At 37.4% G+C, this 67816-nt stretch overlaps 10 protein-coding genes across 10 annotated transcripts; 5 read left to right on the top strand and 5 right to left on the bottom strand.

The window, feature by feature from the left end:
- The first annotated feature begins 8535 nt into the window (after positions 1-8535).
- On the top strand, positions 8536-12845 carry LOC137708345 (protein MAIN-LIKE 2-like). Its single transcript, XM_068447402.1, has 7 exons — positions 8536-8623; positions 9910-10026; positions 10148-10792; positions 10920-11087; positions 11186-11575; positions 11684-12539; positions 12673-12845. Exons 2-6 carry the CDS (start codon positions 9919-9921, stop codon positions 12506-12508), a joined length of 2136 nt encoding a protein of 711 aa, XP_068303503.1. The 5' UTR covers positions 8536-8623; positions 9910-9918; the 3' UTR covers positions 12509-12539; positions 12673-12845.
- Positions 12846-15158: 2313 nt separating this feature from the next.
- Positions 15159-16724, top strand: LOC137709495 (receptor like protein 29-like). The gene has a single exon (XM_068448583.1). The coding sequence runs from the start codon at positions 15180-15182 to the stop codon at positions 16590-16592; it is 1413 nt and encodes a 470-aa protein (XP_068304684.1). The 5' UTR covers positions 15159-15179; the 3' UTR covers positions 16593-16724.
- A 4844-nt stretch (positions 16725-21568) lies between these two features.
- On the top strand, positions 21569-24901 carry LOC137708634 (ubiquinone biosynthesis O-methyltransferase, mitochondrial-like). Its single transcript, XM_068447753.1, has 9 exons — positions 21569-21856; positions 21991-22080; positions 22294-22372; positions 22617-22694; positions 22796-22844; positions 23396-23445; positions 23554-23703; positions 24531-24611; positions 24711-24901. Exons 1-9 carry the CDS (start codon positions 21618-21620, stop codon positions 24825-24827), a joined length of 933 nt encoding a protein of 310 aa, XP_068303854.1. The 5' UTR covers positions 21569-21617; the 3' UTR covers positions 24828-24901.
- A 2711-nt stretch (positions 24902-27612) lies between these two features.
- Positions 27613-32120, top strand: LOC137707481 (citrate synthase, glyoxysomal-like). The gene is made up of 13 exons (XM_068446359.1): positions 27613-28114; positions 28359-28539; positions 28874-28959; positions 29232-29336; positions 29463-29525; positions 29912-30021; positions 30231-30350; positions 30422-30497; positions 30667-30740; positions 30840-30960; positions 31127-31224; positions 31318-31441; positions 31615-32120. Exons 1-13 carry the CDS (start codon positions 27866-27868, stop codon positions 31744-31746), a joined length of 1539 nt encoding a protein of 512 aa, XP_068302460.1. The 5' UTR covers positions 27613-27865; the 3' UTR covers positions 31747-32120.
- A 516-nt stretch (positions 32121-32636) lies between these two features.
- On the top strand, positions 32637-35097 carry LOC137707957 (V-type proton ATPase subunit D-like). The gene is made up of 2 exons (XM_068446910.1): positions 32637-32873; positions 34056-35097. Exon 2 carries the CDS (start codon positions 34068-34070, stop codon positions 34845-34847), a length of 780 nt encoding a protein of 259 aa, XP_068303011.1. The 5' UTR covers positions 32637-32873; positions 34056-34067; the 3' UTR covers positions 34848-35097.
- Positions 35098-35852: 755 nt separating this feature from the next.
- LOC137707958 (elongin-A-like) lies at positions 35853-38444 on the bottom strand. The gene is made up of 8 exons (XM_068446911.1): positions 38285-38444; positions 37463-37684; positions 37239-37376; positions 36973-37051; positions 36815-36880; positions 36649-36721; positions 36338-36394; positions 35853-36249 (listed from the first exon to the last, which is right to left on the bottom strand). The coding sequence occupies exons 2-8, from the start codon at positions 37649-37651 to the stop codon at positions 36156-36158; spliced, it is 696 nt and encodes a 231-aa protein (XP_068303012.1). The 5' UTR covers positions 37652-37684; positions 38285-38444; the 3' UTR covers positions 35853-36155.
- A 901-nt stretch (positions 38445-39345) lies between these two features.
- Positions 39346-44060, bottom strand: LOC137708246 (glutamyl-tRNA(Gln) amidotransferase subunit A, chloroplastic/mitochondrial-like). Its single transcript, XM_068447281.1, has 10 exons — positions 43120-44060; positions 42482-42793; positions 42135-42314; positions 41922-42016; positions 41630-41705; positions 41399-41476; positions 40582-40675; positions 40450-40499; positions 39813-39926; positions 39346-39643 (listed from the first exon to the last, which is right to left on the bottom strand). The coding sequence occupies exons 1-10, from the start codon at positions 43681-43683 to the stop codon at positions 39551-39553; spliced, it is 1656 nt and encodes a 551-aa protein (XP_068303382.1). The 5' UTR covers positions 43684-44060; the 3' UTR covers positions 39346-39550.
- A 362-nt stretch (positions 44061-44422) lies between these two features.
- On the bottom strand, positions 44423-49379 carry LOC137708247 (actin-related protein 2/3 complex subunit 1B-like). The gene is made up of 15 exons (XM_068447283.1): positions 49017-49379; positions 48373-48458; positions 47670-47746; positions 47485-47579; positions 47307-47376; positions 47081-47150; positions 46439-46512; positions 46296-46338; positions 45788-45869; positions 45550-45638; positions 45377-45462; positions 45238-45301; positions 44964-45070; positions 44751-44809; positions 44423-44647 (listed from the first exon to the last, which is right to left on the bottom strand). Exons 1-15 carry the CDS (start codon positions 49084-49086, stop codon positions 44583-44585), a joined length of 1137 nt encoding a protein of 378 aa, XP_068303384.1. The 5' UTR covers positions 49087-49379; the 3' UTR covers positions 44423-44582.
- Positions 49380-52919: 3540 nt separating this feature from the next.
- On the bottom strand, positions 52920-54759 carry LOC137708181 (protein trichome birefringence-like 43). The gene is made up of 5 exons (XM_068447192.1): positions 54494-54759; positions 54189-54360; positions 53924-54105; positions 53609-53767; positions 52920-53217 (listed from the first exon to the last, which is right to left on the bottom strand). Exons 1-5 carry the CDS (start codon positions 54757-54759, stop codon positions 52920-52922), a joined length of 1077 nt encoding a protein of 358 aa, XP_068303293.1.
- A 1136-nt stretch (positions 54760-55895) lies between these two features.
- On the bottom strand, positions 55896-61461 carry LOC137708180 (vacuolar cation/proton exchanger 2-like). Its single transcript, XM_068447191.1, has 12 exons — positions 61230-61461; positions 60333-60599; positions 59965-60032; positions 59845-59873; positions 58619-58815; positions 58278-58490; positions 57792-57926; positions 57484-57600; positions 57347-57400; positions 57058-57174; positions 56716-56809; positions 55896-56261 (listed from the first exon to the last, which is right to left on the bottom strand). The coding sequence occupies exons 2-12, from the start codon at positions 60597-60599 to the stop codon at positions 56251-56253; spliced, it is 1302 nt and encodes a 433-aa protein (XP_068303292.1). The 5' UTR covers positions 61230-61461; the 3' UTR covers positions 55896-56250.
- Between the last annotated feature and the right edge of the window lie 6355 nt (positions 61462-67816).

Genomic DNA, 67816 nt, shown 5'->3' with positions numbered 1-67816 from the left:
TTATTTAAGCGTTTAGTCATCCTAGATGGGCATTTAAAGTAGGACATGAGATGATTTGGCATACCCGATAAGTTTAATTTGATAAGAGTAAGCCTGCCAGCCTTAGATAAAGATTCGCTTTCCAACCTGCTAACTTCTGCTTAACTCGTTTGATAAGCTCCTGCTCATTTATCGGGTCCTTCCAAAACATAATATTATATATCCCCAAATATTTGCCAATAGTAGTTTTATGTTGGATTTGCAGGATATTCACAATTGAATTTCTCAACTGAGACGAAGTATTATCCGAAAAGAACAAAGAAGATTTATGGAAATTAATTTGTTGACCAAAAGCTTTCGCGAATAAATTTAATGCTTAGAGGATATTTCTAGCACCTGTTGTGGTCGCATTAGCAAACAAAAAACAGTCATCAGCAAATACTAAATTAGAAACACGAAATCCTCTCGGGGAGGATAGAATACCCACATGGTTTTTTGAGTTTATAGCTAACAAGTTAAGATGTCTGATAAGAGGCTCCATGCAAAGAATAAAAATATAAGGTGACAAAGGATCACCTTGTCTAATACCCCTAGAGGGGTAGAAATAACCATGAGAAACACCATTAATTAGAATTGAAACCGAAGTGGATGTTAAACATTCAATGATTAACCTAACCCACCTTTCATCAAAGCCAAATTTTAGAAGCACATACCTGATATAATCCCAGTTTAGCAAGTCATAAGCCCTTTCAAGGTCAACCTTTATGCCCATGTACCCCATCCTTCCTTTCTTACTTTTAAAACCAGAGAACATTTTGTGGGCAATTAGAATATTATCATGTATCGAGCGACCCGGAACAAAAGCCCCTTGAGACTCAGAAACACAACGATCCAATAACAATCTTAGCCTCTTGATAATAATTTTCTTAATAATTTTGTAACTTACATTACATAGACTAATGGTTTTGTAATTACCAACCGTTTCCAGGAATTCCACTTTAGGAATGAAAGCAATATTTGTATGGTTAATTAGCCTTGAACTCAAATTATTGAGAAAGAAGTCTTTTATCATTGGACTTACCGAGTCTTTAAGAATGTCCCAGCATTCATGGTAAAAATCTACACCAATCCCATTAGGTTCAAGAGCTTTGAGTGCTCTAATACTACTAACAGCCTCCCAGATTTCAATGTCCCCCACCGGCTGAAGCAAAGCAACATTGTCAAAACCATTAATGCAGGGGTGAATGACGTCCAAGTAACTATTTAAGTTTGAGGAAGAGGGCGAGGGTCCCGTAGAAAAACGCAACATAAAATCCTGCACAAAAACCTGTTCTAAACCCTCATTTCTTTTTCCCCTAATAGTGGCAACAATTTGAAAAATTTTTGTATTTCTATCCCCAAGCTTCAACCAGTTAGCTTTAGCTTTTTGGGCCTACTTGATTTCCTCTTGTCTTAAAACTAGATTGGGCTTATCCCTGATTTTCTCCTCCAGTTCTAACTCGTTAATTACATGAGGATTATTCATTATTTTCATTTGAACATCAAAGAAGTCCTACAGTAACTTGTCCTTGCGGGCTTTAACATTACCAAAAGTACTCAGATTCCAATCCCTAACTAAATACTTGAAAGTGTTAGCACAAACATGAAAATTATGGCCAGGCCCAAGATCATCACCACATCACCAAGAAACTTTCACAAAATTCTTGCGATGGAGCAACCACATAGCCTCAAATCTAAAGGGATAATTTTTCCTTATGCTAATATTACAATTTAAGGTTAGTATGTTAGGTCCATGGTTCGAGCCAAAGATAGGGTAGTTATGAAGATTAAAGTTAGGATTTTCAGATAACCAGCACTCATTTACTATGGCTCGGTCAAGTCTTTCATAGACCTATCTGTTGCCATCCTGATTATTACACCAAGTGTAAGGAACCCTTGAAGCATTAAGTGAAATGAGGCTCCCTTTATTAAGGAAGTCCACAAATCTATTAATGAACACCGTGGTTACTTGACAACTTCCTTTCTTCTCAGAAAGATCCAAAATATTGTTGAAATCCCTCATTAAGCACCAAGGTTTATCCCCTGAATCAAGCTGAAGTACATCTTCCCAAAGCTTAGGTTGGAGCTTCTTGTGAGGAAAGACATAGACAAAAGTAACAAGAGATTCAAAGTTTGAGGCATTATCTGTCACAAGACAATGAATAAAACAAGAAGAACTAGAAATCACATTAACAACAACTTTAGAAGAGCTCCAAAACAGAACTAAACCCCCAGCCCTGCCAGTGGGATCACAGCTAACAAGCTGATCAAAATAACTACCATATCCACATTCATTTTAGTCTCCATTAAACAAAAAATGTCCATTCTAAAACTAGTACACAAAAAACTAAAATTACTTTTCAAATCCGGCCTCTCTAGGCCCCTACAGTTCCAAATCATACACTTCATTAGTCGATTTCTTCAAGCAGGCTCTTGTAACTTGCCTCTACTTCTGCAAACTCCTTGCAAATTCCTTCTTTGGACTTATCAGGCCTACAGTTGGTCTAGCTGGAGCCTGGGTGGCCTCCGCAGCCATGCTAGCCACCACAACATCTCCAACGCTCCTACTACTTTCCACAAAAACCATAAAACACGCACACAACAATCAACCACTACCAAACTATAAACATCATCAAGGTAAAACATGCCCACAAGTTTAACAAAAGGCGAACACTGGCCCAATTGAATTTCAATCAAATTGAACCAATGGTTCTCAACCAAACTAGCACTCCGACAAATATTTTTAATAAGTATCCTATTAGTTAAACAATCAGCTTTAATTAACTTATCCCAAAGTAGATATTTAATTCTTATAATTACCTTATTTGGCTGCTCCACGCCCTTATCAGTTTTCCTCCAATCCTACACTTGATCTGCACTAGCCACCCATTTGTAATTGGGACCCTTACTACTTTCCTTGGGGACAATGTCTTCCCAAACCTTCTCAAGAGCCCGTTGGTTATCAACCCTTCGACGCCATCTTGGGGTCACCATAGTCCACCCTTCTTCATCAAGACCATCACCTTCATTTTTACGAAATCCATCATCTGTTGCATCTAAATTCTCCTCTTCATGTAAAGCAGCCACAGGGAAACAAAGCAACACATCACTTTGTATGACTTCCTTGATGTCCTTTTCCACATGAATATCTTCCGGGAAAATCTTAGGCTCATCATCGAACACCCTTTCAATCATAAAGCATCCATCATTAACCTCCTCATCAGAGCAAGAGTGATTACCACCCCTTCGCCTACCGCTATAGAAACGCACTTCAAAGATTTTTTCATAACTTACCAATACTGGGTTTTCATCGTCCTCATTTACAACAAGGACCCTCTTCAGCGGAAACCGTAAATCCACTTCAACTAAAACCTTGACAAATAAACCATTAAGATTAAGAGTAACCTCATCCACCCTTAAAATGTCTCCAAAAGGTTGTGCAATGGCTTTGATAATCTTGTACTTCTTGCACTACACATAGAGTCTTGGCAGCCTAACCTTGAGAACAAGCTTGTTGATAGCATCCATATCACTTAATTGAGTCGTTCATCTCTCCAAATGGAACATTTGTCCTCGAACTTACCAAGGCTTATTGCTGAATACGAAGTCCAGGTCATCCCATCCGAGAACTCCAGTGCAAGCCATCTCCTTCTATAGTGATCGAGATAAAATTTATTCTTTACACCATTCTTCCAAAGTAACCTAGCTTCCATTTGATTAACCGAGCCTCCAGGTGTTGGCCGAACATCCTACCTATAAGAACACGAGATTTCATGTGCTCCACATTGAGGTTAGAGCAAAGAGTTGTGTTAACCCTAGTAACCCCACGCTTCATGGTAAAAGTTCCAAAGGCTTTCTCCACCATCATAGGTTCTTCTCCAGGTTGTGGGAAAGGAAAAGGGTTCGCCCACCTTGGCATATACTGGTCAGAACAAATCCTAGGTCTCCTAGGGTTAGAGGAAGAAAATGCAAAAACTGAGAGTTGGCCATATAAGTGAGATTAAGCAACCAAAGTGAGAGAAAAGGTAGAGCAGAAAAGGTGATCTCCTCCATGCCCAACCCTCACTTAAATACCCAACACCTAGGGCAATCCAACCGTCAAAGAAAATGATGCACTCCCAATGCAACGTAGGGCACTCCCCCTCATGACATAAGAGCAGCCTCATGATGAAAAAAACTTAGCAAATAATTGGTTGTAATATGGGGCACAAACCAAGTTAATAAGTAAGAGTGGCAAAATCCAGACCTTATAAAGCTAGTAGAACACACCAAACCCAAACAGAAGCTCAAACGCCACAAAAACAAAACCAAGAACAAAATTAAAGGCGCAAAGACCATGCAAGCATGGCAAAAGCAATAATTATCACAACACGAAACCCTACTCACATAAAGCAAGGTAGAGAACCAACCAATCAAAAGGTCAAAAGTCAAGCATCTAAAAACTCAATAGAAGATCTCCTAAGCCTACAAGACTTACACTCACAGATTCTACTTACCCAAAACCCTAACCCCAATAATTTAAGACCCTTCCACATCAAACCAGTCCAATCCCAACCAAGGAAGAGCCGCACAAGAAACCAAAGCTTAAAGCAGCAAAGGCACAAACCCCCAATCATAACCCTAAAACTCCAATTAACAACTAAAATTTTCCTCAGTAGGTAATTTACCCAATTATCCATTCGAATTATCTTCTCTAGCATACCTTCAACACCTTTCCTAATTAGCATAACTAGTAAAATTACTTTTATTACATTTAATATCCAAATGAATTTACAACACACATCCCATGGTTGCATGATTTCATCATAGCCCCATTGAGGAAGTTGGCGGCGCCCTCTTTCCCAAACAAATCCTTACGTTTATCTTTTGTAAGGGTAATACTAGGGAGATTAACTTTTTAAACCAAATTTTGTAAATCAAATAATGTTGTAATTAATGATTGGATTACTCTTTAAGTGTTGATCAACATGCTTATTTTCTATTATTGATACATCATTGGTTTACAAATTTGATCTACCTAACATTACTCCTTTGGATTGTTATCGGCACTTCAAAAATATACTTTTTACTCTTCCATGAATAAACTTCACCCTATATTATTACGAGAAAATATGCATAATGACTTTCTTAGTTACCGTTTGGTAACCATTTTATCTTCAGTTTTCTGCTTTGATCTTGCATGCCCAGAAGCATGCTTCGTTGCCCCTAGCAAGGCTAGGCTGATGACAGGCTCACACTTCTGACGCTCTCATTGCTCATGCTGCATCACCAACTTTGAGGTGGCATGTTGAATCATGGTCAATGCCCTTACCCGTGTTGAATTGTGGTCAATGCCTTTACCCTGCTCCAAGTTGTGGCACCACTAGAATCTCTGCTTGCAACTGAAGTGCTTACGCTTTTTTTCCTTGGTCGCGAGAGTAGCTTAACTCTTCTTCGGAGCCATGGAATTCGACGGTAGGTGGATTTTGAACGGAGATAAAGATGAAAGGGAGAGATAATGCGTACAGAATAATAATTTGTATTAAATGAGAAATTAAGGTTACAATATCCGATACAAAAATCTGATCCTTTGATTCGATCTCTGGGATGCAAAGTGTGTGTGGTGGGGTTGATCTGAGGGTCGAAGTGACTTGATCTCGAATACATGAACGTCGCAAGAGTTTGGCTTGTTGCGATGGAGGAACCAACACGTATATAGTGGTGCTTAATGGTTCTTAACAAGTGTGGAGAAGAATGTTGTGAGTTTTCTGAATCTTCTGAGTTTGTAGAGTGTTTGAGTGTTTGAGCACCTGAGAGATGTGTGGATGTCTGAGTGTGTAAGAGGACCCTTTCTTTGTCTTGGAGCCTCATATTTATAAGGCTCTACATGTCTTGATTGAAGTTTGATTTTGCCTTGATTTTGGACTTGTTTAATTGATGAAAGAACAAAACTCGATTGGACTTGGTTTGTAATTTGCTTCATCAAATAATCTCGAGGAATCAAATAATCTTTGATTTAATCAAATAAATCAATCATTGTTCATCTTTATTTTGGCTATTCTTAATTTGGCCAATCTCTATGATTTGACATTCATTTTATTCGTTGATTATTTCCTTTAATTTAAACCAAACAAATTAAATCAATTAATTTGTTTGATTTAAAGATAATTCTTTAATAACTATGTTTTTGCCAAATGTTGACTCGTGTCACTCTTTATAACTCATCTGGTTTTGACGAGTCACAAGACATGTGTGCAACTTATGAGACTCACGGTCCGTACCACATATACCCTGACATGTCGAAACTTTAATTTATTTGTGTGTATTTATTTCACCGAAATTTACATGTCTACAACCTGATTTTGACCTGGAAATATATCTCAAGTGCCTGCAATAAAGTTGTCATCCCACAGCCTGGAAAGGTAATATAGTCATCCTGCCCAAGCAAATATACTTGCCTCTCCCTGTTTCTCCATCTCTTTTGTCACATAACTTCCTCTATGAGATTTAGATGCGAATTTGACGTGTATATACCAATAATTTCTTCTTCTCAACAAGACAGTGGTATATTTAACCAAAAAAAAAAACTGGAATAATCTTTAATAAGATTAATTGGTACATCTTTGATATCCAATGATATTTCCAGTTATGTTGAAATTCACAAATAGTCCATGCAAAGAGAGAGAGAGAGAGAGAGAGAGAGAGAGAGAGAGAGAGAGAGAGAGAGAGAGAGAAGAGTTGAAACAAATTGTACCAAGCATTTGCCCTTTGTTTTACTGCTGCTTAGAGGTTGAAATAGCTACTAGACTTTTGAAACAACATGAACTCAAAATGGATTGGCCCTTATTTAAGCAAGTATGCAAGTATTGAGTGACGTAGGAGCCATGCAGCCGTTGAGCACATCACATAGATAACTCATTTTCGATACTAAAATTGGTACCAGGTGGAATAACCTGCAATTAAAATCTATATACGTGCTTGTCTGACTAGTCAGCAACACTCAACAACTAAGCTCAGATATGTTAGTTTACTTACAGCGGAAGAAGTTAAATTAAAGTTTAGTTTACTAAAAAGTTCTTAGTTAACTAAGATCCAGTTTAGTGCACATTTTAACGTTGACAAGCTTAGTTGCAATGACTTATCTATTTGTGGATTATGATAAGCATATATCACAAGCAAAATGACGATAAGTAAACTAATAAAGCAATAAATTGCACGGGATGTTTTTGGCAGGAAAAACCCACCCTTGGGTAAAAAAATAATCGGGGACTCTCCACTGAGTCAAATCCAATAGTGAAAAAAAAAAAAAAAAGTTTCTTACAAAGACCACATAAGCTCAATTCCTAGATCCCTATCTATAGAGCAGCTTTACCTTTGTTTCAGAGTGAAAACTATCCTTCTAAAAATAAATCCACTAGCCGAGTGAAAATGAAACCCTAGATGAAGCTTTTATAGTGGGCTTTGTTTTAGACAAAGAGATGAGATGTAAAGGTCACGTGTCATGTGCAAAAACGATCGGAAAAGATCTAAGGTTGAAAAACACTCTCGGGGAAAAAGCTATCAGAAAGCCCATGTGGGTTGTCTTAAAGTGTGTGCCTAGCTCGCATGAAAGTAGCGAGAAGTTTTGGCTAGACATAATGAACTGGAAATAATGGCATAAAATGCATATGTATGAACAAACCTTTGATGAGAGAATTTAAGCTCTTGAAGTTATGTTTCCAGTAGCATGATCCCAAAGAAGCAATTAAACCCTAAAACTAACTAAAGCATGTGTGGTACAATTTACAACATTTGACAAAGGAAGCCAAACAATAAAACTAGACTTCATAGATATCATGCTAGAATGTCAGCATCAAACTCATAACCAATTGTCAACTAGTAGAGAGGTCAAAGACAATTGAACTTTTCAAGCTATTATACGAAGTTTCATGTGGAGTCCATGTTCAACAAATTCTTTCTTAGCTTAGGACATCGTTTTGAGTGTTTAAACAAACCATTTTTGTGACATACTATAACAGGCTCATGTAGGTGCTTTTCTTAATTTTGGAAAAAATAATTGATGAGAGATGCGAATTGAAGATGTTATGAATCGCTTTACATGCAAATTCTGATTAAATAAGGGTACCAAAGTCGAGTTTTTCTACTATGTATAAATGTTGGTATGCAATACCTTGCTCAAATCAACGGCTAGATTTAACCGTTTTAGACGAAAGTAATGTAATGTAGAATTTTCATCAAATCAAATTGCAATAGAACTATGCAAGGTACTTGTAACTTGGCTAAAAACATTCGCCCATGCAACTAAAGAAGCAATTTAAGTTCCTATCTCCAAATCTCATTTGAAAAAGTTTTACGCAAAAATAATATGACATTATTACAGGGCATCAAAATTTTGGGGCCCAATAATAGGCCCAATCAAATTCACATTTTTAAGTTGACCAATTTTAATATTGGGCCCGGGTTAGGGCAGTGAAACCCGCCCAAAATCTAGCCCTAGGAGGAAAAGTAAATAGAAAAATCACTAGTTTGTGTTTTGGCTTAGCTTCCATCGTCGTTTCGAGGTTTCAATTGCTTGCATTCGTCGACGCAGCTCTCCGGCGTCGTTTTGGCTTGATTTGCATTTCAGGTTTGTTTATTTCCACCTATTCTCCCCCCATAAAATCCTTTTCCCCTCGTCTCTCTCACCTTTTTCTTATCAGCTCCCTGTTTGGTTTCCGAGAAAATTTAATTTACAAACTTTCTCATGAAATTTTCTTCTCAAATTGCACCACCACCGTTTTGGGCACTTCAATTTCTGAGAAATTGAAAGTAAAACCAGCTTATAACATAACTGACACAGAATCTCCTTTTCTTTTCTTGTATTTTCTCAGAAGCCAAACAGGGGTTTGTTATTTTGGTTGTGATTATGATTATGATTGAGGATTGAGGATTAGCTCTGTGTTAAGATGAAATAGTAAGCTATGGTTTGCAAAGATTATAGCGTTGTGAATATGAACTTTTGAATGTATAAAGGGTTTCTGTGGCGGTTTAGCCGTGAATTGGATTAATTATCTTAATTGGGGTTTTAATTAGGGTTTTGGCTTTGGGTGCTGTTTCTTAGTTGCTGCAACTTTCAGGTGGTAATTGTGTTGTGAAGGTAAATGAAGATGATAAGTGGAGCTTTAAGTCTTTAGTGTTTGTGTATTAGCTGAGAGAAATGGATCTTGCTCCATTTGCTCGGTTCCTCAAAAAGTACAAGGGGAATTGAAATGCATTGTGATGCATGGTGATGTTCCTCAGGGAAAATTTTCGGTGCATTGATGGTTTTCTGTTGAGTCTCGCAATTTGGTTTTTGGATAGAGAGAGGAAAAAGAAAGGAAAATGCTCGAAAGTGTTTTTTCAACGAAAAGCTATGTTTCGTTGTTCTTTCATATAACATCTAGATGAATGTATTTTCTTGATTAGAGTCATTCATTAGTCATGAATTAAGAATGACAGTTCGTGGGAAGAATTGTAATTTGAAACAGTGGACAAATTCCACAGATACGTCTTTCTTAGAATCTCTTGAGTGAAAACAAACTGCGGGGTGTGAGGCTCTTTCTGTAATGATCTCTAAATTCTAGTATTGGACATATTGGAAAATGGTGGGATTAATACCTTAAATACAGATCTCTTAATTTGATCTGAGTTCTTTCTTACTGCAACAGTTTCCAATTGACCTCATTCACATATGTATGTGATGCTTCCTGGAGCTGAAACTCAACGTTTATGGTATAGAAGTTAGAGGCAAAGATAGAGTGTAATCGATTCCTTGTGAAATTTTGTTGTTACTGAGTTTAACGGTTTTACTAAATATGTTTATAAACTGAGATGCAGCTTTCTAGTTATTTGAGGGAGCTAATAGCCTAATACACTGGGGGATATTTTCTGTAGTTGGCAGTAATGGAAATGATACCGGAGGATCCTTATGGGACGAATCCTGGACCAATTGATGGCTCAGTGCTTTATGATCAGGACAAGCATGTGTCTTCAGCAGTTTGGGATGGACAGGTGCAGTGTACCATTTAATGACCCCTATAAGGCTTTTTTACCATTTCCTTCCGTCTTTTTTAATGAACTATTTTTTTTCTGATCTGGATGATAAACATACGTACTTTTAACTTACCTACAGGAGCGTGGTGCACTCAGATGCCACGAACACACTTCAAAGCTTGATCAATGGACACTCACGGAAAAACAGGTTGAGTTGGTAGAGAAGGCCGGATTTGGTTATTTAAGATGGATTCCGGCAATTAGTCTAGATAACCCACTCATTTCTGCACTAGTTGAAAGGTGGAGGAGAGAAACAAACACTTTTCACCTTAATGTTGGAGAAATGACGGTAACTCTACAGGATGTCACACTATTGCTCGGACTAGCAATTGATGGAGAACCTGTAATTGGTATAACACATACCACCTGCAACTCAGTTTGTGACAGGTATCTTGGAAAAGTACCAGAGCCTAGTTATACTAGCGGTGGAATGGTGAAGCTAAGCTGGTTGAAGGAGTTCTTTTCCCATTGTCCCAAAGATGCACCACTTAAAGTGATTGAATGTCATACCCGTGCGTACCTCTTATACCTTGTTGGAAGTACAATATTTTCCACAACTACTGGGAATAAAGTCCCTGTCATGTACCTTCCACTATTCGAGAATTTTGACGATTGTGGGAGATATGCTTGGGGGGCAGCAGCATTGGCATTCTTGTACAGGGCACTGGGCAATGCGTCCCTGAGATCTCAAAGTACAATTAGTGGCTGTTTAACGCTACTACAGGTTATCTACATGTCCCTTTACTTTATTTCTTTTCTATTTTGTATTTTGTTCAGCAGTTCCTTTGGATCTTATTTGCAATTGCTTCTTGTCGATATCTCATATTTTATATCATATCATATTTTTGCAGTGCTGGAGTTACTTTCACCTAAATATTGGACGACCAAAGCTCAATACTGATTCAATGCATGATCGTTTTCCTTTTGTGCTTAGCTGGAAGGGAAAGCAAAGTGGGCCAACAACAAACCGTGATGTAGTGTTTTACCGTAAAGCTCTGGATTCCTTGAAACCATGTGATGTAAGGTTTCTCTTCCTCTTTCCGTTGATAACTAATTCAGTTTATATTCTAATTTTAATATGGATTCAGAATACATTTGATATGGTGTTGGCTTATAGGTGGAGTGGCTTCCGTATAGAAATATGGACAGTACAGTGATTCCAGACGATATCAAGAGCAATCTGATCGTAGGTAGGTCCAAAACAATGCTAATATGCTTTGACAAGGCAGAAAGGCATCTCCCAAATCGTTGCTTAAGGCAATACGGCAAGTTTCAGTCAATCCCAGAGGATGTACAGCGATGGGAGAGAAAAAGTCGCGGAGTTGATGGTGGGGTTGACTTGTCAGGGAAAATGGAGTCAGAGCTTAATGAATGGCTGGAACGTCGATATCATATTGTGGATGGTGATGATGGTGCAGATGAAAGTGATTATATGCTGTGGTACTTGAAAATTACACGCAAATTTATAGGGAGGCCTATATCTCTCTCATCTGAGTTTCAAAGAACGGTAAGATTGTTAATTAAATAATTCATTATAAATTTATTGGGTATTGTCAAATGCAAGGATAAGAAAATGGTGTATTATTTTAAATGATAACTTTATTAACTTTTGCAGAATGCTGGGTTGAGGGATATTGCACGCATAGCAGATACATTCATAACAGATGGGTTGAACCAACAACAAGCTGATTCAATAGAAGAAATCAGGAATATTGCGCATCAATGTTTGAGGGACCAGGTAGGTGGTCCAGACATACCATCACCTACCCCACAAAGCGACTTTGGGAAAAGGATAAGAGGAAAGGAGAGGGTAAGAAGAAAAGGTATGGGAAAACGTTTGCGGAAGGATGATCCAGCACAATATATTACTGCTAGTGAGGATGATCAATCCCAGTTTTGTGGTGCCGCTGTCAGGGTTGAGCAGTTACGTTTTCAGGATGCACATAGTGCAGATCATTCGCAACTATATCCTGTTGGCAGTGAGGTCACTGCTTTGCATATGATCAGCGGAGATGGTGAGCATGAGAATATGCAGCTATGCAGTGCCGACATGGAGTTTGATCATTCACAGCTAAGCCATGCGGCTGCTGTGGAAGGTAATTCTGAGCTAATCCGTGCAGTTGTGAAGGTAGATGACACACAGCTTTTTGAAGCAACCGAAGAGATCAACTCACAGCTTTGTGATGCAATAAATGAAGTCAAGGACTCACAACAGTCTGATTCAACTAAGGTAGTCGATCCACAGATTTGCAATGCAACTAAGGTCATTGACTCACAGCTCCATGGTGCACATAACGAGGTTGATGACTCAGAGCTTCCTCATGCTTCGAGTGAGAGTGATCCACACCCATCTAAAGTTGAAGCAGAGGTTGTTCCAGAGCCTTCTCTTGAAACTCCTCAAGATATTGCGCAGCAGAGTAAATGTAGTGTTGTAGTATAAAGTAAAGGCGCTATCATCCAATTTTTCTGAGGTAATCCTTTCACATATGAGTAAAGACGTTCAGTCTCATCTGATAATTAAGTGTTCCGTCTTATTTCCACTATTTTCCGCTTGCATTCCTCCTATACCAGATGAATCTATAATTCCTTATTATTGTTTGACAGGCAGCTCGACCCTAACTATACAGAATTACGAATATGCAGCTAGATTAGCAGTCTTGGAAAAGTAACAGCTCCACATATATATGGCTAGTTGACTATGCTTGGATTCATGTTGATTATTGTACTGTTTTGTGCTGTGCAACAATTTACTACGTCTTTAGTTTATCGATTACTCATTTTTGTTTCCAAATGTTAAAATTACCGGAACTTGTATTTGTTTAGGTACAGGAAATAATGTTCCACGCACTAGTATAATTTCGTGTATAGTTTGATCCCTTTGAAAATTTTGATTTGCCGTTATTTTTGTTACCTTGTGTACAAGTGTACTGGGGAAGGGGGAAATTAAACTCGGGATCTGGGTGAAGGGTGAATGCTTTCAAGTAACTGAGCTATAAGTTTTTTGCATACCGTTGGATATTTATAATTCTGGAAGAAAATGCAAGGGACAAATGGGGCCATAAGTCTGAATCCTTCCTTGTATTTGTCTAGGTTAAGGGTAAATCATGTTTTAACTTAGGGTAATAAATGATTTTTGAGGCACAACTATTTCTTTCACTAGAATTTACATAAGATGAAGACAACAACTTTGCACCTCGCATTCAATTTTAGTTGTACTAATAAGATGCATATTCATTCAAAACACTGAGAAACTGGTTGGTTGGATCAACCCTTTTGTATTTGTACTAGCCAAACCCTTTTCTAAATTTATGAGTTACTAATTACTTTTTTGAAAAGGCTGAAGTTGTTCCAAAAAAACAATCTCAAACCGTTCTAGACATCAAATGGAAATTAGTCACACGATGTACGATGAATAGTCACGATGAAGTGATCCCCGAGATTCTCACAAAGAGAATTCGAAGAGGATCCTCATCCGTTTGAGTTGAAAGGTTTTGTTTATTAAGCTCAACAGTTTACACCTGAATTTCATGTTGGGAGAGTACAAGAGTAGTAACTAGTTTCCTCTTGTTGACACAAGTACCCACATTGGAGCCACTCTAGTACTGCGAGTTACGTTCTCTTGATCATCAGGTGACCAAAAGTTTATGGTCACTTATCACTAGATTTGTTGATAACTTGATATCAATAGTGGAGATTAAAATACTAAAATTATATATTTTTTTTATCATTTGTATCAAATCAAAGAGTAATTGAACATGCATCCCTTTGTAATGTTTTGTCAAAAATATTAGGGAAATTGTGGTTTACCCCCTGAACTATCATCCCTGTTGAAATTGACCCCCTAAACTATTTTTTTAGTAAATTAACCCGTGAACTATTTAAAATCAGTCAATTAATCCCTTGCCGTTAGATTGCATAATTAATTCCGTCAAATTCAAGGGCAAATTAGTCATTTAATCAGCAATTGTTACGTGTCAACTATAAATACCAATAAAATTGACACATGGACACAAAATAATTCAAAAATATATAGCATAATGAGAAAACATAAAAAACCAAACGTTTACATAACGGACCATCTTACGTTGTCATTACACATTATTTTGTTTTCACATGTCATAATTACATTGTTGGTTATAGTTAACAAGTAAGAATTGATGAAGGAAAGACTAATTTTCCATTGAATTTGATGAACTAGGTGGATGGAATCTACCGACAATGGGTCAATTGGCTTATTTCAAATAGTTCAAGTGGTTAATTTACCAAAAAAAATAGTTCATGCAATCAATTTCAACTGGAGTAATAGTTCAAGAGGTCAAATGGCAGTTTACCCAAAATATTAATAAATTGTGTTGTTATCAACACTACTACAAAGATAAGCTTCTCACCATATTATTAAGAGAAATAATGCAGAAGCTATTCGATAAACATTTCATTTTCAGTTTTTTGAAACCTCAAAACTAAAGTATTGTTTCATAATTACTTTCAATTTTCAGGAAATTAAAAATTAAAAATAAAAGACTAAAGGTAGTTATCAAATAAGATTTATACTTAAAAAAATAAAAATAAAAAATAAAAATGAAATAATTATCAAACAATCCTAAGAGAAATTTTTCATTGTGATTGGAACACAGGTGGTACACTATATGTTTTTTTTTTTTATAAGTGGTTGGAAATTATATTTTTTAAGTTATTAACTTTTTGACACACATATCTCACCATTTGAATAGAGACACATGATGTATCACTTCGTGTTCCAGTCACACAGAGTGTTAATAATAGAAAATCAAACAAATAGTCTTTAAATCCCAATGAAATAAAAGAATTCCAAATCCAATGCTTGGGAAAAGTGAAACATGCCCTTATTTTCCACAACACTCTACTTTCTGCGTAATGTTATAAGTTCCCTCAGTCTCTTGACCCTACCTTTGCTTTCAAATTATCAAATTCTCACTCAAATGTCATGACTCATGGCTTCCCCCTCCCACTTATTATCACTCCTATCACTTCAAAGCTTCAATCACTTCTCCTCTCTCTCTCTCTCTCTCTCTCTCTAGCACTCACGTGGGGTGAAAACTTGAAAGCCCCCATCTATAAAACCAGACAACAAAATGCTGCTACTCTCCAAACCTCCCCTATACCTTGACACAATGTGCCTTCCCTTCCCACTCTCTCTCCCCCCACTCCTCCTCCTCCTCCTCCTCCTCTCTCTCCCTCCTTCCACCACCACCGCCACCAAAACTATGCTTCCATCTGAATCAGAAACCCTGTTCAAGATCATGGAATCCATGTCCTCTGATCAACCCTGGAGGATTTCCCATCCTACCCCTTGCCAACCCTCCCCCTCCTGGCCAGGAATCGAGTGCAAAATCGGAAAAGACAACCGCCCCCATGTCTCCCGGCTAGATTTTGGCACCCCACCAAACCCCTCCTGCAAAAAAGCAGCCACATTCCCTTCCCTAATCTTCTCCCTCCCGTTTCTCCAATCTGCTTTCTTCTTCAACTGCTTCACTCACACTAAAACCACCCTCTCTGTTTCTCAAAACAGAGCATCCTTCCCTGCCTCCGTCCAGCAGCTCAGCCTCCGGTCCAACCCGGCACTCTCCGGCCCAATCCCACCTCAAATTTCCGACCTCAAGTCCCTTGAGATCCTCACATTGTCACAAAACCGCCTCTCCGGTCCGATCCCCTCGGAGATTTTCACCCTCCGGAGACTAATCCACCTTGATTTGAGTTACAATGTGCTCACAGGCACCATCCCTATGCAGCTGGGCAGTCTCAGAAACCTCCAAGGCCTTGATTTAAGCTACAATTCTCTCACAGGCTCCATCCCAGACACAGTTGGTCAACTGGGTTTGCTTCAAAAAGTTGACTTCAGCTCCAATCAACTCACAGGCTCCATCCCCAATGGCGTCGAAAAGCTCGGTTTATTGGTTTTCATGGCGTTAAGCAACAACAAATTAAGTGGGAAATTTCCGAAAGGGTTGGAAAAGTTGCAGAGCTTGCAGTATTTCATTTTAGACGGCAATCCAATGCACATTCCTCTGCCATTGGAGTTTGGTAAATTGGTGAAGCTCCAAGAACTCAGGCTGGCTGATTCCGGCTACTCGGGCACCATCCCGGAATCCTTCTCCCAGCTCAAGAATTTGAGCACTCTGTCGCTGCAGAATAACCGACTAACGGGCGAAATCCCGGTCGGGTTTGGGAGCCTCTCGCACATTTACCACATGAATCTGAGCAGGAACATGTTGGGGGGTGTTGTGCCTTTCAATGCAAGTTTCCTCAAGAGGTTGGGGAGGAACTTGGACCTCAGTGGAAACCCAGGTCTCTGTGTGAGTTCCTCAGAAGCTCACAGTTTGAAAGTTGGAGTTAATGTTTGCGGAAGCAGTGATCAGATTGCTTCACCTGCCCTGCCATTGAAGAATTCTCAAGCTCCTTCTCCATCTCTGCTCTCCATAAAACCATTTTTTCTGTATGCTGTTTTGTGTGTTTTGGGATTACATCATCAGATGTTTTTAGTGTGACAAAATATATTTGTGCTTAATTTAGTCTGATTTGTTGATGATTATTGTGTAAAATATTATTTAATGGATATAAGAATTTTATGGGAGTTTGCAAGATTTGATGTGTATTTAGGGGATTTTCTTCTGGACATATGATAAGATATTACATCAAATTATCCAAATTTAAAATAAAAAAAAAATGATTTCAAATCCATCGCCTTCCTTCCGTGATGTTTATCGTGAAGCAAAATTCTTAACGGATGTATTAATTTTTCTTTTGACAAATGATAGTGTAATCTACATTAATTTACTCGGAGAGAATTTGAACACGAAATCTCAAGTGTAAGGACGTATTATTAACCAATTGAGTTATAAGCCATTTATAACGGATGCATTAACTTGTTATAGTCACGTAGTGCATAATTGTAATACTTAGCTGAACTCTATCTTTGAAGCGGTGTATAAGCAAAAGCGGAGTATAAGCAGAAGTACTAATCAATTAGTAATTTAATATGGTATTAGTCAGTCGTCTAGGATTGCTCCACAATATTTCGCATAATCGAAACAGAGCATTTGATATGTTATCACCTAAAGATCATGCCTACAAAATTTCACTGAAATTGAAAGACAATTACTTATCTAACCAGGTCATATCAAATATGCGAACACAATATCATCTATAAACAAAAACAATAATTCCATGGAAATATGCAGCTCCTGATTTTGACACCTACTTTTGGGGAGATTACCATTAGCAAGCAGGCGATAGCATCATCTGACAGTATGTGTGTGTATATATATTAAAAATGAGTCTCACATTGACGGGAGGAGAGACTTTGCATGAGCTAAGTAAATTAGGCTACTCCCCATATGCTAATTGGTTTTATGGTGAAACCTCAATTTTTTTCATGGTATCAGAGCCAGATTGTCCCATGTGTGAAGCCAAATAGCTACACGTGCTCTACGTCATTCCGTTGTGTTGTTCACGTGTTAGACTTAAAAATTCGCCACACGTGGGGAGATGTGTTGAGAATAAATTTCATATTAATAGGAGAAGAGACCTTGCATAAGCTTATAAGTAAGTTGAGCTACTCCCCATATACCAATTAATTTTATGATGAAACCTCAATTTTCTTTGATATATACATATACATGTTGGTTCGATTAAAGGTTTAATTGCTGGGGACCAGAACCAGATAGATTTATCTTTGAAGAGTAGACATAAATTTAAACCAGAATTTCTAAATTTCTACCACCCAAACCAAATGTACAACAATTCAATGTGTTTGTTTGCTCAGTAAGAAAAGAAAAGAACAAAACTTGGGTAAATTTGTAAACTTGATCAAATAATGAAGGGGAAAAAGAAACGACAATGGTGGCGTGGGGTGGGGTATTATTTTGCAGGACATTTGCCCCTGTGGAGGGAGGGTTGATGAAACAAGACCACCTGCGTGCAGAGGAGGACTGAATTGCAAAGGACACATGAACCTCTTAATAGCTGGATCCCACTATACCTTTATAGACATTTGCTAAAAATCAATCACTTCACTATAAATAGTGTTTTGGTACATCATATCCTATCAGAACAATTCATTTTAGTTTTATCACCAAAAAAAAAAAAAAACAATCAATTTTAGAAAATAAATCACATCAACGGGTTTAATGGATTTAACAAAAACCCCATCAATTTTAAGATATAGTGTTTTGGTACAGCATTTACCGCATGCTCAATTGTTTCGTTCTAGTAAAGTGCCCTAGCTATAGATTTACCTACCTTTCCATTCGAGTCGTGGAAACATTCATTTTGTAAAGTAAAAGTAAGGTTACGTATGGTAAATGTTCATTCCGTTCATTGCAAAGCATAAAGTCTCATTGGCTTGAGAATCACTCTAATCAATTTTGAATCCCATATAGTAGTTCTTACTTGCTTCGTATTTACAAGCTTGAATTCGTGTAAGCGAAATTTTTACTATTATCTGGTGTATAGCATACCAGAAAATGATGAAAATCCCTCAATATGGATTAGGACCTCACATAATTTTTTTAATATGTATTTTACTTGATAATCCGAGGGGAAATGCTCAATCAGACCTCTATGCATGCGAGTAATTCTAAGGCATGCATATTTACTAGAATATGATCATGCAACACAAAATCAATCAGCTTCGAGTGAAGATGTTCAATTATGTTTTAAGCAGCAAAACTCCTCTTCTCCAATTTGAAATACCATCTGCCAAGAATAATCGTTGACAAACACCCATACGCGTATATCAAAACCCTAATTTTAACTAGTTCAATTTCATCAATGGCTTTGCGCTAAGCAAAACCTTGATCAAAGTTGATATATCTCATTAATACTTGGCTAAGACACTACAATATACGCCCAAATCAAATAATTATAATGAAGTAAACGTACCATCATCTATAATTTAGTCTGATGACATAACATGTATGTTATTTGTATGAGGGACCTTAGATCGTAGAGTGAATATCGTTGTACCAAAGCCCTCATGCAGCCCTTATTATCAAATCCAATTTCCAGTTCTAGGAAACAGTTCGAACAGGTAGAGTCCAAACTATCACACGCCCATCCCGGACCCAAACGCAATAAAGGAGAAATAAATAGAAGAAGGACGTTGATATTTCACCCTCAACCGAATTAACAATGTAGTGAGTAACGCAATATCTTATAAGAACATGTAGAGTTTGGTAAATTAATTTTCGATGTGAGACATTTCTTCACTTCCTCATACACTTTCCTCATCTATGACGAGTTTTCAAACCTTACATGTGGGCTGCACAAGAGTGACGCCAAACACTCATGACAACCAGATCTAATACCGTAAAAAAAGTTGAGGTTTTAGCATAAAACCAATTGACCATATGAAAACAAATATACTTCTTAAAATCAAATTTGAAATTTGGTAAACTTCCGATACAAGACATTTCACTACAATTAATACAGAAGGAGGGGGGATGGTGAATGTAGCCAGGAGAGTAGTGGGGGACTAAGACAGGAACTACCTGTCTGTCACTTTCTTTGTTAACCAAAGTTCATATAAAAAATAGTTGCAGAGAACCTCACGTGGGAAAAGGAGTCCTTTGAGCAAGTACCAATTTTTACACCACAGTATCATTGTTTCTCAAGCCTCATCTTTTTTCCTTTTCAGTTTTCACCTATATATTTTGTGAACACATCGGGATGCTTTATTGCCTTTAGGTAAAATTCAAGATGTCATATTCAATCATGTACGTTCATCTGATATATATGTGACCCTTTACATACATACATACATACATATACACACACACACAATTTGGGTCCCTAGATATATGTGTATACAGAGATTCGAACTTCAATGATTCAAATCATCTATATTTTTTATTTGACAAATATTTTGCAAAGACAATTTATGAAGTGCAACTTGAAAAATAGACAGTTCACTTCGTTAAAGTTTAATATGGTGTTGGTCCTGCAACTAATTCTCATTTTTTGAAAAAAATGAGAATCCCTTCTCTTTGAGAATCTCTGTGTGCGTGTTAGTTGAGCTTTGAAGTGCAAGGCATGCAGTTTCTGCACACATCATCTCAAAGGGGCCATTTTAATCTCTGGTCTGTTGAAATATATCAGCTGTATATGTCCAAGTGGTATTTGCCATTATGCTACAAATTATTAACATTTAGATCGAGCAGAAAATTTGGCCAAAAACCTCGGAAAAATTCGCGATAATCGAAGACTTTTAAATAGAAGAGAAAGTACGGTAATTAGTATAATATAAATTATATAACCAAGTTCTTACTAGGTGGGGCACAAGCTAAGAAGGATTATCCAAGCTCTCTCTCTCTCCTCTTGAAAAGTCGATTTCGACTCTCGTCTCTTCTCTTCATTTATCATGACAAAGATATTTTAAATCCAGAATCTGATTGACTACAAGATTGTACGACTACAGACATAACTGATATGTTTCATTGTCATATTTTTTGAAAGATTTTTTGGCAAGTGCATGGTAACTTGCTATGTAACTGACTAGAGGTTTTCCCTCTCTTGATTTTGACCCCAAATCATGCACAGCTCTTTTGATTTGAAGTTAAATAAAAAAAATAAAAAAAATAAAAAAAAAAAGCTGAAATTGACGCGAAACATGTTTGGTCAGAATCAGATTATTGAAGAGATTATTGTATATGATTTGGTTTTATCTACAAAGGGGAAATTAGGAAAGGATTCAATTGTCCTTTCTTAGTGGAATGGCATTTTTAAAGTAGGGTTTTCTACTTTTCTTTTCAAACACATAATCCCATTCAAACTCAGGGAAGAAAAACATAAGAAGAATGACTTGTTTGAAATTGCTTCTATAAGGGCTGGTTTGGTATTGCTGTGCTTTGAAAAAAAAACTACTTCTGCTGTACTGTGAGAATAAGCTCATTTTTGCTGTTTCACGTTTCCAGCTTTTTTTTATCCAAAATTATGAAAATAAGTTGTTTTTAAGTGTTTTCCAAACACCTTTTTGAACTCAGTTTTTTTTTATACCCACTTTTTATAAAAGCACCTCAGTACCAAACTAATACTAAGAAACACTTTTGTTGATAAACATTTATAAGCAGAAGTGCTTTCATTAGAAACATGTTAAATTTTTTATTAAATTTCTAAGTGCTTGCTTTATGAACAAACACTTGAAAGTGCTTCTTGAAAAATAATTTGACATGTCGTTTTTACGCGTGTTTGAAAGAGCTTTTGAACCAAATTTTTAGTAAAAATACAAATAATGTCTGAAAAAATACTTGAAGTATTTCCTGGACAAAACAGATAACTGGTGTTTTTTTCACAATGCATTTCAAGTGTTTTAGAATCCCAAAATATTTTTACCAATAAAGAGGATGGGCCATATTTTGGGCCTTCACCATCCCACCAATAAACCCAACCCAAAGAATGCCTTTGCCGGACTCAATTTGCAGACCAGACCCGGATCCCGTACAAAAACTGAAAAAGAATCCACCGATCCCCTTCCTTTCTTCTTCGTTCAATTTCACTCTCTCAGCAAAATCGCCATGGCTGTGGCTTTGAAGCTCCTGAAGCAACTCCGAGCATCGCACACCACCTCCACAATCCTCCACCGCAATCTCAGCCCACGGCTGTCGGGCATTCACAGTGCAACCAGACTCTTCTCAGACGCTCCTCCTCTAACCGAGCCTCTTCCGGCTCCACCGCCGCTAAACCCTCGTTCTCCTTCCCCGTCGTCTCTGAACCAGTACGAGCTCGCCAAGTTCGCCGCAGTTGCCGAAACCTGGTGAGAGCTTCCCTTTTTTAGCATACAAGTCTCAATTTCTGCACTTGAATTTGATTTAGCTGTGGTATGATTGTGATTTATTGACCAATGCGAAGGAAATTTACGTATGAGATTAAAGCTATCGTAATTTTCAGGTGGGATTCTGAAGGGCCGTTCAAACCATTGCATATGCTGAATCCTACAAGACTTGCTTTCATTCGCTCCACGCTTTGCCGACATTTCGGGTAAATTAAAGGTTTTCTTGGTGTAGATTTAGGGTTTAGTAATATCTCCAAATTGGTAGCTGCCAAGTAATTAAGAAAGTAGATTGCTTTGGTGCCTGACATTGTCTGCGGAAGTGAAATTCGTAAAAGGAATGATACTTTGCTAACATTTTTCAAGACTTGGAAAGCTAAATGATGATTCTGTTTATCATCTTTCGTGTTTCTGATCTTCAGGAGGGATCCGTTGTCCCCTAAGCCATTTGAAGGTCTCAAATTTATTGATGTTGGCTGTGGTGGTGGAATTCTTTCTGAGGTATGTTATCGTGCACCTTCCCAGGTGCATTTACTCCTCTTCACTGCACGTGAACCGTCGTGTTTATATAACTGTACCTCCTCCCTGTGGTGTGCTGATTCCCTATTAATATGTTCTGCATTTTACTTGTACAGCATTTTGAATCGTTTTTTTTCGGATATGTTTAATATAAGCAATAGGCTGATAGCTTTACCTAGCAATTGTTTTTGGTTAAGGGTTCATGCTAATCTTTAGCCTTTTTCAGCCTTTAGCTCGAATGGGAGCTACTGTGACGGGAGTTGATGCAGTGGAGAAAAATATCAACATAGCTCGCGTTCACGCTGTATGGCTTGAAATTTTATTTGATCAAGTATTTGTCCATGTGCAAGTACTTTGTTTTGTAAAGTGTGCTGACGTACTTCTAAACTTTATTCATTCACACAGGATTTAGATCCAGTGACTTCGAGAATTGACTATCAATGCACAACAGCTGGTATGTGCTAAATTTTTTCCTATTCAGTGTTGTAAAGTTTTTGGAAATGCATTCAATTAATATTTAATCTATCTTGCATCTTTCTAGAATGCGTGGCTTTCCACTCTTAATGAACAAATTGAATGACTTACTTTGAACATTGATGGCATATAAAGTTAGGATCTTGATTGCATCCGCTACAATCAAAACCTGGCAAATACGATGAAGAATACCCAACTGATATTATAATCACTTAAAAACTGTTTTCGTTCTGAGACATTCTCTCATGATATAATTTGTATTGTGATTCTTTTCAGTATCCTTCTTGTAATAAAAAATCCTATTTGAAATCTGTTCTGTGCAATTTACATTTTGTGTTGGTATCAGTAAATGTTGTTGATCTTGAAAAGCTTGTTCGACCTGAACTAGCAATTGTGTTGTTATGAGTTTTGTAACTTTTTTATTTATTCTGTAAGTGATATAAATTCATTGTTGAAGATCTTTTGTATATTTCTTTTATCTCATATAGTTTTCTTTTAACTTGAGGCTTGTGTTCTTCCATTTGTACACAGAAAAGCTAGTTGAGGAACAGAAGAATTTTGATGCTGTGTTTGCCTTGGAGGTATGGTCTTAAGAATCTACAAACTGCCTATATGATTCTCTCGCTTCAGTGTTTACAAACTGCTATGGTTTATTCTAATTTGGTTGTAAATTAATGATTTTACTCAAGGTAATTGAGCATGTTGCAGACCCTACTGAGTTCTGCAAATCTCTATCAGCCTTAACTATCCCCGGTGGAGCTACTGTTGTTTCAACTATTAACCGTTCTATGAGAGCATATGCTACTGCCATTGTTGCAGCAGAGTACATCCTCCGCTGGGTATAATTCATTATTACCTCCTGCAGTTGATTATGTGTTTTTGATTTACCATGCAACATCTGTTGCTTTGCTGCAAATTTTGCTATCTTTTCTAATTTTTGTTGCATTCTTGTTTGAAATTTTAGGCCTTCATTATCTCTAATTCTTTTTTACTACCTCGTCTTTCATGACAGTATAATCATCGCATTATTTTCTAACATAAAATATACACCCAAGAGACGTTTAAAACATTGCCCATAAATTGAGATCAGTTTTGTTTGAGTAGTTGGTGACCCTCACAGTTAGCCAATTGCGACTGACATGTGATTAATCGTATAGGAATGTCTATTTAAAATGATTAAGGGAATTCAAGAATGCCTCTAGATTTATTTTATTTACAAGATCGAGTTGAATAATAGGTTTTGACTCTTTTGCGTGGAAGTCATACTCTCAAGACATTCTAACAAACCTGATTCTATATAAGTGAATAATATGATTCCTGTTTTATTAGAACTATCCAACCGATATTTCGCATAGAAGACTTCAGAAAATGTGACTCACAAAATGATGTCAGATTTCAAATTTTAAGTGCACTAATATGTCTCGAAACGCATCCTGAAGCGATACTAATATTTCATATTATATCATTGTGAATACAATTGTGACCATTGAAAGGGAATTAACTCTTATTCAATTCAGTTGTACCTCTAGATATTCGCTATGGATGTGGAACACTTTTCGTATTCTTCAGTGTTTTGCTTTGAAAATAGTTTGATCTAGTCATATTTACTCAAGTCTATTCAACTGTTGATAACATTTTGACTTGAACCAAATCGATTGTTTTACAGCTTCCTAAGGGTACACATCAATGGTCCAGTTTTCTCACTCCCGAAGAACTAGCCCTGATCCTGGAGCTTGCTTCTATTTCAGTAAGCCGGAACAACTTTTATCGCCCTAGGAATGTCAGCTATTTTTTGTCCATGCACTTGTCGCTAAAGCTTGTTTTCTGTTTGGTTGGTTTTGTGCAGGTCCAAGAGATGGCTGGGATCGAGTACAATCCTTTGACAGGAAGATGGTCTCTATCTGATGATGTCAGTGTAAATTTTATTGCTTATGGTACCAAAACAGTGACATCCAATTTATAAAGGTAAGGAAATATTTTCCATGTTATCCCTCTTTGTTTGAATGAAAATTTTGTTCAGTAATTTGTTCCTCTCTCTTTTCCCCTCCCCATTGTTTCTAATTTCTTTGTTGAGCTGCATCCAATGAGAAAGGAAATTCCGTCATACACACAGGCATCGTCATACGGATTTTCTAAGGTCGCACACAAAAGTACATGAAACGGGGATTCAAAGTAGCAGATGACATTGTATAACTAGTTTGACACACTGCTCCTTTGACACTCTCGTTTCAGGGTCTCCTGTGTGCAACCTTCGGAAATCCATATCGTAATACAATACTTATGTGTATGATGGACTTCGGAAATCCTCATGTAATGTTGACTTCCTCAGATCACAATGTATCGTTGGTCTGGAATGCCACGACATTCCCGTCCTCGAAGGGTGTGACCTCAAGAGTCAAAAACAGTAAAAACTTATGATCCAAGGGTGACATGGTCAATTTTTCTTTTGAACCAAGGCATAAAATTCATTCCCTTTCATTCCATTTCCACGTTTATACGTTCCCCAAACTTTTCCGATCAACCAAACGCCCTAAAGCCGATCAAAATTTTCCAAAAAACCTAAAGCATCAAAATACTTGGGGCCTGTTTGCTATTCTATCCAAAAATTATGATCGTTCTTAAAAATAACTCTGATTAACTTCTTTTAAGAACACTTGATATAACTTAAAACTTGCTTGGATTTTAACTTGAAAGTTATTTTCAATTTTTTGTTTTTATTTTGAGTACATCGATATTTTTACACTAAGGGGATGAAGAGTTCAATAAAGCCACACAATGGGCAACCAAATTTGGTATCAAATTTACCATCTACAAGATTCGAACCTAAGATCTCTCACTTTCAATTGAAGAAGAATATTACCAGACCGTAGTAATAAATAATAAATATTTTCAATATTAAACCTTCACTGCTTTCCCAACACAATAGACCCACCATGCTCACCTCAATGAGTTCACTCCCTAGTCAGCGCCGACGATAGAGGCACCGTTCCCAACCGCCGTCACTCCTCTCTCTCTCTCTCTCTCTCTCCTCTTTCCCAATTTTTCGGGCTTGATGTTGGAGAAACGACCAGAAGATACTCCACCAAGACCAAAGCTCTTGAATACTTTGATTTGGAAGGTGGCTGAACATATGGTGATGAATTTAGTTGCCAATTTTCAAAATTTTCCATAGAAACTTAACAATTAAGCTTGAACGTAAGCGTTGTTCTTGGTGGGGAGGAGGTGGGGCTGGGGGTTTGGATGATTAAACAGTGAGAAGATGGTGGATCGGGAGTCGGATGCTCCATGCCTGTAGACTCGACGCCAAGGTCACGCATATACTGCGGAAAGAATAGCTCGCGACTGAAAGAAGAAAAAACTGTAAAAACTGACTTCTCTTGTTCTCAAATTTTTGGCTAGTTTTTTAGTTATTTTTTATTTCAAGTTTTCAAAAGAGACTTACCAAACAAGTTTTTAGGCTAAGAATTGAAAAAAGAGAAATTTTATTGGAACCATTCAACCTCTTTCTACATCCAAGACAAAAAATATTTTCTTAAAATTCCTAATTCACCCCTTGATTAAAACTGAAAAAAGAAATAAACAAAACTGAAATCTTTTTCCACACCCAGTGGCTCTCTTCCACCTCAAACCCCATGGAAGATTCACCGGCGATTCTCCATGGCAACTTCAATTCAAATTCTTTTAGCATCCCAACCGCCTTGTATGGCACACCATTCAGTTTCCACAAGTTTTGACTTCGAACTGTCCATACAACATAATTGATCCCGCTTCGTCTCAACGCCTTCCTCGTCAACGACTCCGCCATCCCTTCTTGGCCATAGACATTCGTGGTTCTCCGCATTGACGGCTCTGTAGCACTCGAAAACTTGTAGGCCTCCAATGCCGGCGTTATGGTTGAAGAGCGTGAGAAATAGAGGAGGGAGAAATACGGAAGAGGAGGTGGTTAAGAGATGCCGGTGACAAGAGATTCACGCCAGCGTAGTAAAGAAGACGCCGAAAAGTAGTGAGCTGATATGTGCGTTCATGTTCTTTTAATTTATTTTTACTTTTTAAATAACATCGGGGCAAAATGGAGAGTTCAATGGTAAAAAAATTGAAGTTGGGTTTGAAGATAAGAATGATAATCCTTTTTGTGAGGATCGTGAAGATCTTCAAATCGTGTCCGTTCATCGTGTGATCAGAAATTATTTTAAATATTTTTATTTAAAATTAAATATGAATAATATCTGACGAAAATTGATCGCACGATATATGATGAACAAACACTATTTGAGAATTTCCAGAATCCTCCTGATGAAGATAAGATGGTTAGGTTTAAATAAAATTTACAGTTTTTGAGTTCAAAAATTTGACCTCAAATAGAGAACCAAAAGGGTTCGTAAATACGTCATCCTATATTATCCAGTTTCAGTGTTGTCTTAAAAAAAATTTCAGATCGTATTTGGATTCCCGAGAAAGATTAATATACCACCGCGTCACCGCGGGGCCTACTTATCAGTTCGCGCCATAATCTGCACAGGGGCTCTTTCACTTCCCAAAACCAACCGTTCCAACCGTTGACGTCAATCACCGCCGTTCATTTCAGATGCATCCGAGTGTTGAATAATTACACTATTTGCTTGCCGCACGCGTCGTTCCTAATTTGCTTGCTAATTAACTGCTTATTCACCTAATCAAATTTATTAACTGTTTCTTAAATACTAAGATGTTTATATTTTTATTTTTAATATTATAAATATGTTATGAAGATATGTGGGGGAGGAAGAAAAAAAAAAAAAATTTAACTTGTGAAAAATTATATTATTGTTTATATTTTATTTTGTGATGAAAAATTAAATTGTCTTGTCATCTTCTTTTTGTTTAATTTAAGCTCTTTCTGCAACTTCATCAGCTCTCCTCTTCGCTTTTTTCTATAACTATTCCTCATCTCTCTCTCTCTAGAAATTCATCAATCAAAATCTGAAATTTGTCACAGAAATTTGAAATTTGCAAGCTACAGAAATGTCGAGGGTGACGGAATTTCCGGCGACAGCTCGCGGTCGCTTGGCTGTGCTCTCAGCCCACCTGGCAGCTGCGACCATCGAGCCCTATGAGCTCGGACCCTCTCTCGAGCCGCACTGCGCGTCCGCTCACGTCCCACCGCCCGGGAACCTCCGGGGACCTTTGACCATCGTCGACGAGAGGACCGGTAAGAGGTATCAGGTCCAGGTCTCTGAGGAAGGAACCGTCAAAGCCACTGATCTCAAGAAGGTAGAATCTTTTTAACTTATCACTCAATTTGCTAATCTGGGTTTGGTTTATTTTTCAATTTTCTTATCTGGGTATTGCATTTAAAAATAAAAAAAATTTGCTGTTTGATGGTGCATTTTATGTTTGGTTGCTTGGAAAATTGCAAATAAATAGAATGAAAGTGGAAATTTTTATGATGGGGATTCTTGTGTTTGAAATATGATTAAATTAGTGGAAGAAAATTTGGTTCTTGTGAAATATGCAGATCACAACAGGCAAAAATGACAAGGGGCTGAAGGTGTATGATCCAGGCTATCTTAATACCGCCCCTGTTCGATCCTCGATTTGTTATATCGATGGCGACGAGGGGATTCTTAGATATAGAGGCTACCCAATAGAGGAATTGGCTGAGAGTAGTACCTTTTTGGAAGTGGCCTATCTCTTGAGTAAGTACTCTCTCTTAGAAATAGTAACGCAAGGAATGGTTTGTTTTTCTTAATTATATGTATTTTAAGTGAAATTTTCTTGTTCGAAAGGAAGAAATACTATTACATTGATAAATATGTGAAGAATTTATATAACTTAAAATGTTTGAGGGCATAATTAATTACTATAGAAATAAGCTGGTTCCCGAAATGTACCCCTGAATTATCAAGAATTAGTCAAGATTAGGTGTAGTCTCTCCATGCGTTTCTTGCTGTGAAGTGTCTTTGTGTATCTTTAATTTCAGTTTCCCATTTTGAACTACGTTGCTTTGTCATTAACCCTTTTCTCCTCCAGTGTATGGGAATTTGCCTTCTGAAAGTCAATATGCGGATTGGGAATTTGCCGTTTCTCAGCATTCAGCTGTACCACAGGGAATTTTGGTAAATTTTCTATTTGTTATTCTTATAGAAATCCTTTGACTATCCCTTGGATCAAAATATTGGAATTTTACATGTGATTAACTACATACCATCTTTTTCTTCATATAGTAGGGAATCTAGGGATTTTTTATGTATCTTTTAAACAACCGTGCGCGAAATACAAACTCTCTGGTCCTCTGGACTCATGGAGGTTCTTTTGCCTTGCAGAAATGCATGAGTATTTGTTTTGTTGTTACTTTGAGCATTTACACGATGGTGTCTTTGTATTGTAGGACATTATACAGGCAATACCTCATGATGCACATCCAATGGGCGTACTTGTCAGTGCCATGAGTGCGCTTTCTGTTTTCCATCCTGATGCTAATCCTGCTCTCCGTGTAAGTTTATTCTTGTTGGCTCTTTAAACGACATGAATTTTGTCACAATCTTATTTACTAAAGGGGTCCATTGTTCGAGTCATTATTTGATTGTATCATATCTGATCATATTTTATGTTAACATAGGGGCAAGAAATTTACAAATCGAAACAAGTGAGAGACAAGCAAATAGCACGCATCCTTGGGAAGGTATGTTTCATCTTGTTCTTTACTTGGGACTTGTGGCCTTAGCAAATGTGGTGTGAATGTTATCTATACTGGCATTCTTTAGGTTGTCCAACTAATGTTGCTCTGTACAAAGCATTTGCGTTGCCTTCCCTCCTCTTTCAAATTTCGATCGATACACTCCAAACATACAGCCTCAGTAACCCAGGCCACAAGGACCCCTTTTTCAGAATTTGGTAGGCCTATAAAATTAATTGGGGAACTAACCCAATCCCCAAAAGAACCAACAGAGGCTTTAACCCCCACCTATACCTCCTCAGTCTATAGCTGTTGTCTTGCTTCTACATCTCTTTATCACTTATTTGGAATCTTCTGGTTAAGGTTATATTAAATTGTTATTTCATTTTCAGGCACCAACCATTGCAGCTGCAGCTTATTTGAGATTGGCTGGAAGACCTGCAGTTCTCCCTGCTAACAACCTTTCGTATTCGGAGAACTTCTTATACATGCTAGATTCCTTGTATGTTATACTTTTACTCTTTGTGTGCATTTTACCTCATAACATTCCAAATCATCTTTGGCAATCTTTTTGCCATCACCACTGTTGTTGCTTTTACTGTGCACTTAGGTCTTCTTTTGTTTTAATATGTAGAGTGATAGTCATTGTGGAAAATATGATATTTGGTCACCCTCTAATCTGATTAAGGATTTCTCCGTGCTAATCTACAGAGGCAATAGATCTTACAAACCCAATCCTCGACTGGCTCGAGTGCTAGATGTTCTTTTCATATTGCATGCAGAACATGAGATGAATTGCTCCACAGCTGCTGCCCGGCATCTGGCATCAAGGTAGGCACATCTTGTAACCTGATTGAAATGATCCATAGCATTTTATAACGTGTCTGGCTCTTTATGTACAGCGGTGTCGATGTTTACACTGCTCTTGCTGGAGCTACTGGAGCTCTCTATGGCCCTCTTCATGGTGGAGCAAATGAGGTATTGCAATAGTTCAAGTTCCCATTTTTATGTTCATTTTTCGTGCGTTTTTTCATGCAAACGACTGGAAGATCACTTTCAATTTGAAATGAGATTTTTATTCATTAATATTCTCGTGTTTAATTTTGTAAATAAAGTTTCTTTTTTGTTGTTGCCTGGATTATTGCAGGCTGTGCTTAAGATGCTAAATGAGATTGGCACTGTTGAGAACATTCCAAATTTCATAGAGGGTGTGAAGAACAGGTATTTAATTTCTTATATCTTAGTAGTTCACAGTCTGGTGAACATGATTCATATTAAAACAGTTATTTATCAAACTGTTTTTTCTGGTTCTCGCTTCAGGAAGCGAAAGATGTCAGGTTTTGGGCATCGCGTGTACAAAAACTACGATCCTAGAGCAAAGGTCATAAGGAAACTGGCAGAGGAAGTATTTTCCATTGTTGGAAGGGATCCTCTGATTGAGGTGCATTTCTAATCTCCCTATTAAATGCTCCCCCTCTTCACCCAAAAAAAAAAAGAAACACCCAAAAATTAGGAAGGCGCGGGAGAGTAAAGCTTAATGAATAAACACAAAAATTAGGAAAGTGCAATTCTTAAGTTTGAGTGCATCTACCCTATGACATTTGCAGGTAGCTGTTGCTTTGGAGAAGGCTGCACTTTCTGACGAGTATTTTGTCAAGAGAAAGCTCTATCCAAATGTTGATTTCTACTCTGGATTAATTTATAGGTACTTCTCATTACTTTCCATTTGATGTAAGACTGATTTTTTTACTTTGCCTATCTTGCAACTGTGAAGATGTATTAACTTTGTATTAATCAGGGCAATGGGATTTCCAACTGAGTTCTTCCCGGTTTTGTTCGCGATCCCTCGAATGGCTGGGTGGTTGGCACACTGGCGAGAATCCCTTGATGATCCTGATACTAAGATCATGAGACCCCAACAGGTTAGTTCCTTGCTCATACCGTTTGCTTGTTTATGTGGAATTTGTGGTGTTTCTATTGGATTGAGTAAGACACAACTCCACATCTTTCGTGGTCTAGAAAATTAAAATGGTGATGTGCGTCTGGTCAGTGGTCACCCCGTTTCTTATTTTTGCTAATCTTTGTGATTAATCAGGTGTATACTGGAAACTGGCTGCGCCACTATATCCCACCGAGAGAGCGCATAGTAACAAGTGATGCAGACAAGCTCTCTCAGGTTTCTGTATCAAATGCCTCTAGGCGTCGGCTGGCTGGATCTGGAGTTTAGTCACTCATTCAGAATTGTTTGCAACGTCAAAGAAAATGAAAATAAATTAAGATACTCTAGGGAGAAAGAAGTATCTGTTCTGTTCGTCTTTCTTGTGCCTTCAGTAAAAGCAGAAGAGTTGCAGGGCTTTTAGGTTTCGCATTATTTAGCGAAAATAAGAACACTTTTGTTGTCGTCGAAATGTATTCTGAAATTTCCAGTCAGTCATCTGGTTTAATTTTATGCACGATCTCAGCTCAGTATTGTCTTATGTCTTGTGACAAGTTTTTTTACCATTTTGTGTTTCTGTTCGTTCTTTTTCGGGTCGGAAAATGCGACGGGAAAATGTAACATGCACGTTTGGTTTCTTTACAAATTTCAGTTCTACTTCAACTTCTTGCATTGCATCCGAATTAGGCCGGGATACCAATTGTTGTGCAACAAATTAGAGTTTACCAACTACTAAATATAATCGAGCACCACTCTATTATAAAAGGCGTCGATGCTAATGACTACTTTTATGTTGTAGATTGTTACTTTTTGATGTTACATAATGTTGATTTTTTTTCTTTTGGTCGAAAAAGCATAAGATTTTCGATGAGGGTGTTGTGGCACAAAAATTATCAACCCGCAACAAGAAATTACTCCCAACCAAATTTCGCCGCTAAAACAATGCATGGTCCAAAAAATCAATAATGCTACAAGAATCTAACAAATTTTGCAACAGTTAAAATATGTATAAAATTTGTATCACGAAATGAGGCATGAAATTGTAGTTGATCTTATTCTTTAACTTTTCTTTAAATCTACGGACTAAACACCCGTCACACTCGATTTTGCATAGCATTAAATCCACACGCTTCTATTTACAAGTATACTTCCTAATCAAAGCGGGAGACCTACCTCTAGAGGGCTCACTTTTGGCAAAACCCGGTTAAAGTGGAAGCGGACTCCATTATTAACCCGAATACAATTGGATCCGGCTATTAATATCAGAGAAGAGAAGCTTCGCACGCAGACACGCACACAGAGACGTACGTCGCACACCCAAAAATCCATCAGCCGCTCGCTCCGTACACCTCTCTTTCTTCCACTCACCGGCGGCGAATTTCCGGTGCGGCGGCATTAGCTGAAGCCAATCACACCAGGTCCAATTTCTGATCTTTATGCTTGCAATTTTCCTCCTGTTCTCTATTGTTACTTCTACTCCGATTTGGATCTACGGTGCTTAATTGTTTGATTGTGTTTGTTTGCTGAGACAATTTCGAAAAATTAAGTGCAGGACCCAAATTCAAAGTCTTGGATTTTGGAATCTTTGTATTGCAAGATCAGAAATTTGAATGTGTTCTCAATTTGTAGCATCTGGGTACACATAGAATCAGGGGATTGTGATCAAATCATGAAGAAAGTTTGAGTTGATTGGGATTGATTGATCATAGGTTGATGGCTTTATAATTTCTAATTCACTCTAGCCCTTCTCTTCACTCTGAATTTTTCTGTGATTCCCTCACTAGTCACTCTGCTCGGCAATCTACTGCCACGCATAATGAGCTCGTTGTAGTTTCAGTTAAGTGTTGAATGCTTTGGTTTTCAAGCCGTTTAGACTGATTTGTTTCCGTATAGCCCTCGTTTGGTCGCTCTTTTGAGTTTCGAGTTACATTTTGGTGGATCTATTTCTCTGGAATGTTACTCTAGGTTTTGTTTCCTTCTTGATCTGTTAAGTTTCTACCGGAATTAGGGGTAATGCTGTAGAAGTTTGAGTGATAAGAATCTTATCATATGATACTAGCTTTCCATTCCCAGCAAGCATTAGTTTACTGCCGTTGTATAGAGGAGACGTTATGCCATTTTGCAATTTCGATAAATTCTTTTCTTAGAGGAGATTAAAGTTTTTCCAAGGTTTTTATATAAATGTATTGGAGGACGATGGGACATTGAGGTGTAGAAGTAATACGAAGACAGTTTAAGGCAAAACCTATCAAAACAAGTCTTGGTCAATACCTTTCAGGTGTGAGGAACCCTTTGAAAGAAGAAGATGCAAGTCATTTTAACGGTTACTAGGGAAGACAAGTTGTATATTTTCCTAGTAGAGTGTGAAAGGCTTTTCGTTTTTTATATGTTTTGCTTCATCTTTTAGCAATGTTAAGTTCTTCAAAATAGATTTGACGTCCAGAGATTTGTTTGTGTTGCTGTAGTTAATTCTGCCCTTATAAGCTAAGAAAGTTTGATGATAATATTCTTGTTGTGTATCCTTATGTGTTGATTTGCAAAGCTGAACTTTTTGTTTTTAAATACTAAACCCTGATTATGTATTTTCATTCTTGGTTTAGATCTTTGAAAACATGTCGGGCCAAAGCCAACGCTTGAATGTGGTTCCTACCGTTACAATGCTTGGAGTTATGAAAGCTCGCCTTGTCGGTGCGACAAGAGGTCATGCTCTCCTCAAGAAGAAGAGCGATGCTTTAACAGTGCAGTTCCGTCAGATTCTTAAAAATATTGTCGCAACCAAAGAATCCATGGGAGATGTGATGAAGAACTCCTCCTTTGCCCTTACTGAAGCCAAGTATGTTGCTGGCGAGAACATCAAGCACATTGTTCTTGAGAATGTCCACAATGCCTCTATTAAAGTTCGATCAAGGCAAGAGAATGTTGCTGGTGTAAAGCTCCCAAAATTCGACTACTTTACTGAAGGTGAGACCAAGAACGACCTCACTGGATTGGCAAGAGGCGGACAACAGGTCCAACTCTGTCGTGCTGCTTATGTGAAAGCAATTGAGGTTCTTGTGGAGCTTGCTTCACTACAGACATCATTTTTAACCCTTGATGAAGCAATCAAGACCACAAATCGTCGTGTCAATGCCCTAGAGAATGTTGTGAAGCCTAGGTTGGAGAACACGATAAGTTATATCAAGGGGGAGTTGGATGAGCTCGAAAGAGAGGATTTCTTCAGGTTAAAGAAGATACAGGGTTATAAGAAGAGGGAAATCGAGAGACAGATGGCAGCTGCCAGGAATTTTGCCAACGAGCAGGTTGCGGAAAAGTTATCGCTGAAGAAGGGCATTTCCCTAACTTCAGCTCAGAACTTGTTGTCTGCGGAAAAGGATGACGACATCATTTTCTGATTCGGATGCTAGTTTTATATGTTTGTGCTTTAGGATGTGTGATTCTGGTCGTGCTGCTCCGTTCTGCAGCGGAATTCTATTAATATTTAGTCCGACCGTCTTATATTCTGAATAAAAGCTCCATTTTCTTCATGTATGTTTCTATTTATTGTGAATTATTTGTAACATAAATTACATCAGTTCAAGGTTTTGAAATATTTGTTGATTAGAAGATCTCTGGTTTATTCTAATTCTTAGTGTTGTTATTCAATCCCTGCATCATAATTATTAAGGTTCGTTTTCTTTTATTTTTCCTGGTACAAGTCACACAATGGGCCAATCATAACTAGATATCGAACTCAACACATGTAATATACATCATCTACATCCATGAGTCGAACAGTAGACTTCTCGCACGCGGAGTGGTAGTTAGTATTAATTCATGTAGTTGGAAATGAACTGCTAATGTTGAAAAGCTTCAGAAAGGGGTGGCGACTAATCCGACCCAACCAAATTCAGACTTTGGGATAAATGTCCCCTCAACTTATGACCTTTTAAGTACTTGTTTGGTACTGAAGTGCTTTTATAAAAAATGAGCATAAAACAAACACTAAAAAGTGAGCATAAAAAAAACCTAAGCTCAAAAAAATATTTGGTAAACACTTAAAAATAGCTTATTTTCACAGTTTTGAGTAAAAAAAAACTGAAAACATGAAACAGCAAAAATGAGTTTATTCTCACAGCACAGCAGAATCAATTTTTTTTCAAAGCACGGTAATACCAAACCAGCCCATTTGCTCCAACTGCCAAAATTCAAAATACTCGGGGTCAAAACCAAATTAAAAATCCAGGAGAAAATCAAAATAAGGTACTAAAATAGAGTAATCCCCCCATTCAAGGGGCATTGCTAAAAAAATTCTTTAGACAACTGAAATGGAAAAAATAAAAAAATAAAAAATGAGCAGCTTAATCTCCATCTTAAACCAGCGGTGGTGTTTGAGCTGCTACTGATATGAGAGTTGGAGATGAAAAGAATAGAAGTAAAATACACATCTTCAAGGGAAAACGAAGGCGCAATAACATTATCGGGTATCACCGATGTGAAATATTACTACAATGAATGATGATCGAAAGAAAATCGAAGAAATGAAAAACAAAAATGATTCTTATTGATTGATACAGTTGAAACGACGACAACTGAAACGCCCAAGGCTAAGGAGATTGAACCCACCATGGTTTCATAGAAGCCGTGTCATGCTTCAGGGGACAATGAGTTGCAGGACTCAACCGAGCATTCCATCTGACACCCTTGTCCTCACAGGGCAATATTCAGAAAGGGAGGCGCTTTGGGGGCCTGATTTGTTTAGAACTTGAAGCTGAAGCATTCCCAGAAAACGCAGCTGGCCTCTTCATGGGAGGAGCACTGTATATACGAGGTAGATATGATCAGGGCGGGAAGTGAGTCTATACGTAGTTATGTTAGAGAACATACAATTTATCCAAAAGTTTACCTGTAACTCTTCTGAAGTGCATTTCTCTTCATAGCTGCAAGATTTTTCACCTCATTACTGCTCAAAAGAAAGGGAGGGGGAGAAAGATGTTAATATCTCGAAAGTCTATCTCGACAAGACTAATCAAGAACCCAACATTTTTGAACAAAAGCTCCGAGATAAGTATCAAACCACTTAGTGATTAACTCAATACGATATAAGAAAATTGGAACAACAAAGTAAAAGGAGAACTTAAGGGGATAATGTCAGTTCACAAGCCAAAGGTGCACCCGACATGCCATACCAGGCATCGTTCTAAAATACGCCATTACCTTTTCAGAAAATCTAGTTTCGCTTTCTTCATCAAGTTGCTCTTTCCAGTAACATTGTAGCCAGGCCCATTGCCTACAAAATTATCAGAAATACAACGGTTAGTTGTGCATCCTATTTAATAATGTATTAGTCTTAGATAGTCTATCAGAGAACAGAAAAATTTACCCCAGCTTCTTTTATTGCTTGATGGTGGAACCTTTGTGCAAATTTGAACTTGCCGACTTTGTTTTCCTACAAAATTTGGATGGTCAGTAAGGCTGATCACGTTGAAATGAGTATGCTGTTGCTCAGTTTGCTAGAACACGCTAAAGAGGTAAACTTACGAGCATTTGCCTCTTGATATCGACTCTTCAACTTGTCACCTATTAAATTTTCAGCCATATCAACTTCCTTCAATTTTGCCTGCATGTAATCACCCACAATTAATTGTTTATCCCTTTTGCCTTACAAGAAACAAACATAAACCAGATCCAGAAATACTGCATCAAATACCAAAAATTATTGTATACATTAAATTAATGGGATTTGACTACAGAAACTAAAAGAAAACAAATTTGGTCAGACAACATGAGGAGAGTACGAAACGCACCTCATACAATTGACTCCATCTGAACGCGACTTTCTTTTGCTTCATCCTTTCAATCACCTCATTCACCCTTGTAGTACCAAACTCCTTTTCGTAGAATTTCTTCCACAACTTATCGGTAATTGGAGTCAAATCTCTACCCTACAAGAATTAATTAAAAAACATTTCACAACTTGTACTAAAGGGTCACAAAAACATTCAAATAAGAACAATGTGGATCAACTTACTTTGGTACTCTTCTCTACATGCATCAACTGGTCCACCGTACAATGTGGTAGAATTCTCTTGAGCAGATGAGAATCGGTTTCACCAACATCTCCAAGGCGCCTCAAATTGTCTATTGCCGTGTTAATGCACAGATCAACCAAAGATGGTGCTACTGCTTGCCCTTCATCACTTGAATAATCCTCATCCATGTTGCCCAGTCACTTTCTAACCCGGTAGTCTCCCTAAGATCAATACATTAAGCAAAAAATCAAATTTACGTCATCGTAAATACTTGAAGTAGTTAGTATTCTGCATTGAACAAATAGAACTCAACTAAACTGAATTTCCAGGATTTCGAGCAACCCGAAAAGGGTGTTGCTCGAAATCCTGGAAATTATAAGTTAAACCCATTTTTTCTTATGGCCGATTCTATCATTTACCATCATCAAATATACAAATTCAATACAAAAGATTAGAACTTTATCATCATCATCCCGGATGATCAAAGTTTAACTCATACAACTTTGACCACTAATTGGATTCAGCTGAATCCAAAAATCCCTCTCAGGTTTCTCAACAATCCATAAAAAATTAAAAAAATATCCAATGAATTACAGAAACAAAACAGAATCAGTCCAAGATCAAACCTTTAGCTATTAATTTAATTCAAATTGGAAAATAAAGTAAAAAAATAAACCAACTAACTCAAATTCATCAACGATCTGGCAAAAAAAAAAAAAAAAAAAATGATCAACGAAAATCCAAAGCTCAATCCGAACATACCCAATATTTCCAAAACAAAAGAAGAAAATGAGAAATAAATTGGTTTGAGAGGGACTCACCGAGTGATCGGAGACGGAAGGAGGTCGTTTGACGGAGGTGAATTACAGGATTAATTTTAATTGAATAAAAACATATTTATTAAATTAAATTTATTTTTGTGTGTGCTAATATGCACCGGGCTTGCGTTTCTGCGTTCGTTATATGTAGGAAGAGATCCGCTTTCCCTTTTGGTGATCCTTTGTAATAAAGCGTAACCTGTGCTAACGTGCGCGGCGCGTGCCAAGTTTAGCGTGCGGGACTCCACAATTTTGTCCTGGAAGTTGGAACTCACCAAATCCTTATTTTATTACGTAATAATTGTTTATTAAATGATACTACAGTTTAGTTGCATTCTTCGTTCACTTATGAATAGACGGCCTCAAACTGAATTTATTGGTCATCTCCAATCGAAGACCGGCCAAATAGCTTGTTTTATCCCTTTACCCCTCCAAAAAATTAATATTTTAATGAATAGTAGAGGATTATATTCCTTACTATCTCCAATCGAGGATCAAAGGACTATAGTATGTAATGTGAAGAATTAAAATAAAATAAGGTAACATAGTATGAAATAGTAAAAAATATGTGAGAAATGATGTAGGAAAAAAAATTAAAAATTAAAAATAAAAAAAAAGGTCCAAAAAATAAGCTGATGGACATAAAAACAAAAAGTGGGCTAGGACCATAAAAAAAATAAAATAAAACTAAGTTCTAAACCCTAAAGTGGGCTGGGCAATGAAAAAGAACCAAAAAAAAAAAAAAAATTGGGCTAGCCAGGTTGGCTGAAAGTGGCCAGCCGATTAACCTTTTGGCTATTTCAGATTCCGTGAGGCCTACAAGCTCTCTGGCCTAACCTCAGTTGAAAACGGTTTTCAAGCATTTTTTTGACCCCCTGACCCTCTGGAGCTTCGTTAGAGATGGCCTTTGATGATGAATTCAATAACTAATTACGGCCGGACCATGACGCTATTTGGCAGAAATCTCCCCCCCCCCCCCCCTTATCATCGTTGTACTAAATAAAACTGAAAGTACATGTGTTGTAGGAGGATCACGTGGTCGACTGACCCTAGAACATTTGAGGTTAGGGAAAGTATTCGAGAATAACGGGATATTTATCAAGTTAATTCGATAAAATATACGTGTTAATTCAATCAGCCAGCCCCCATGTCGGCCTTGCAAAAGTTGCAACCTTGTTACAAGTCAGGCTCTGATCAATTCTAAATAATCGATTACATGTTTCAAAAACCACTTTCAGTTGAGCAGATCGACATCAATCCGGGGATTAGCTATGAAGTGACCTCATCTGCTATCAATGGAGGAACAAAATTGCAATTCTGCAAAGTCTGCTCAAATATATGACCCACCTTAAGCAACTTTCCCTGCAAAATCGACACCGGAAAAATCTTATATCAGCAATCAGATACTCAACTCTAAAATTCCGTATTTTTCATTAATTCGGTGACTCTCCATTCAGTGTACAGTGTCCAGTACTAATTCCTGACAGAAATCAACATGTCACAATGTAGTAGGTGGGTAGAAAGGCAATACCTCGTCAAATGCTGCACCGATCATTTGAAGACCAACAGGAAGGCCTGCAGACCCCCCTTCAACAAATCCACATGGCAAAACCAGTGCAGGTAGACCTGCCAAGTTAACATTGACCTGCATACAGAATCAAGCGGAACAGTTTAGAGGTCATTTAGTCATCTTATGAGTGGAAACTACATGACAGACGATAAAAGTTTTAAAGGAGGACAAGCACTTGTGCAACGTAGAGCTTAAGAAACAAGAACCAACAGCTTGTGCCACCAAATGCCCCCAAAATGAGATCTCAAACCACTTTAAACTTCTCACTACAACCTCTAGAAACAAGGGTGACATTTCCTCATCTACTCCTTTTAAAGACAACAAAATTGAGAGCACAAAATGGAAATGTAGGATAGGTTGAAGTGCATGTGCCAAAAATGCGAGGATTAGCTATTAATACGACAACATTTTTTCTTTTCTGAAACAAAATCTGAATACGTGGCCAAGTATCTAACATTACAATGATGAATGCATATCCAACATCATTACTCAATTATCATAGAACTCCTAGTACACACATAACACACACCCCATGCATGCATATAATGAGCATAAATCAAGAATTTTGGGCACTCAGAGAAAGTGATAAAGTTCTTACAGTCATTATGTCACCTGCATACATTGCTAACGGATCATTTTTCTTTTCACCTGAAAAAATACAAGTAAATGGGTGACTTACTGAAAAAACATATAACATATGAAAAGTATACATCTGTGGAAACCGGCACACCAATCTTATAAGCAGCAGATGGAGCCGCAGGTGAAATTAGGAAGTCATGTTCATCTAGTGCTGCCTTGAAGCTTTTTTGAATTATAGTCCTCACCTAAAACACAAAAAGAATCATTAAGGCCATCTTGAACACCCTAAATTCATAGGATTAAGCATCTCAGAACATAACATAGTGAAGTAACCAAAATATAGATAATAGTGTTGGATTTTCCCACCTCCATGATGAGTTGTCCTAAGTCTAGTTGGAGTTATGTTCTTAGAGAGTTAAATTGTTTTCACAATTTAAGTTGTTTTCCCAATTGGAGTGGTTTTCCCGTTAGAATTCTCAAATGGAGAAGGATCCATAACTACATTCCAATTAGGATTAGTATTTCTTACTGAAGAATTATGTCTATATAAAGGGGCTATTGCACTAGTTTTGAAATGGAGCAAAACAATAAGTTGTATACTACTCAAGGAGTTAGAGTGAGAGAATATTGTAAGGGCAAAATTATGTGCGAGAGAAAAGAAAAGAGACAAGATTGTATTTCTTGTTCTTGTTCTTTAAGGTTTTTCGTCAAGTCCTAATCCAAGAGGCTTGGCAAGATTATTCGTTGTACTCATTATTGATATTGTGAAAGTTTGGTGTTGCTACCCCGTGGACTTAGGCACATAGCCGAACCACGTAAATTCTTGGTGTTATTTATCTTGATTATTTTGTTTCCGGTTTCCGAGTTTTGTTCGTTTTTCCCATTCTTAAACACGATATTCACAACATATAGGATAAACTCCTGCCACCAAAAGTCCACATTTTAAATTAACACCAACATCATGGTACCTGCTGGGCACGCTTATAATATGCATCATAATAACCAGCTGAAAGGGCATACGTTCCCGTTAGAATTCTCCTTTTGACCTGCAAGAAAAAGGAAAAGCATTAAATGAAGTCACCAACTGTTAAAAGTCTGTAAAACAAAAATAAAAAACTAGACCAAGAGCACTGCAGTTCCAACTAATAGAAACTTCATAAAAGTTGTAAGTTTCAACCAGCCACCTATACATAGTGTACCTCAGAACCAAAACCCTTGGCTCGGGAATCTTTATATTGTGAGTTCAACTCATCAGCAGGAACTTGGTTTCCATACCTGGATATGGATGAAAAACAAATAATAACGAATGTGAGCATATTCGTCATTCTGATATACCATCTGGAGAGACTTTTAAGAATACATTTAATAACTTCTTATCTTTATTCATAGTGGATCTAAACAAGCTTCACCCCACTCATTTCTCTTCTCCCATTTAAATATACAAATGAAAAAACTTATTTATATATCAGAAAAAACTGCGGGGTTAATTACCTGACACCATCATAACGTGATAAGTTTGAAGACGACTCAGATGAAGCAAGAATGTAATAGGCTGGCAACCCAAGTGAAAAAGATGGTAATGAGACCTGCAAGTTAATGTTTCAAGAATATATGAATCAAGACCTAAGACGGGGTACACATGACATAATGAAGGAAGGAACAGATACGAGCAATTAAAGGAAAAAATATTGATAGAAGGTAGACCTCGGTTACGGAGCATCCTAATTCTTCAAGATGCAAAGCAGCATTACGAACTGCAGAAGTTACTCCAGTATCAACACCATCATCCAGAGTTTCCCGGATCAGACCAATCCTCAATCCTTTAAGAGGTTTAGAATCTAGCGAACTTATGGAAACAAATTCAGCTTCAAGGTTGGGAACCTCCTGAAAGGAGAAATTTAAATGCATGTGTCTAGCAAACAATATGTGATACTAGTCCTTACTCTTTAGTCTTCACATAAAAAGACCAAAAGTTTTCAGAGTTCGCATTCAGGATACGCTATGACAAGATTAGATGACTTATAAGATCAAGATGTAGAAAATTTTCTTACACGCTTGCTGCTAGTGGCATCAAGTCTATCATGCCCAGAAATTGCATGGAGAAGAATCCCAGCATCAGCCACAGACATACCAAAGCAGCCGATGACATCAAGTGATGATGCATACGCCATAAGTCCAAATCTTGAGACACGCCCATATGTAGGCTTCAATCCAACAACACCACAAAACGAAGCTGGCTGCCTCACACTTCCACCAGTATCACTCCCCAATGACACCATACACTGCCTAGCAGACACAGCTGCTGCTGAGCCTCCCGATGACCCTCCTGGCACTCGAGACACGTCCCACGGATTTGCAGTCACCTAATGAATGAACAGATGCACCACCTGAGTAAACCAACCCCAGTTACGAGTGCGAAACATAAAAAAACGAATTTCCACAACCTCACTCCCTTTGACTCTTACAAATACCAACAACCAAGCTGCTTCACTATCCACAATCAAAAGGTAACTCACATTCTAAAAATTCCATGAAACACTAGAATTAACTTCCTTAATATCCAACTAAAATTTCACTCCCATCAAAAGTTACAAACTTTTTATGAATTCCCACAAAATTTAATGACAATAATGAAAAATGCACAGAACCCACAAAGTAGATTGATCAAAAGGAACCCAGAGAGAAAAACCTGAAACGCTGAGCCTTCAGTGGTGCTACCCATGCCAAACTCATCCAAATTGGTTTTCCCCACCACAATCCCACCCAGCTCTTTTATCTTCCTGACGGCAGTGGCGTCATACGGCGGCGTGTAGCCCTCCAGAACACGAGACCCAGCCGTGGAGGGCATCTCAGCCGTGCAGATATTGTCCTTGACGGCAACAAGGACCCCAGCCAAGGGACCCAACTCCTCATTCCTCTGAATCTTCTCGTCGAGCTCGCGGGCTTGGGCGAGGACGGAGTCAGAGACGTGGAGGAAGGAGCGGAGGTGGGGCTCGGTGAGGCGGAGGCGGGCGAGGAAGGAGTCGGCGAGCTGGGTGGCGGTGAGGTGGCGGGAGAGGAGGGAGTGGCGGGTGGAGAGGATTTGGGAGTGGGGGAGTGGGTTTGGGGACGGGGATTGGTCTGTGATAGTGGAGTGGGTGACGGGCTGTGAGGATAAGGAAGAGAGGGGTTTAAGGGAGGTGTAGCGGAGGAGGAGGGTGGGGTTTGTGCGGAAGTGGGAGAGCGAGCGCGGTGCTTGGAGTGTCGATAGCATTGTTGTTTGGAATGGATTCTCTCTGCAATTGTGATTTGTGAGATGAATGGCTGAAATAGCGGAGTTACGAACTTATGAGATGATCAACTGTTTATCTGTTACTTTTGTTTGAAATGTTTACCCAAATAAGAAGTTGAGTAAAAAATCCGTTGAATTGTTACCACTTTTGGAAATCTGGTATATTGTGAAGAATTTTGCCTGGCCAAAAATGTTGGGTAGGTGGCGGCAGCGACGATAGTGGTGGGGAACAGTGGCGGAGGAGGGGAGGTGAGGAAGTGGAGGCAGCAATGGTGGTGGTGAAGTGGCAAAGGCGGTGATGGTGGAGAAGCTAGTGGTAAGAAAGTGGCGGCTGCGATGGCGGTGATGGTTGGGGGACAATGCTGGTGGGGGGACGGGTACAATTTTAGAGTATCATAAGATCATACATTGGATAGCCTGATAAAGACCATCCATTTGTAGGGTCGGATTTGGCAGAATAGCCAATTACAACCCAAACGTGAATATCAAGAAACAAAACATGAATCATCTCACGAGCCGGTATATACTGAGATGGAGACATGCACTAAAGAACTTCAACTTCAATCACTCTTTTGATTCGATTGCGATTCAAATCTTCAACATAAACAACTCACTTTTTTCTTGATGACATCAAATGGAAAGAACTAATCTTTTATCACCATTCACCACTGAGTACGCGAGAAAATTAGTGCGGCGAGGGGGCGGGGGTAAACACATTACATGAAGCGATACACAAGGCATACAAAACTAAAACCACCATGATTTGCAGTTTATTTTGTCCTGGGATTGTACAGAAATATTACCAATTGCTGTCACATGAAATATACAAACAACATTTCCAATTACACAGACTCTTTCCGCCTATGGTGATTGGTGACAGATTACAAATACTCCGATAAATCTGCTTGGTTCTCCATATCCCACACAACAACTTTTCCATCCAATCCTGTAATGTCAAGGTCTTAGAGCTTGAGGTTGTAGATTACGGCGGGAAATAGGAAATCTTACAACAAGTGATTGAAAATGAAATTTAACATTGACTTGCTAACCTGATGTGCTAAAGCGCGTTACTTTAGAACTCCCTGGTTCTCCAAGTGGCACGATACAACTAGAGTTACCAGCAAAGTTTGTCATGAACTTAACTCCAAACATATATAAAACATATAAAAACAGGCCCAAATTTGCTCTCAGTTATGTATTATTTAAATTGGAATTGGGGCTATTAGCCAAGGAATGACTAAAGAGAAGCAACAGTGACGTACTTAATGCAGTTCTCATGGACGCCTCCTCGTGATCTTGAATGTTCATTTGTATCATTGTTCAATCCATGTTTTTGTTGGCCATATAGCTTTCCAAATGCTTCAGAAAACTGTAGGGGCAACAAAAATAAGAAAACTCCATTCCAGCTGACATGAAGCAACTCTTTAACGCAAGATCCATTGCCATCCGATTCGGCACGTTTACCACCATAGAATGATAGCACTGGCAGGTTCATAAACACATATATATACAGCACGTAGAAAACCAGGTACTTACCTGTGAACCATATTTTGGACCTGAAGATGTTGTCTTTCTTTCCCCAAGAAATTTGATAAAATGCCTGCAGAGAAAGGAACAAAGCTATTACTTTGCATTCCCTTTTCAAAGGATAAAGCCATCAGGAAGTGGAATTTACCATATTCCATGTAAATCTGCCGCAAAAACCATTGGATTGCAATCAAATCCCACACCTATAAGTAATCTTTCAGAAAGAAATAACACCTGAAAAGTTAGTAATAAGTTAGTTGATTATATGTAGAGTAGATATTCAGAGTCTCAAAAAGTTAACAAGAGTGGATGCTGACCCACATCACGGAGAGGCAAATCACGGAATGCAACATTCTGAGCCAAAGGAGAAGGTCCAACATCATCAACGAAGTAAATCATAGAATTATGGCCTGCATAATGCCACAACCCGGAAACCAATTAGTGGAGAATGATACTGCCAACCTGGCAATTTGAAATACTGCCCATCAGCTATAAATATATGCTATGCCAAAAACTTCTTATCTTTGTAAAGAACATGCAGAAGGGAAATTTGTCTGACCTACATATGCTAAGGTACTGCCACTCGGTGACCACCTCACGCCAAATGACCAGGAAAATGAGAGATCAAGCTGAAGAATTTGCTGTTTCACCAGAAAGAAAACCAAGTAAGGTTTGCTTCCACCCGAAAGGGAAAAACAAAATGAAAATAGTGTGAATGGATCCACTCGGTAACCTCTGCAAACCACAGTCTGATTATGGGTACTTAAAAAATTTACCACAAGGTATGAATTAGAACACTATTACAATGTTTATAATGGGAAATGAAGCTGAAGGAAAGCGAAAAACAGAAATATATATTTTTTATAGGTCAGTGGCTACTTTTTTTTATTCTATATTTAGAACATTACTTCGTTTCTACATTTACCATTATGAACAACTATATAAAAGGAAAAACAAATCAAGTAGCAGCCATTAACTGGGAAGAGATTTTTTTTTTATATATTTATATAGTCGAATATAAATAGACACATTCAAGAAACTCATTTCTATATGGGAAGATATTGCACCTCTCCAAATTTTGAATCAGCAAATGGGCCTGTTCTTGATTCCCTGGGCAATTTTCATGAGCAATTATGATTATAATATAGGACAACTAACATAAGAATTAAATTAAATACAAATGACAGTTCTACAATTACAAGTAACATACTTTGCGTCGACGACCTTAATAAAAGTGGAAAATATACGGCATTTTCCATCTGTAGATGCTGTTGCAAGAAGAACCTGTAACAAATGAGCACAATGTGAACACTTAATCACGGTAAATGGATAATTACTCAGCATCAAAACCAACCGTTGACAATTAAATGGTTGCCAACAGTTCAGCAGAAAGCAGGTGTAAAGGCAAAGTTTACTCACATAAAGGAAAAGTGAGTAAGATAAATTGATTAAGCAGATAATCAAATTAAATACATCAATATGAGAAAACCATAATTAAAGTAGTTGAATTCTCAAAATACAGTTAAGTTTTTCAAGCCTAACTCCTAGCTTAGGAGAAGACATTCAACTTCAGAAAATATCCAAGAATAAATAAAAGACTAACATCCTCAAAACAACTCATTGACAATTATGAAACTGTGAACTCCCTCCTTTTTGGGTGGAGGAGGGCAACCCCAGGTGCACACAGATGCCCCAAACTCCAATGCACCGGGAAGTGGGAACCAGTATTTTAGAAAATAATAAATTTCATGGAGAACAGGGTGGCCGGGGTCAAACCCAAAGCATATGCATGAAATTGCTTTGAAAGCGAATAAAAATCAGATACAAAATGTGATACTGGAAAAATACGAACATTATTGGGATGCCAAGCAACACTTGTCACAGAAGAGTCATGCCTTTTTCTGATAAGTTTACTGACCCACCTGGAAAACAAAAATGTAAATATCAACCATTAACCAGAAAAACAGCAATGTGTATTAGAAGGTAAATCTACTCATTAAAATGTACTCAACAGATTGAGTCAAGCACTACAGTTTGAACAAAACCCAACAGAGAACTGCAAGTAACAGGCTAATTACCAGTTATTTTCTTGCTCATAGTAGCATATACAAACAGTTTTTGCCCCACTTCCAACAGCAAACTTATTTTCTGGTTCAGAGAAAGGCATACACATTAGATTTGCTTAACAATTTAAGTTTTAACACTGAAGGATATTCTACTTTTACATTAGCAATCAGGAAAAGAAGCACTTCATACCTCTTGGACTCCACTTAACACAAAGTGCAGCACGATTTAGCCGAAGGATAACAAGGGTTGGTACCCACTCCGACCCTTCTAGATTCCAGACATAGCTAGATAGATTTGATAGTCCAGGAAACAGAATTAATCCGTCAATATGTGAAACAAAACTAAAAAATATATCAAACCACAAAGGTACTCACGAATTCCGATCATGAGATGCAGTAACTATTTTGTTTGACCTTGCGCTCCAGTCTATCCCAGATACAATTTGGTCATGCTGGAACATGATGAAAAACAATAAAAAGTTTTATTATTTGCATGCATTCTCTTTGTTAGAAAGCTAAGCATGAATAAGCAATAATAAAATGAATCAACCACCAGTGCATCAACTGCATGACTGCAAAATTAATGAAGGGAAATATATCAATCAATGAAAAGTGGTAATTAGTAGACCATAAATCCTTCCAACAAAGCTAAGAAAGCAAACATCAACAAAAAAGTTAAAAATACGAAAAAGGTCAGCAGTTACCAAATAGGCACAAAGCTTCCACTAAGGACCCAAATAACTTCCTCTATGCCAAGAACCATGTCCTTACAAACATAACCTTGGATGAACAAAACAGACCACACATCCGAATTGAAAGAACAATTTTAAAGAGAAATGGAAAGGGAATCCATGTATCAATTCCCACAAATGTATACCTTTTTTTTGTTTCCCCCAGTGCTTTTCTACCTTTTAATTCCCTTTGAGTAACACTAGAAAACTCAGCGACCCAAAAGTTGCAAGTTCTACTTTCTCAGGAAGTTATCTTCCTCGAATTCACATCATAGTTTCAGTGAAACATAATAGTACAATTTGATTTAGACAATTAAGTTTGCAATCTCATGAGTCTGAACAAGTACCTTCTGAAGAACATGCAGCTTCTCCCACTTGCCTTGCAACAGAGCATAGATGTGAACTTCATTGTTGTTCGGACAAAATGCCAGCACTGCAAGAAAATCGGAATTATCAAATTACAACACTGCAAATACAGAAATACATTGATCACAGCTAAAACCTATGCTCACAACCATCATAGTCTGAAGCACCATCAATATTTCCCCTTTTTCACAGCCCAGAAACTAGACAATAATACCCATTGGGTCATTGATTACCAAAGTTCTTTAAAACATTACCTTTTCAGAAGCAAGATATATGTATATGCACGTGTATATATACATATATAGCATAAGCAGAAAAGATAGAAGCTTCACAGCACAATAATTAACCCCAGTCCTCTGTTTGTCCAAGTGCAAATAGAAAAATGGAACCAAAATATTCAACCCAGAATCTTCACATTAGCTCAAGAACTATATTGTTTCCAAGCTCTAAGCTTTCCAGTTTCCCAACACGGACCCACAAACATAAAAGCATTAAAATACATAATTGCAGAAAGATAAAAAACAATTTGAAGAAACTAAATGCTTGTTTTCCTATTGTCTACCCCATATTTTCCGAGCAACCAAACAGAATAAGAAGAAGGATAAGAAAGAGTGGGAACAATTACTGGAGCGATCACGGCTCCAAGCATGGCAAGTAATGCATCGAGCGAACTTGTGAACTTCCACCGCCGCCATTTCTTTGATTCTATCTCAGCGGCAGAGAGAAAAAAATCGAAGCTTTTTCTCCAAACTCCAAATCCGCAGCTGAAAATTCAATCTGGGTTCCAATCAATTTTTATCCAAGATTTGTGAATCGTACGGAAACAAAGAGGAATGTGATTGTTTGAGTGTGAATTTGGGTAGAGATCTGAAAGCTTTGGAATCAGATCCTGGGCTTTATTCCTCTCTTCTTTCTCGCTCTTGTTGGAATTGGCGATGGGGATTACAGGCACGTGCTCGGCACGTGTTTGATAAATATAAATTGCGTTAAAACTCTCACATAAATAGAAAAGCAATTTTCTCATCCTTGTTTTTGTCTGTTGATTTTGCTTTAATTTATGGAATCCTAAGGTTAGAGAAAATAGTTTTAGAGAAGAAAACGAGAGTTTGAAAATTATTTAGAGACATATTTAGTATTTAGATTCAATACGTTATTCGTTGCATGTTTTCAGTTTATCACTTGATGATGAGTTATTAAGTTAAAATACTGGCATATTAAAGTCTCAAATATAAATAAGGTGTTCTTCGTAGTGTCACCAGAAAATTAATAAATGAATAAAAGAATGGACCATGATTGCTTTGCTTATAATGGAAGATGTGTGAATCAAGTGATGATGGAATTGATAAACTATAATATTTTCTTGGTGTAACATATTATGATGTTTACACAGCTAATAATTTAATTTGATATAAATCAATTGATGTTTATTTGTATTTAAAATATACGTTAACAATTTAACAACATAACATATATCACATCAAAAAAAAAAAAAAACATCAGTTTGTGTTTGAATGCATGTAGCGAAATACTTCCATCAGCCATGTGTATGTGAACTGAATAGTAAGTACTTCAGAGTTAAAAGTGAAATCACTAGTAAAAATAGATATGTGGCCTTATCTATTCTATATATATCTCTACTAATTAATAAAACACTCATTGTCAACCAAAATCCTATAAAATTACCAATTTAACCCTCTAATTAAAACAGAACATAAATAAGAAATATGGGGCAAAAATGTAATTTTAAGCAACCAAATTTTGCTCTTTTTTTTTTTTTCAAAGCCTTATCTACATGTAATCCTAATATATCTCTAATTAAAAATAAAAATAATAATAATAAAAAATAAAAACTTCCCACTTCCACATTCTCTATTAGGGCTGGGCACGAGCTGGGCCGGGTAAAGAGTTTCAGAGTTTTAGAACCGAACCTAACCCGACCCGTTTGAAACGGGTCGGTTTAGGGCAGGTCCACGGTTCCTTTTACATTTTTTCTTCGTCAACACAGAAGAGGACGATGTCGTTCAAGTCGTCTTCCTCAGTTGTCGAACCCGTTTCCTCCGCGACAACCCAGATGCAGCTCAAACCGTTCAAGCCGTCTTCCTTAGTCGTCTGGGAGAGGAGAAGACGACAAATCAGAACCATAAAAAAAACCCAACCAACACAAAATCAAAACCATAAAAAAAAAAATAAAAAAAAAAACCCAGAAAAGAAGATCAAGGAGAGAGGAGAAGATGAGTCAGGGAGAGGAAGAGTGGCCTGCTCCATAAGAAACCCACATGCGCAACGCTAACGGACTAGTCGGCGGCCATGGAAGCCTATCCCAATCCTGGATCGTGGCGATGAGGTAGTTGATCGAGTTAAGAATGCGCGGAATCGGCTGAGTCAGACCATATTGGGTGGTCAACGGCCGAGATCTGACGATCCAGGGACTTCAGTAAGAGCTCGAGGCCAGCGCAATCATGGTGGTCATGAGGCGGTGATGGTCTGGGTAACTGCTGTCGAGAACTTGACTCAAGCTCAGCTGCTCAATTGTGAATGAATGGAAAATGGGAAATTGATGAAAGTCTCTAAGATCAAAGGATAAAAATGTTGGCGAGTTGGATTTAATGAAATCATATAAAAATGCTATGAGACCTTGTGAAGTTATATTGGTTCCAGAGACCTTCTTGAAGGCCTCCCAAATCTGGTCCAATTTGGTGGGCGACCTTGTAAGTCGAGGCCCACAGCATGGTTTTAATCCAATCCATTACTCATGCTACAAACGGGTCGGGCCGAGGGCCTGTTCCTCCTTATTTTTGGACCCACCCTACCCCGCTAATTTCTTAGACCCGCCCCCGCCCTGCCTCGTTTTGTGTTTTGAATTTTTGGACCCGTCCCGTACCCGCCTCGACTCGCGGGTCCAGGACCCGTTTGCCCACCCCTATTCTCTATCACTCTCTTCCTCTCTCCTTCTATTTCAAAGACAAAAATAAAAAAATTTCTCATACACTTCGTGTGTGCCCGTATGCTAGTATATTATATATTATTAAGAGGGCTTGTCAACTTTTTGCCCCCTTTTTCTAATTTTGCCCTCACTTTTGAATACACAATGTTAACACGAGGAGGGCAAAATAGTAAGTTTGTACCTTTTGACAAAATGACAATCATATCCCCATTTTTCCTATTTGCCCTCACTTTTGATACACAATATTTACATAAGAAGGGCAAAATGGTAATTTTGTATCAAAATATTTACATAAGATAAAAATATGCACTTACTAAGAGAAATTGTCTCATCATCATTTTTTTCATACAGGCAAGTGAAATCATGATGTTTTTTGGATGGTTTGAATGAACTGAAGCAGTCGCGCTTGAGGAGAATGTGGGCGGTTGTTCACACACACAAAGTGTGTGCTCTCTACTAGGATTATTTAAATGAAGTCAATGATCCAACTTTCAAGAGATTTGCTCTCTCTCTTCTGCTTCAATGCATGAACTAGAGGTATCAGTTTTCGAGCCGTTGGTTGACATGCTCTGAGCACAACTTGGATATATTGCCTGAAGTGATTTCCGATGGCCCTGAACTTGGAATTGATGGCTGAAAACCCGGGATCCGAAAGCCGGTCTTGAACCTTCGAGCATGCTCACTACTTGGGTCATTGTAGGCCTAAGAGTGGGCGATGCATTGGTGCACAAGAGTGCAACACTTAGCATTACCATTTTCTCTTCCGATAAGTATTCTGAACCCAAGACTGGATTAACCAACTACAATACACTCCTTTTCTCTTGCAGGCAGGCACATAGGCCTAAAGATAAGCACGAAATTAAGACAGTAAGCGTTACTCACGGTGCCAATTAATAGCTTGGCTTTTCGCAAGACATTCATTCACATATCGCTCTTGTATATTGTTCGGTAACTATTCTTCGTTTATATTTATATAGGTTAAAGTTTGATATGTTTGGACTAAAAATATGTCAAGATATATTCGTTGTAACGCCATTTCAATGATAGAATGAATATGATTTTGGCCCAAGCTAAAACACGCATGTAACTTTATTTTATAGCTAATGTCATGCACGAATCTAAGGTCTATGACTATGTGCCCGCTTTAAACCTATGTTTAATCTTTTTTACTGTTGTCAACGAATCTCTTTAATGTTCGATTTAACTCTATGTTAGAACATTTTTGTGAATGCTATTCTGATCTAAGTGGTCTTATTCTATGTCTTGTGCTGATCTAGATGGTTCATTCACCCAAATGATCAAGTCTAGGTCTTGTCTAACTTACATGATTAAACGGATTCTCGTGACATTTTTTGTTCAATAATGCATTGTCATTGACTTTTATTGAAGTTTTTCTTTACCTGACAATGTAATATTAGACTGAGACGCCACGTGACGGTGGATCCGTTTTATATAAGAAATCCTAATCAATTAACTTGATCATTGCAACAATTACCAAAGATTTAAAAACATATTAGTGTTACAATTAGCATCAAACCACTTTTATTATATATGAAAATACAAAGTAATTAATCAATATTTATTTTAATTTCGAATGAGCTCAGTGTACAGCAGCTGGTTCCATGTGTCAGGAACTCCAGGGAGGCACCAATGGCTGCAGTCCATACCAAGGTGTGCTCCATTGCCATATATAGATGGGTGACCGTCTTTCCTCAGCTGTGATAGCCCTGTCACGTTAAGCAAAACCACTGGCTTCGACATGTCACTAAGCACTTTTTCCACAATCACTTCTGCTGGGTGTTTGCTTCTTGGGTATGCTACTACTAGTGGCTTTCTTTCTGCTGTGCAGTTCCTCCCCTCTGGGTACCCCCAATGACTTGCACTAATGTTAATCGCAAAATTAATACCATTCATTTTAATTAGGAACAAGTTGATTAACACAAGTACACAAGATATCAAATTTTCATACAAGTATATTCGCCAAACGATGTATTTATATAAGTTAACATTTTACTTGTTAAAAATATTAATTAAGATTAAGAGCGAACCTAGATTTGAGAAAATGATAGGTTGTCACAATGTTTGATGTACAATGAATAATGTAACACTGGTGTGTAGAGCATTACTCTGTATATCAACCCGTCAATTATTTTTAATTTTGAAGGGGACTTTGAATTTTAATATATCGTAAACAAAAGAGACTTGATATGCTTTTGATAGGAGGGAAGGTTTCCACCCTGTATAACTCAAAACTTAAACAGTTTTAAACTTACTTCCAATGACTCGGTGAAATACTCTGGAAGAAGACTTTGGTTTTCTTAGTATCAACATTTTTGTCCACCCAACGAGCCCAAGTTTTCAAGGCTTTCTCATAAGCAACAAGACGATTCATATCTCGATGTAAAGTCTTTCCATCTTGAATAAAATCCCACCTGCATGCCATGCAAACAAAGATTACACAACCATATGCTTTTATGCATACTCTAGCCCTAATATTCCTCGCTTATATACTGTAAATAAAGTGCTCTACCGCTAAAGTTATCATGAATGCATGAATTTAAACCACCAAAAGTGTGATTGTATCTTACGGTTGTTTCCTTCTAGGGTGGAGCCACCAATGCCAAGTGTTGAAGATCAAAACATCATATTCTTTCCATAATTTCCCATCCTTAAGGTCGATAGAGTCGAGTTTCAAAACCCTACCATATCTCTGTTGATCAATGCGAACCAGAAATGCGTTGCGTGCTAGCATCAAAGAAACATTGTGACTCTGCAAAATCATATATAATTAATCAATTATTTAATTTAGCTACTAATTACTCCAAATTAAATGACTAAATTAAAGATTATTACCTTCGATGTGAACGTAGAGCTTCCGCCTATCCTCTTGATGGTATAACCGGACTGAGGTGAAGTTGCATGAATCATGCACGTGAGCGATTGCCATTGGTTCAAACTTAACGAGTCTCCAACGAACATGATGCGTTTATCTCTAAATCTCTCCAAGAAATCTTCACCATCAAACCTAATCCAATTCAAAACTAATTTAATCATATGCATATAGATATAGTTGATGAAAAGAAATCAAATGTAACGAGCACTTAACCCTACACCGAGAATCATAATTCGAAACTTTCTTTCTCCTTTATCTTACGTACATTGGTAAATTACATGAATAGGGTTGCCATCGATATTTGAGATAGAGTTCGTCGGCTCGACCATTTTTCTGGCAATCGAAGGCATGATCTAAGAAGTGGCAAAGACTTGAATCGTAAAGAGGGTAAGAATTAGGGTCATAAACCCATCTTCCTTGGTAAATATCACACTTCTTCAACCTGTAAATGATTTGCTTCCCGCATACAATTTGGTTTTCTAAAATTATTGGTAGCACTAGAAGTGCAATGGCAATGCCAAATGCACCCATATGGAATTCAAGAATTGCTTTAAAAAAAATTTAAATAAATTGAAGAATTAATGGAGGATTGGGAGAACCAGAAGACCGATTGAATTATTTGGATTTTTTTAAGGCACTGTGATGTGGATTTAAATAGATAAATAAGAAATAATGGTAAAGAAAAAGATTGGTGGGTTTATTAATTTAAAGATGTAGTTGATGGGAGAGTTTCTGTGTTTTAAATTATGGAAAATAATTGAAAATTAAATAATTTAATTTTAATTTGAGTTTTCTTAATGAATGATTGGACTGGAAATCAATGGAGGTTTTGGGACCAAAATTTTGAAACGTGTAGAGAGTGGTGGGGGGAGTTATAAAACTGTCACTGCCTTCCACAATTTTCTTAAGAGATATATTTAAGCTTAATTAATGGAGGGTTAATAAATTGATGAAGCCATAACAAAGAGCGTCAAGTCATGGATTCATGGCTAATGTGACAGCTGGCTTGACGTGGTTTGCATGTTATGCATTAGTATCTGTGTTATCCTTTCTCTGCCTCAATTTTGATTTTGGGAAAAGATTTGGAGAGAGGTGTCCGACCGCGTCATTTGTAAGAAATTTTTCACGAAAATATGTGGCTACATATTTTAGTATTGATCCGATCTCGCATTGATTCTATCTAAAGTAAGAGTTGCTCTAGTCAGTCAATCGGATCATACCAAAAATTTGAGATTAGATATTCAAAGTTCTTTGTGTGTGTGACCTACTCAATTTTCTTTCAAAAATTCTGTTCTTTATGGCACATTGTTTAAAAGATCCAAGTTTTTTTTAATGAAAAAAAAGAAAAAGAAAAGTTGTCATCGAGAAGGAAATTCGAACTTAGGTGAGAGAAAAATAAACTGCTTTAATTAACTTAATTACACCCATAGTTTAGTTTTCAAACTCTCAACTCTATTAATTATACTCATGAGTTTAAAGTTTTCTTTATAAGGGATGATTCGACTCTTGCTAATGAGCAGCACGCTAGTCTTCTTGCATCTAAATTCAAATTTTTTTTTTTTCATAAATTCGAGTAGTTTAAAAATTTATTTGTCAATAACGAAATATCTTTGAAAGAAGACAAATTTGACGGAAACTAATTCAGAGAGGACACAAAAGAGACAAAATTAAACAGAGATGGATGGAAAACCTAACATCAAGGAAAATTTTGACAAAGTCAAACGAGTCATTTTGTCAAAAGATAAAGTTAAAAGCAAATGTTACATCTGAATGCTCATGCTTCTGAAAAGAATCAAACTGCTCTTTTATACAAAGCTGAACAAGTTTCCATACTTTTGATGCTCTGGGAGATCATATGGATTTTCCATTACACGATCAACAACAACAAAGCCTTATCCCGCTAAGTAGTTTGAGGATTCGTGGAAGAGTAGCTTCCTGTATATCTCGTACCTCCTTTTTGCACATACAATCGCAGACACTATGTAGATCGTTACATGCTAGGCCACCACTCCAACGGTTAGTTTAATTACCATCTGCAACGAATCCCAAAAACAGATAATTGAGAACAGATACGTTAATCGAATATCCAGTCAATAATGTAATTGATGTGTTATTGAATCGAAACTAGGAAAAGCAGATACGGTCATAGAAAAAGCGCTCAGCATGTCTTTTTAACAGTGTACTTTCATATATACGGGCTGATATCGCTTGTGTGCGCTACGTATTCAGTAAAGTACAAATACGATAAAAAAGGCAAGGCTTGATTTGACCACAATCGAAACTTGATGGGTCATGTGCAGGTTGTGTTAATTTCGACCAAATGTGGCTTCAATTGTGTGCCAGAAATTAGGAGCATGGCACAAATTAAACCAAAGAAGATCCGTATGTTTGTTTAGGCCAGTGTATGCCCCTTCATATGAAGATGACTTGTCACGGGTAAGAACACTCGAAAAAATGTAATAACTAAATAAGTTTCTTGTGACTCACCATCTGAAGGATCGACGTGTACAAAAAAACTGGCGGCAACTATGAGATAGCACAGAATAAGCATCAAGCCTTTAAAGTAGTTTGACGTCCCTTCCTACAAAGATAAAGGCAATAAATCTCATATCGAGCAAAGTTGAAAGTAAAACAGGAAAAGGCAACTAAGAAACACGGTCATATTGTACAATTGAAAAGAAACAAAATAAAAGGAATGAAAGTAAGAAAGCACAATTCATCTTGGATTATGTAATAGGAAGACTCGACGGGGACCAAATAAGTTAATAGTTAAGATTAGAGATACTCTTAATGGTTCGAAGTAAGACAAACGAGGGAAAGATCACAAACCTGCAACATAAATGCCACGACTAACACTGTAATAAAAAGTGTGGCAGTCTCAAACAGTTGAAAATTCAAGTCCATTGGCTGTCCCATGATCCACCCAACAACTACGCAGAAGGGTATCTACAATTGTCAAGAACACAAAAATTAGCCTATTTTCCGTTCTGAAATGTAATCAACTCAAGAGAAACTATAACAAGCAAGTCCAACAGAGGTTTGCAATGGTATATAGACATTGTATCACATGCCAAAGTTCTGCAGCGAGTACTCATTAGCTAGCTGTTCAAGTCCTTACCACAAACATGGATATTTGTGTAGATGATCCAATTGCAACTCCGAGTGTGATATCCTAAAGAAAAGTTAATTTCGTCAATAACATAAAACGGAGTCTGTAAATTGACGTTCAGAAATCTTCAATTCAAAGGCACTCACAAGCTTGTCCTTCATGGCAAACATGATAGCACTTGCATGCTCTGCAGCATTTCCTACAATTGGTAGTAGTATAACACTGATAAATGCCACAGGCATGTTGAATGAGTCAGACGCTCCCTGGAGAAACAGTAAACACATTAACTTATCAAATAGTTACACAAAACCGAGACCAATTACCAGTAAAACAAGAATGAAAAATGTGCTTCACAATCAGACACAGAAAACGGAAGTGCAAAAGATCAGCACAATATCAGCTCAGAAACTATGCACCCGGAGCACAGTGGGCTAGTATATGAAGCAAGTGTTACCTGGATAGCATCCACAAGGTATCCAGACAAAACGGACACCCAGACAGTTAAAACAGCAAGCCAGCCAATTGCTTCCCAATGAGTTATCTCAGGAGCCTCTTCCTCATCAGATTCATCTTCACCCCCGACTCCTTCCTGAAACAATTTCCAAAGAGAAATTAAACAACTAAATGGAGTTGGGTCAGATAATGTTCCCAAGAGCCATTCCATGTATTAGCTTTATATTTTCAATAGAAAGCTGAAGGAACTTGTAAACACTCTTCTTATGGAAAAAAAAATCATACCAAAATTAACAAGATAATTCCCTTAAATATGAATTGTTTTAACATAAAAAAACTGAAGCTCATTCAAGATTTAAAAAATGCAAAGAATTCATCATTTAGATAAACTTTAACTTCAGCAGCTAACACAGAAATGGACAATGTTCAAAATAGAAAAACAATGACATTCTAGATCTTTTGAAAAATTTAAGAAAAATTGACTGACCTCCTCAATGGGATTATAAAGATTACGATGACTTCTAAGTTGAAAGAAAAGGTAGCTCGCATATGCCACTAGCATTACACAGCTGCTAAATCTTGAAAGAGATAACTCTGACTTCCCAAAGTGGATCTCTGAGCGCGTAAAATGAAGCACAGCCGGAAACATTAACCCCATGACAGCCATCAACAGCAATCCTGAATTCACGAGGGCTGCAGACTGTTGCAAAAGTAACCACATTTGGATGTAAATGTCATGACTGACACCAAGATGAACGAATGTTAAGGAGACCACAAAGCAGAAAATTTCAGGGTTCAAAAACAAGATTTGAAGATGTATGATTCTACCTTGTTGAAAACCTGAATTTTTTGGTAATGAATGATTCCACCAGTGAAGAAGGCACATCCGAGCACTAAGAGCATGTTGGACAAGATTGATCCTAACAAAGATTGCTGAACAACCCTTATCATTCCGTTCTTTAATGCATATATTGATATAATCATTTCCGTGGCATTTCCAAATGTGGCATTTAACAGACCCCCAACTGCAATCCAACAACGAGCTCACTTGAGACATAACCAAAAACAGATGCACAAAGGTACAAGATTTTTTGAATCAGTAAGTAGGTCACCAACATTCTTAATTTGAAAACAAGAGGAACTACCTATCCATTTTCATAACCAACAAAAAAAAAAGTGCATCAAGTGAAACAAAAAAGAACGGGTAATCCGACACTGGGAATCTGTGATAAATTTTAAAGATTATCTGAATCACTATTTATAACAACTAAAACATCTTTCAGGATGTCCAGTAAACACTCTAGTAAGCAAACATTGTAATTACCAAAACTTCTTTAGACTAATTGATATGATCAAAGTACTGTACAAAAACAGTTTACTTCGTACAAGCCATTCAACTAGACACATGACCATAGAGGCTAACTAGTAAACAGGTATGAAGGTAAGAGAAGCAACTGATGCTGTTAGGGGATTTAAATCCCATAATGTTAAGTCGAGATCTAAACACCTTGAGAAATGCATGTTCAAGTTCTAATAACCAGCAAAAGATAGCTTGCATAGTTTACCAGGAACCAACTCTGTTAGTTCCTATACAGTCTAAGTCTAATCAATGAGATACACAATTATTCTAGGGAAGAAGTTAATCTATTGAGGATAACTAAAACAATCATAAAATATACTTCTCAATTGTCAGGTGATTCAAGGGAAAATATACTTCTATGAAAAAAACCCATATTACCAATACCATCCACTAATATATACTTATTGATCATGACCATCGATCAAACAATATTATGTCTATATGTATGGCCCCAGTTGACAGCCTAGCAACATTTTGTGTCAACAGAACAGTACTTTACTGCAGCAGCAGAGCCAGGAATCTAAACTACGATGGTGGTAACCTTAGAAAATTTGGTTCTTTCATCAAAAATATATATAAAGACAAAAATTCTTCGAAATCCGAAACCAGTTAGCAGTATGAATATCACTACAAATATTAATGAAAATGATACAAAAATTCAGGCTACCATCAGTTGGCAGGGTAAAAATTATACCTGTTGGTCCAGTGTAGAAAGCAAGTTGCCTGCACCACAACAATGGCAAACTCAAGAATTAGCCTTAGACAAAATTAAGACAACTTACTGCTATACAAAACTTGACAGGCTAGCACTTACTCAGTGGCATATCCTAGGCGCTCTGCTAAAGGTATGATGCCCACTAAGCTGAAGAAGAATACCCATCCCTAACGTATACAAAGTAACTGTCAATGGATTAGGGGTGAAGTCAATTTAAATTATTGAAAGGATGTGCAAAAAAAAGCAACCATGTTGGAACACCTTGCCACATAAGATAAGGCTACATCACAAGGTTCTAATGTCAAGTTCCAACAGAAAATAAAGACATGGAAACCGCTAAATTTTGATTAGTTGCTGGTAGCTAAGACTATTTCTCTTCTGCACTTCCCTGCTTACTAAACTCTGCTACATTCTTCTCCTAACTAAATGAAGGGATCACTAAAAATGAAATAAGGATATATACATACATGCTTTCCAGTAATATAATGTAGCAAAATCGCCAACGGACCAAAGGGTAGCAACATATTGATCTTTGCTTTAAATAAGACTATATAAATACTCCTCGGAACTCTTATCCACATATGTCTTGAAAACCATGAGTTTGCCAAATCTGCTCGTGACCGCAAATGAATCATCTCAAAGTCCAAGGCCTCTACTTTGCTGGTGGCTGCTGATGAGTTCAAAGGTATTTCTTCATCAGATTCAAGGTCTGTCTTCCCATTTATAGAAACCATCTGCAAGTACAAATTATCAACCAATTAAGTAGGGGGCAGAACACGGAATCACGATTACACCAAAGCAGGGCACTTTACTCACACACAAAAAAAGCTACATTTACCCATTTTGTTAAGTAACTTGGAGGACAACAACGCACACCAAGCTAAAAATTAGCAAAAACCAGTAAATGTATGGTGACCCCATTAGAGAACACTCCCAAAACCAAAAGGAAGAAACTTCATTGGTTTTCCCTAAAACTGCTGATTGTATTTTCATTTTTTTTTCCACCTTTCATCTTTTCAGAGCTATAGCCTGCAATCTGAAGGAAAAATTAATGACTGCATTCAAACAGCCCAGTTTTTCCACCAAAGACTGCTTAAATGACTGCTTTCAAACAACCACTTCAATCACATACCAATTAAAGCTCAGTAAAACTAATTAGGCGGTGTTTGGAAGTTGAAACAAATGAAGAATCAGCACAGATGGCATGGAGTGCAAGACATATACTTACAGATCAGCCACAACATCAAGTGGCACCAACCCACTTGAAAAGAAATCATTTTTACAAACAAATACAGCAAAACAAACAGAACAGATCAATTAAAAACAACTAAAATTATAGATTCTGAGAGAAACAACTGTATTACCTCAAACCCAGAAGCCAAAATGGATTGATTTGATCAAATGGATCAACTTCTCCTCCCTCTTTGCCTCTTTCAGAGAGAGAGAGAGAGAGTTGGGTTTGTGTGGAAAGTGAAGCCCAGCACTTTGGGTCTGTGTTGAATGTTAGAAAAGAAAGAAGCGAGATGCAGTCAAGAGTGGAGGAGGAGACGGAGTTGAATGCCGGCACCCGGCAAATGATTTTAAGACAAACGAGAATTATTATTATACACTTAAAAGGAAAGTTCTGCGAAATAGGGAGTCCTCGTTGATTTAATTCAAGTTTGATTTCTTAATTGTTTTTCCATTTTTAAATAATTTATTTTTTAATCTGACACACCTTAGAACCAACGTATTATGCGCTACATGTTGGTCCGATGTGGAATTGTGGACAATATATAAAGAATACTAGATTAATATCTGTTTACTGTCTTGAAGTTTCGTGGTTTTCAATATTTGGTACATTGAATTGTGGATAACATATAAAGAATACTAGATTAATATCTGTTTACTATCTTGAAGTTTCGTAATTTTTAATATTTAGTACATGAAGTTTGTTTCATTCCAAAGTTATACCTTATGTCTTAATTTTAGAACAGTTTCATATATCCATTAAGTTTTCCATTAGAAATTTTGTTAACAGATGACGTGGCACTTACGTGACCCAAATCCCACCCTACCCAAATCCCATCTCCCTTAAACCACCCCTCGGAAAACTCCGACCCATCGGGAGAAGGCGGCAGGACGCGCACGAAGGCTGCGAAAGCCAGGTCGTGGTTGCTGGTGAGGAAGACGTGCTTCTGATTCGGTTTCCGAAGGGTTAGGCCAAGCCAGTTCATTGATGTCGTACAGGACCTCCGCAAGTGTCTCAGCAAAGGGTCGGCCATTGATGACTGCTTCATTAGGGCTGGGTTCAGTTTGAAACGGTTCGGTTTTTTGCCAAAACCGAAACTGAACCGAAATTTCAATTCGGTTCATTTTTTTTTCGGTTCGGTTTTTTTCGGTTTCAGTGTTTTTCGGTTCGATTTTGGTTTTTTTCGGTTTTTTATTTTTATTTTTAAATGATGTAAATGGAAGGAACCTACCTATCAACCTCCCAGTTCTCATATATCAGAGAATTGAGAGCCCCAAAATCCTGAATATATTCAAGTAATTCAACTACTTGTGATCAAGCAGAACGAATTCAAATTTTCAAAAGTTAAGCAAATACATAAACATATATTCTTCAAGGAAATGTACATCGCCAGGATTCAAAATTAAAAAACTTTAAAATTTACAAAATCATGAAACAACTCAACAAATTAACTGATCGATGCAAATCGAAAAAAAAAAAAAGCAATTAGGTTCTTCTAAATACCATAATTGGACTTCAATAGCGCATGCCCAGTGCCCACATTCAAATTCATAGTCAAGTCCACAATAGATCTAGAAAATTCCAAAACTTATTCAGAGAAAAATACAAACTTTTTCACCTTAAATTACATAAATTTCAAATGGGTAACCATACAATTAAAAACCTATGAACTGACAAATAAATAAAACCACAACCTTTGTTGCAGCGATATCGCCATGATCGTCGCAAGCTCTTTCAATTCCTTTTTTCGTCGGATCTCGAAAAGGGCGAGGGAAAATCATGGTTTGGAAGAAGGAATCCGCGAGGAGGACAGGAGAAGACTGGAGAGAGAGTGATTTGGAGGAAGAGAGGAAGGAGAGGGAGAGGGAGGGAGGGAGAGAGAGAGGAAGCAAAGGCAAAGAAGAAGCAGCGGACGGAACATATAGGTGTTTGAGATCTGAAATGAAATGGGAGTGAGACGGTTAGGGTTTGTAAAGTTAAGAAACTTTATAAAGCATTAAACATAAGAAACCTATAAATAAATTACTGGTACAATTATAATAACACAAAGCCTACAGTCAAGTTCGCTTGCAACAACTAACCCCAACCCGCAGGGAAAGGGTTCAAACCCTGACGGCAACATGTATTTTTTAGTATTTATATATGATTTTTTTTTTTCGATTCAGTTCAGTCCGGTTTGGTTTCCAAACCTCAAAAACCAAAACCGAATCAGCCAAATTCGGTTCGGTTCGGTTCTGTTTGGTTTTCGGTTTTTTTCGGCTTTTGGTTTTTTGAACCCACCCCTAGCTTCATGGGTCCTTCGAACCTTGGCAGCCGCCACAATCTTAATGGTTTCTGTGATTTTCTGGGTATTTTTTATGGAATCAATTCGGACTCAGAGCTTACGCATACCGCAGCGGGTTGTTGAAGATCGAGAACGGAGAGGTTGGGGTGAGATTTGGGGCAAAAGGTTTTGGAGAAATGTGTTGGAAAATAGGGGTTTTGCAGATACCCACATGATTGAATTGGACATCGCCATTGGGTTCTGGTTTTGGTTTTGCAGAAATCAAGCAAATTCAAAATCTCTGCAAAATACCCAATTGGATTGAAGCTTTACGAAAGCATCAAAATATCTGCAATCTGATTCACCATTGGAGATAGAACCGGATCTAGGTATTTGCACAGTGCAGAGCTTAGATTCGTTCACAATCAAGCTATTGCAGAAAAAGGCTTGAGGTTTGGACTTTCAGGCGGCAGCGTTGGCCAACATCCACAAGTTCTGGTAGAGGCTGGTGACCTCAGCGAGGATCAGGAGGCAGAGAATGGCGGCTGCGCTATGTGAGGCAACGCAGCGGCATGTGAGGCAGATGAAGAGTGTGATAAGGACGACGACGGGGGTGCTGTGGGTGAGGAGAACAAAGGCGTGGAATTGGAGAAGAGAGAAAGGAGAAGGGAGGGAAGGGGTGAGGGTTGCAGAAGAGAGAAGGGAGGGAGAGGGTGCGGGGGGTGAGTGACGGGTAGGATATTTATTTATTTATTTTTTTTTTTTTTTTTTGTGTTTTTGTATTTTTAAAATTTTTAATATTGAAGTGGGCTCATGTTGACATGTGGCGCTCAATTATTATTCATGTGGGTGCCACGTCATCAATTAATAGAATTTCTAATAGAAAACTTAACAGATGTATGAAACTGTCATAAAATTAAGACTTGAGGTATGACTCTGCGATAAAAAAACTTCATGTATCAAATGTTGAAAACCACGAAATTTCTAGATAATAAACAGAAATTAACCCAAGAATATTATATTTTCTTGTTTTTTCTCCCTTGAGAAATCTACTCTCAAATTAAAAAAAAATGATTTTTACACTCTTTTTCATCAGGGAGTATGCTGACATATAAAAGCATCTCCAATCACGGTCTTTATTTTTTCGTTAAGGCTAGAAGGCTATGAGCTCCTCTAAATATTCCTACTCCAATCTCACTTTTTGATTCATTGAGTTATAACAAATATGATTTACTTTACAAATTATTAAAAAAAGTAGTAATTAATGCAATGGACTCGTTTGTTACTCCTTTGGTTTTGGAGCTCACAGCAATTTGGGCTATTCTAACATGATAAGGAGTGTGATTCGAGATGAAAATTGTAAAATTTTTTAAAATTTTAATTAAGAAGTTTATTTGGGAAGCCCATTAAAAATGATTGTTTGACAATATAAGTCTAGCAACGTGATCTAGATTTATCCTTACATTTTAAGGTGGTGTTTTTTATGATGATCAAGTAGTAGCATTATTCGCCTTTTGTATAAAAAGTGCAAATAATCTTTATTCTTAAGCAAAACATATAAGTAAGGAACCTGCATTACAAGTGATTAAGATCATTTATTTATATTTTTGAAATGCAACGTCTGACTCCTTATCCCCTACTATCGTTGTTTCACGGGAAAAAACATATAATGTTGCTTTATAAACTAAACAACTCATAGAATCCCTCGCATTACTCGACTTGTAGAAAGTTTTTGGGATTGGTACCGAGAATAGATCAAGCTTTTAAACTAATTTTTTTTTTTCCATTTTCTTGGTTAATTGGTGATAATTTTGTGTAGTGTTTCTACATCTTTGATAGTGAGATTGGGCTTTTGTTTTTAAATAATCTTTTAGCCAAAGTGGTCCTTAAGATTGGTATTACTCTTCACTTTGATCCTTGATATTTGAAATCGATAGAAGCAATCATTAAGTTTGTCCAACATTAATCATTTTAGTCTTTCCGTACAAACTTTTGTTAAATAAAAACCAAAATGACAAAAATTGAGAGTCATTTTGTCGTTTTATCATTATTTAATGATGATTTTTTATGGAATGACCAAAATGATTGATGGTGGACAAACTCAAAATCCACGATTTCAAATCTCAAAAAACAGAATGATGAGTTATGTTAATCTCAAGAACCATTTTGCCTAAAAAAATCTTTTTAAATTGGAGCTATTTTGTGGAATTGACTACATGGTTTCAGTGAAAAGGTATCATGTCACGGTTCCAAACTTCCAATCCATCCTACTTTATTAGGCTCTTTCATAAGCTTTATCTCTTATAACATTTTCCACTGTAACGAAGTTTATGCATGACAAAGAAAAATTATTATTTTTATTATTTTCATGATCATATTTTGTGTGCTATTATAAATTGTGTCATGTTTACTTACTTAAAAATAAAGAAAATCGTGAATAAATAAAGGGTTTAATTGGATAGATAGTTTTCATGGTGATAAGATTATTGGAAGATAGCTTTCGTGGTAAAAAAATTAGAATTTAAACCCTTGTGGTCTAGTCCGTTAGCAAATTTAGTCAACAAGTGATTTTTGTCCGTTAAAGGCGGGGTAAAAATGTACTTTTAACGTGCTCTTCTTCCTTGTCTCTCTGCGTTTCCTCTTCTAGCTGGGTTTTGATTTTGTTGGGGGAGTAAGCGATGGTAAAGGAGGAAGATCCAGCTGCACTTTTCTGCAATGGCTACTTTGCCGCTGGATCATTGCAAATTTGAACTAAAGGAGAAGAAGTTCTTGGAGACATTTGTGAAAAGTGCAACTGGATCTTCCTCCTTTACCATCGCTTACTCCCCCAACGAAATCAAAACCCACCCAACAAAATCAAAACCCAGCTAGACGAGGAAACGCAGAGAGACAAGGAAGAAGAACACATTAAAAGTACATTTTTACCCCACATTTAACGGACAACTAACGCAAAAAATCACTTGTGAACTAAATTTGCTAAAGAACTACACCACGAAGATTTAAATCCTAATTTTTTTTTACCACAAAAACTATCTTCCAATAACCTTATCACCACCAGGACTATCTATCCGATTAAGCCTAAAAAAGTCATGAATAAAAATGAGATCGACTACTCCTCTCTTAATCCTAATCCATCTAATTTTTTCAAATACCGACGGATTGTAACTTTGTAGCCGCATATTTTACAAAGACAAAAAGAAGCAGGTACTGCTCAATCGCTCAATCACCTCTCCACGTTTTTTCATGTATAGAAAATGTGTTTCGTCATAATATCATAAGATGGTACAAAACACAAAAGTGAATATTAAGAAAGCTTATTTACACCATACATTAGCGCTTTTCGAAACTTAACTTTGGTCCCACTTTGTTTTATGTAATTCAAAATGTGTTTTGAGATGTGCTAATATATGGTGTAAATAAGACAGAATTTGTAATTTATGTATAAATATAAGTTACATAACTTATTTTATTGTGGATTCATAATTCATCATGTCTATTCCTGTCCTTGCACATTTGACAGAACAAATAAAGAACTGAACTCAAGTCCATATTAATTGTTCACAACTTATCACATTCGTCAAAAGTTATGTTAACAGCCATGTCATTGCTAAATGTACAAATCCAATTAAACATTATTTTATACTTTGCCAATGTTTAAAAATTTCAAATTTTGAATAAAAAAATAACCAAGCAAAAACTACTCTCACCATCATCACCAGCTCCTCGCCGATACCAAAACCCCCAGACTCCACTCCAATCATCAGTTTTGTTTAATTTGATATCAATTATAAAATCAAATTTGTAATATGTGATGTCTACTACCTTCATAATCTACCATAAATGGCTCAACTCCATAACCACCCGTAGTGACATCATTGTCCGTCAACGCACGTAGGTCTCATCTCTATTAGAGAAATAATACAAATGATGGAAAAAATAGATGACAAGAGTAACATTTTTTTTTCTTTGTAGAATCAAACCATTTTGATTGGTGGTGGAAGTGTCAATGTCGATTGATTTTATGTTGCTTTCAGTGTTGCTTTGTTTTCAGTTTATGTCTTTCGTTTGTGATGCTTTTATTCCACTAAAATTCTTTTATATGTATTGTCCCGTATATGAAGAAGCATGCTCGTCGTTTTGCTTTCGAAATAGCGCAGCACAAGACTAGTAGTCAAACAAACTATCAGAATGTGATCAAGCATCCATATGAAATTCCAAGCTCCTATCAAACCCATGGATCTGAGCCTTATTAGATCATGAGATCACATTATGATAGTTTGTTTGGGTACGAGGACATTAGAATTCGGTCATGTGATGTTAGTGAAAGAAATTTGAATTAGATCATGTGATGAGATGTCAATATGTAGTTTGTGCTAAAGTTTGTTGGGTTTGTCGTTCTGAAATTTAACAGTTGGTTTGGCTACGAGGATATTTTTTATTAGATCATGTGATGCCTA

The sequence above is a fragment of the Pyrus communis genome, chromosome 11, assembly GCF_963583255.1.
Source record: "Pyrus communis chromosome 11, drPyrComm1.1, whole genome shotgun sequence".
NCBI lineage: Eukaryota > Viridiplantae > Streptophyta > Magnoliopsida > Rosales > Rosaceae > Pyrus > Pyrus communis.
The sequence above is the reverse complement of the archived record's forward strand: the minus strand, read 5'-3'. Positions and strand labels throughout refer to the sequence as shown.

What these genes read in the sequence shown, in the direction of transcription:
- LOC137708345 (XM_068447402.1), top strand. Translation starts at nt 9,919, where the DNA reads ATGGAAATGATACCGGAGGATCCTTATGGGACGAATCCTGGACCAATT. An exon ending in GCTGTTTAACGCTACTACAG is followed by an intron (nt 10,793 to 10,919) that starts GTTATCTACATG and finishes ATATTTTTGCAG; the next exon opens with TGCTGGAGTTACTTTCACCT. An exon ending in CATCTGAGTTTCAAAGAACG is followed by an intron (nt 11,576 to 11,683) that starts GTAAGATTGTTA and finishes TAACTTTTGCAG; the next exon opens with AATGCTGGGTTGAGGGATAT.
- LOC137709495 (XM_068448583.1), top strand. Translation starts at nt 15,180, where the DNA reads ATGCTGCTACTCTCCAAACCTCCCCTATACCTTGACACAATGTGCCTT.
- LOC137707958 (XM_068446911.1), bottom strand. Translation starts at nt 37,651, where the DNA reads ATGGATGAGGATTATTCAAGTGATGAAGGGCAAGCAGTAGCACCATCT. An exon ending in AAGCAATAAAAGAAGCTGGG is followed by an intron (nt 36,722 to 36,814) that starts GTAAATTTTTCT and finishes ATAATTTTGTAG; the next exon opens with GCAATGGGCCTGGCTACAAT. An exon ending in AAACTAGATTTTCTGAAAAG is followed by an intron (nt 36,395 to 36,648) that starts GTAATGGCGTAT and finishes TCTTTTGAGCAG; the next exon opens with TAATGAGGTGAAAAATCTTG.
- LOC137708246 (XM_068447281.1), bottom strand. Translation starts at nt 43,683, where the DNA reads ATGCTATCGACACTCCAAGCACCGCGCTCGCTCTCCCACTTCCGCACA. An exon ending in ATCTGCTGCTTATAAGATTG is followed by an intron (nt 40,500 to 40,581) that starts GTGTGCCGGTTT and finishes GTATTTTTTCAG; the next exon opens with GTGAAAAGAAAAATGATCCG. An exon ending in ATGCAGGTGACATAATGACT is followed by an intron (nt 39,927 to 40,449) that starts GTAAGAACTTTA and finishes TTCTGTATGCAG; the next exon opens with GTCAATGTTAACTTGGCAGG.
- LOC137708180 (XM_068447191.1), bottom strand. Translation starts at nt 60,599, where the DNA reads ATGGTTTCTATAAATGGGAAGACAGACCTTGAATCTGATGAAGAAATA. An exon ending in ATTATATTACTGGAAAGCAT is followed by an intron (nt 60,033 to 60,332) that starts GTATGTATATAT and finishes TGTATACGTTAG; the next exon opens with GGATGGGTATTCTTCTTCAG. An exon ending in CGCCTAGGATATGCCACTGA is followed by an intron (nt 59,874 to 59,964) that starts GTAAGTGCTAGC and finishes GTTGTGGTGCAG; the next exon opens with GCAACTTGCTTTCTACACTG.
- LOC137708247 (XM_068447283.1), bottom strand. Translation starts at nt 49,086, where the DNA reads ATGGCGGCGGTGGAAGTTCACAAGTTCGCTCGATGCATTACTTGCCAT. An exon ending in TATGAGCAAGAAAATAACTG is followed by an intron (nt 47,151 to 47,306) that starts GTAATTAGCCTG and finishes TTTGTTTTCCAG; the next exon opens with GTGGGTCAGTAAACTTATCA. An exon ending in CTGATTCAAAATTTGGAGAG is followed by an intron (nt 45,870 to 46,295) that starts GTGCAATATCTT and finishes CTGGTGAAACAG; the next exon opens with CAAATTCTTCAGCTTGATCT.
- LOC137708634 (XM_068447753.1), top strand. Translation starts at nt 21,618, where the DNA reads ATGGCTGTGGCTTTGAAGCTCCTGAAGCAACTCCGAGCATCGCACACC. An exon ending in CTATCAATGCACAACAGCTG is followed by an intron (nt 22,845 to 23,395) that starts GTATGTGCTAAA and finishes ATTTGTACACAG; the next exon opens with AAAAGCTAGTTGAGGAACAG. An exon ending in TGGAGCTTGCTTCTATTTCA is followed by an intron (nt 24,612 to 24,710) that starts GTAAGCCGGAAC and finishes GGTTTTGTGCAG; the next exon opens with GTCCAAGAGATGGCTGGGAT.
- LOC137708181 (XM_068447192.1), bottom strand. Translation starts at nt 54,759, where the DNA reads ATGGGTGCATTTGGCATTGCCATTGCACTTCTAGTGCTACCAATAATT. An exon ending in TATTCATGTAATTTACCAAT is followed by an intron (nt 54,361 to 54,493) that starts GTACGTAAGATA and finishes GAATTGGATTAG; the next exon opens with GTTTGATGGTGAAGATTTCT. An exon ending in GCTCTACGTTCACATCGAAG is followed by an intron (nt 54,106 to 54,188) that starts GTAATAATCTTT and finishes ATGATTTTGCAG; the next exon opens with AGTCACAATGTTTCTTTGAT.
- LOC137707481 (XM_068446359.1), top strand. Translation starts at nt 27,866, where the DNA reads ATGTCGAGGGTGACGGAATTTCCGGCGACAGCTCGCGGTCGCTTGGCT. An exon ending in TAGCACGCATCCTTGGGAAG is followed by an intron (nt 29,526 to 29,911) that starts GTATGTTTCATC and finishes TTTCATTTTCAG; the next exon opens with GCACCAACCATTGCAGCTGC. An exon ending in TACTCTGGATTAATTTATAG is followed by an intron (nt 31,225 to 31,317) that starts GTACTTCTCATT and finishes TGTATTAATCAG; the next exon opens with GGCAATGGGATTTCCAACTG.
- LOC137707957 (XM_068446910.1), top strand. Translation starts at nt 34,068, where the DNA reads ATGTCGGGCCAAAGCCAACGCTTGAATGTGGTTCCTACCGTTACAATG.